The following is a 61,388-nucleotide window of genomic DNA, read 5'->3' on the forward strand; positions in this document are numbered from 1 at the left end:
GGGTGCAGGGACCTCTAACGGTGCCGTGTCGCAGGTGGCCACGTCGTCAAATTGAAGCAACAGCAACAATATAAATCTGCCATGTCAATGCGCTCGCCAGTGACTCACACGTGCAAATGTGAAGATCAGGCAACTTAGCAGAAGCAATAGGAAGTAAAGGGTGACACACTTAAATACAAATATAACAACAACAAAATAGTGTGTAACGTGGAATTGACTAGCATCATAGTGACAGGTAACTCTGCTGTAATTGTGTCTGCAGATCCCTGTGTCAAGCCACTGCTGGATGAAGGCCAAACCACACCACGTTGGTCGTAAGGATTGTTTGGTAACACCTCACTACTCTGGTTCGTGCGGACTGGTGAATGGAGCACCCATTAAAAAGCCTCACTGAGTCTCAAGGCTCTCGTTTAGGAGGGTCCTGCCAAAGTGTTCGCAGTAGGGGGCGGTGTTGCTGCTGTGTGTAACCCCAATTGAGTATTTTGCAGGTAATCTTTTTCAGCATGGGATGTTTGCATCTCAAAATGTATCTCAAGGTCCATTTAAATTGTAACCCATCGTAATTAATCATCAGCTATGATCTAATCACTGCTGTATGATAACCTCCCCAAGCTGTCCGCCACCTCTTATGGTCCCAAAATGCAACAAAATATCTCTGACCCTTGCGCGCAACTGATTTGTTTTCTACATTTATTTGGTGGATGGCTCTTCGAATGTGCTCACTTCTTTTTCTGAAACTGCACGGTTAGTCTTGACCACTGGCCATCCCGACTCTTCAGTGTAATTCGAGAAGTAAACAATGATGACATAAACAATGCCCTTCGCAGTTAAAACATGGACGGGCATGGCACAACTGTGGACATCATCGAAGATTTAGGACCGGTTGTTGGAGCAAAATTCGAGGGCCTATTTACGGCTCAATGTTTGATAAATTGCAAGTGAGTGACCATTAATGTTTGGTGCTTTCCGTTTTTTTTTTCATTTCCCCATCAATGACATTGATTGACAAATTCCACGGAAATCCTAAGCTGCGCGTTCTAAGCAACAATGTATTTATCAAACTGATATATATATTATCTTTCGGCTCTGCTCACAGAGCATTCAAAGTGAATCAATCAAAGACCCAATCGCAGAGCCGCCAGTCGAAAAAAAAAAACAGGCATTACTATCCTCATCCTGAGGCACCCTTTGATAAAGAGCAGCTCGAGATGAAATCTTACCGAAGGTCAACAAAACCTCTGGCTCGGCCAAATCTCCCCCCGCCTGGATGCTGCTTAAAAATCAAGCTCTGTTGGTGCAATACCACCATACGCGTGATATGGGTGGTTCATGCGAGAAGGTCAACTGAGCACGAGGAGGTGAATGAAGAAGCCTCGGGTTGGGATGTGTCTTTCAAGGAATATCAGCAATGTACGGTACAGGTTTCCGTCGCTCTGTGCGGTAGATGCATTCCAAAAAAAAGAGATTGCGCGCAAAGGGAAACCGCACGGGGAGTGTAGCGCGTACAGTACGCACACAATGTTGTCCGATCGCATAGCCGCATATGAGTGAATTCAAACAGCATAGAACAAATTTTACGTAGAAATAGGTGATACGCGAAATTGCACGAACTGAACCCGCGCAAAGCAAGGGAAACCTGTATTCTATTGTGTAAAAAAAAAAAGCGCAGCCCTGCAATTTCTTCCTCATGCCATTGATGACGAAAATGTTTCCACTACAAGGAGTTCGAAAGTGTAGTCATTTGGCCTACTCTTCCATGGTGGTTTCCAACCAGCTTGGAAGAGGTGAAAGACCCCACACTTTATTTCCCCACCACAAGCGACCTGCCGACTCGCTGTGCTGTACCCATCGATGCTGCATGGTGGACAGAGGAAGAAATTTCCACGATTTTGTTAAAATTGCTGCGCTGGGAGATCAAACCAGTGACCTCTGAATTGCAAGTGCAGTGTGATGACCCTTACATGTCAGCATGCCTCTACTCTGTTGTATATTGTTACCGTAGTTATATCGGAATTGGGAAATCAAGACTCAACGTGGAGTTGTCAAGAGGTCATTCTGTTGCTGCTGTTGACGTCCTACAAAGTGGTATTCAATTTGGGACGATGGGCTGGGTCACCTCATGAGTTAACTCGCCTCGTCACCTTTGGACTCTGCGTTGAGTGCTCTGCCTCAGCAAAACTCAGCTGATTACATCCCAATGTTTCTACTGTAGTCGCATCATGAGGTGAAGAACCATCCGTCCACAATTCTCAGAGCCAGCAGAGCATCGCATCGTGTCAGCTATTGGCACCGGAATGTGACAACCGGTGTTAAGCGATGTGAAATTGTACCGAAAACCAGCCGAGAGCTCACTGATATTAAACTTTAAAAAAATTCTCCGAAGAACTGGGATATTAAAGTAAGGCAGCAGACATGATCAAATGTTTACAAAATACGCATGTATATATGTTGAACATCTTTTGCACCGTACGTAGCCAACCGTGTTAAAATACGACAGTATTGTATACACGGTTGAAATATTAACCGATAATGTTTACCCTGAAACTATACGCAACATCAGGCAATCCAAACAATTACAAAGGAAAACAAAACGTGAAGGTGCTTCCATGCAATGGCTAGCTCATGTCGCTGCTGACAGAAGAGCCTCCACTAGAGGGAACGCTCCAGGGCCCCTTCTAGAGGTGTATTTGGCCTACTCTTCCACGCGCAATAAGATACTGACAAACAAGGAATGAAATTCGATTGAATAGCAATTACATGTATGCAGTCCTCCAAAGCATTTGGACCAAGCCGTGCACAATTTGATTAAAGCGCGGCAATCAGCGAGTGAAAAACAACCTTAAGTGGATATGATGTGCCACGTTTAACAATGAGCTGAAGAGGAATTTAAAGGAAACTTACCATATAGACGAGCACGTAAAAATGTTACGTATTTTTACACATCCCGTCGGCGCCACGGCCTTCGGGGAATAACCATAGCTTCAGCACAATTGAGTCAGCGCAAGCAAAACTTTACAAGGTTGGGACATAGTACGGTAGATTCGGCAAACTTTGGGTTGTTTTAGGCAGCCGACTCAGAGTACCTCAGCAGCACTGGATCAGCACTGTGACACATTACTGTAGTAAATATTCAGCAGCAATCGAATTTATGAGGCCAATGTAAAAACAAAAATGTACAACGTGCGGTTACATGCGGTAACATTAAGGCGCTTCATTACATGCATTCAGCCATGCAATGCGTTGCCACAGCTGCCAGTATAAATTACCATTGCATTCAGGTGCCGTCACATTCAATGAATCACCAGTATGAAATGACGACAGGAGGAAAATAATAACATGCCCATCGCGGAATTGTTTCCGTGTGTAATTATCCTAGATGGCCCTGTAAGCGGATTGTGTCAGGGATTACACGGAAATTGCAAAAATATAGAGTGTTCGTATACAGTTAATTCCTTCTTATCTGGTATTTGTAAAACAACATTCTTTAATCTCTTTATATATGATTAGAAATGTATATAGTTTGGTGGCAGAGTCTTTAGATCACTGGGCCAAGTTTGATTCCCAGCCAAGGTCAACATCAGTAGTGAGCAATATCTGAATCGTTCTTGCTGAGGCAGATTTCATCACTCCATCTGATTTCACTACATCCCTTTGAGTGTACGTTCAGACACAATGTCTTTAAAAACATATCTGACAGACGGCGTTTGAGGCAATGGTCCTTTTGCATAGAAAAAAAATTGTAATGTTCCTTTTAAAGAAAACAAAATCTTGTAAAAAAAATATGATGCAAATTGACGTTTGCCAATATGTAGATGGGCCAAACTTGGATTTTCACTGCAATACATTGCATGTACAATGTACATAACACATCGCAGATGTGTGATACATGCGTGAATAAGGTGCACTAGTCTGTGTGTTTAGTTTGTTACCAACTAGCATCACCAGCGAATAAGCCCTGAACTCGTGGGAGGCAAATTTGCTGTGTGCATTCAAAACCCTCCCTCGGTTTACTGTAATCTCACAGTGTCACACTCAATTTAAAGAAGCCACTTGATTAAAAATTACTTTTTTCCACAACCCTGAAGACCCTTTTGTTATATTCGACGACGATTAGCACTTTGTAATTAAAGGGTCCAAATGTTTGCAATTAACTGTGCTAAGCTCGTCTCGGCCAACAGCGTACGTCAAGTGAATGCACCACTTGCTGTTCAACAGTCAGACACGAGAGGGTGCTAGAGGCATTACACTCGAACAGCGCAATGACATCACCTTAAAGTGCCCATACGCACCCGGTTACAGAACATTTTATATCTTAACATCAAAGCAAATAAAACGTAAGATTTTTTTCACAAGCTCGTTACTAATAAACAGCGCCATTAAAACGAGCAACGGAAGATGTTTATTTTTCCAAACGTGGCATTAAAAGAATGACCCCGACGTGATTTGAACACGCAACCTTCTGATCTGGAGTCAGACGCGCTACCGTTGCGCCACGAGGTCTTCATGCCGACAATGGTGAAAGCTGCCTATATATGAGTTGTATTCCAGTGGTGATAGACACGTTTCATATAACGCAGAATATGTAGAATATGTGTGTGTATTGAACTTCTTTCGCACCGTGTTCGTCGGAGGCACGGGAAAAGGGCCGTCCATAAATGACGTCACGCAATTTTTTACCCCCCCCCCCTCGTCACACTGCGTCACAAAAAGTCAGACCCCCCTCAAATATGACGTCACAAAGCTCTGACCCCCCCCAAAGGCATATTTCCATTTTGAAAATAAAACATGCTTCAAATCGCTTTAAACTATTGTCATTGTAGTGCGTATTCAATGTGGCTCTGCACTCTGATGTTGTAGGAGTGTTGTTATAACAATTAGTGTTATAACATTTCTATATTTATTTAAAGTTGCGCATTTCGACGTGACGTCACATTTCTCAAACCCCCTCCCCCCCTCGTCACACATCGTCACAAATGTCTGACCCACCCCCGCCCCCTAGGTGCGTGACGTCATTTATGGACGGTCCCTAACGGCGCAATGCCCCGATCCTCAAGTACGAGGAGGAGACGTCACAGCGATGTAGTACTTCGCTGCTCCTGACGCGATAATCACTTCGGCTTGACCACCTGAATGTGAAATTGTATTTATTGCTCTGCGTCTACATCATCAGCTTTTATTCTTTTATATTGTTTATATAAGGGGCCGGCTATAAATGACGTCACGCACCTAGGGGGGGGGGGGGGTCAGACATTTGTAACGATGTGTGACGAGGGAGGGAGGGGGTTTGAGAAATGTGACGTCACGTCGAAATGCGCAACTTTAAATGAATATAGACAACACGTTCTACTTAATTAAGTAGACTTTTTAATAAATGTTTTCTCCTACAACATCAGAGTGCAGCGGCACATTAAATACGCACTACAATGACAATAGTTTATAGCGATTTGAAGCATGTTTCATTTTTTTGTGACGCCGTGTGACGAAGGGGGGGGGGGGGTAAAAAATCGTCCAAAATCGCGTGACGTCATTTATGGACGGCCCCTTGTCTCTCCCCAATCCTCTCTTCCACTGCTTGCCTCATTCCCTCGCTGTCCTCTTTCCGTTTTGCCCCCCCCCCCCGCCCCCCGTTTCATTCCCTCTACGTTTAAAATACAGTACTGTATTCTTAGGTTTTTTTCGGTAAAGTCACGTAGGTAAAAAATTAAAACTAATTAAAGTAAAATAAAAAATAAAATAAAAATCACGACGTTTCGGAGGCAACACAAGCTTCATTTAAATTGTTTACCTACGTGACTTGACCGAAAAAACCTAAGAATATGAATCCTTGCAGTCACGAAATCTTCAAATCTAGAATACAGTACTGTACTTTACGTTTAAGGAGCCGTCCATAAATGACGTCACGCACCTAGGGGGGGAGGCGGGGTCAGACATTTGTGACGATGTGTGACGAGGGGGGGAGGGGAGGGTTTGAGAAATATGACGTCACATCAAAATGCGCAACTTTAAATAAATATTAATTCAATTGAATTGTTATAACAACACAAATTTTGATTAATGTTCATTATTAACTATTTGATTATTTAAATTTGCTAAGGTCACCTTTTATTTATTCCATGAAGGAGCATTTTGCTTCTCCATGGGAGAATGGAGAAGCATCAATTTAGTAAAATGTTTGAAAGGTTGTTATTAAACATTTTTATTTTAATTATTCGAACAGGCCTTTTCATTCTGTGAAATGAATATGTGATTGTTATAATTGTACTCTCCATTTTGCTTCGTTCTACTACGAAGTTAAAGTATTTTTTATAGTTATAATTACTTTAAATATTTTATAATTATAAGAGAATTTCAATGTAATATTCTGAACATCTGCCGTTTAAGTTAGACGTTGAATATTTTCAAGTTAATTTTATGCTAAATTTCAGCTTTCCAACGCCTCCTTTTTAATACGTGTTTCTCCTTCAACATCAGAGTGCAGCGCCACATTAAATACGCACTACAATGACAATAGTTTAAAGCGATTTGAAGCATGTTTTATTTATTGAGGGGGGTCTGACTTTTTGTGACGCCGTGTGACGAGGGGGTGAGGGGGGGGGTCAAAAATCAGCCAAAATCGCGTGACGTCATTTATGGACGACCCCTAATTGGACTCTTTTGTAAAGTATCACATACAAGCACAGAGACCTCGTTACGCCTTTGCATAGGCGACACGCGCCATCTAAGCCAGGGGTTATGGTTTTATTCATTCCTCGTTACATTCATTCACTTACTGTTCATTCATACACCATACGATTCATTCATCCAGCGGGCACGTGGGGCTACAGCCAATCAGAACACGCGTTGGTGGGCGAGCGGTGGGTGGGAGGGCGTGAGCCTGGCCATTGGGGGTGGGGGGCACGCGGGCTGGGGGTGGGGGGCACGCGGGCTGGGGGTGGGGGGCACGCGGGTTGGGGGTGGGGGCACGCGGGCTGGGGGTGGGGGGCACGAGGGCTGGGGGTGGGGGCACGCGGATTAGGTGTGGGGGCACGCGGATTGGGGGTGGGGGGGCACGCGGATTGGGGGTGGGGGGGCACGCGGATTGGGGGTGGGGGGGCACGCGGATTGGGGGTGGGGGGGGCACGCGGATTGGGGGTGGGGGGGCACGCGGATTGGGGGTGGGGGGGGCACGCGGATTGGGGGTGGGGGGGGCACGCGGATTGGGGGTGGGGGGGCACGCGGGCTGGGGGTGAGGGCACGCGGATTGGGGGTGGGGGCACGCGGGGGTCCGGTGGAGGCGAGGGGGAGGGGGTCGTCAGGGTGGGGGAGCTCTTTGGGGGAGGCCCTTTGTCGTACTTAGCGATACATTTGTAGGGATTTGCGTTTTTATTTTGGTGATCGGAATCAGAATCTTCATTTATACTGGAAGGAATCCGATAAGCTATAAAGCAAGCCACGTAAGAGTTGTAAAACAACGACAACAATCCACGCCTTTTTTTTTAAAAGGTTGCACCGTCACCGTTTGTTTTTTTATCTCAGATCTTTTTTGTTGAGTTGTCCGTCTTCATTGGAACTGAAGCCCGGTGCAGGGTCACGGAGTTGGGAGTAAGGCGCTGCGTGTGAATGAACAGCAGCACCGAGGGCGTCCACCACGATCAGCAACTCGGTGGGGCCCTGGCAAAGCCACGGACACGGACACTGAAGATTGGATGTGTGTTCTTCAGACGTGCTTAAAATCTCTCATTAATATCACGGGGAGAAGTGGCACGTGTTGTTAGATTGAGCCGAATGAAGTCGTACAACAGAGATCGTCCAATTTCGATTTAAAGCTTTCGTGACTGCAGGGATTCATCTTCTTGGTTCTTTCGGTAAAGTCACGTAGAAGGGAAGTAATAAAATAATAAAAAAATAAACAATAAAATAATTCTCACGACGTTTCGGCCACAACGCAAGCAGCCGTCTTCAGGTGAAAACCAGGTCCGTCGAGGCGACAGAGTCTGAATGAAACAGCACACGAGCTTGGAGCATATATAAATATGCTAAATTCCTCTTGATATGTAAAATCCCTTTGTCAAGGCGCCCAGCTTATATATATGCTCCAAGCTCGTGTGCTGTTTCATTCAGACTCTGTCGCCTCGACGGACCTGGTTTTTACCTGAGGACGGCTGCTTGCGTTGTGGCCGAAACGTCGTGAGAATTATTTTGTTGTGTTTTATTTTTTATTATTTCATTACTTCCCTCCTACGTGACTTTACCGAAAGAACCAAGAAGAAGAGATCGTCCAGTTGGAAAGTTAAAATGTGCACGATAATATTCCTTGTTTTACTATGGACACGCTCTAAACCGATATAACCCATGCAGCTGTCGATTACATTCTCATTTTGTATGCCTAGCCTGTGTGCGTTATTCAATTAATTCGCGGGCCCGTAATCTTTTATCATTACCAAAACATTGATTCTGTTTAATTACATTATTTCCAACGCACCACAATGAACGACGTGTCCTAACGAATGCAACACAAGGAGGCGGTGGAGGAGAGACGCAAGTTGATTGTAATGAAAGTAACCCTTGGTTACCACGGTTAGTCTGACATTCATTCAGTGCAAAGTTGTAGGACGTTATTGTTAGTGACTCAAATGCTCGACAATCAAATCCCTTAACCTGTTGAATTGGACATCTATTGGACAACTGATCCTTTATATGGCGGTACCCCGGGGTAACCAAATAATACAAAATTCCCGAGGCAATTAAATATTTTTTTTCAGGGACACTATTTTTTCCAGGGGTGTACTCAACTCCGCGACTGGGGCACCAATCAATCCGAAATCGGTGCGACTCCGCGATGTCGAAACGCAGCGAGGACGATTGCGCCGAAACCCTGAACGCTCGTGGTATGCACCGTAGTGGTGGGGCATCGTGTACAGCTCGTCCAGATGAGTCGACTGCCCCGTCGCCGACCATCAGCAGACTAAAAATGACTGCATCACGGTCATTATGCGAGAGCCGGGATACTATGGTACCCCGGGGTATTAAGGTTCCTCTGTGAAAACGACTGGACATCTGTGAAACAGAGCTTCATAGCTCATCGGATACCTCCAGTATAAATCAATATTCGGAGCTCTTAATTTCCTACATGGGATAAAGTTACTATCAACGTATGTTGAACTTCTTTCGCTCCATACGTAGCCAACCGTGCTAATCGTAGGTGCGGGAATTGATCTACTCCACCCTATGCCCGAGTGTTCTTCCAGATGAAATACAGTGAACTGCGAGGTGAGTTTGCGTGACCTCTATCCTGTACCACGTTCAAGGTGGTGGTGACTTTTTACCCCTCCCACTGCTGGCTCTTCCCAAGTGGTGTCTCTGATATAGCAATGTTCCCTGGCCCACCCCAAATAGCTGGGCAGAACGCCAAGTGTTGGTAAAGTTCTTGAAAGGGTAGTGCCGTTAAGTCGGTACAGCTACAGCGCAAATACGTCACTAGACTATTGGGCCTGTGCTGGGCCAATGCGCGGAAAAGCGATACGCCAATTTCCATGGTTCTTATTGGCTCGACGGATACGTAAACACGATCCAAACGCAGCGATACTACTTTTGCTACGTTTCAGAAATTGACATAACATTGTCCTTAGCACGAGTGTGGACACACGGACACTCGAGCAAAAACATTAATCTGGCACCGCCCCATCCTTGCAGAGTGATTTATACTCGTGGGGGGGGGGGGGGCAGATTCGAAAAAACGCATCACCTTGGCCATTTGCTTCAATGTCATCATTGGGCAGATCGGCCCAAAAAATCTGATGAAAATTACAAATTTGCCAAGATATATTTTGAACCAAAGAGTATGGATTCCTGCGGTCACGAAAGCTTCAAATCAAGATCATTATTTCCAATCCAACACTTTCCGTATCCTCGAGAGAGAAAACCCCATCAAGAGAGGAAAGTGGCAGCGAATGAACGCTGCCACCAAACTTGTGACAACGTGCTAATGAAATGTAGTTGTTCTGGATGCCAGAAAATGTGCCACCATGCAGACATGGCTTGTGGCATATAGGGCACAGGTCAGGCCCCTAAAGATATATCTGTACAAGGATACTTGCATCGTTGGGAATGGGGGGGGGAGGCATCCATTTTTTTTAGCTCTACCTTGTACAACTTGTCCTAGCATCCTTTGAGTTACTACGAGGCAGGGGGAGGGGGGTGTGGGTAAGGGGGGGGGGGCATTGGTGTACCATTGTGCGTGTGCACGCGTCTTTTGTAACAAAGAAAAAAATAGGTTGCAGTTTGCTGTCCGTTAGCTTGGCCGTCATCAGAGTTCACAATGCCCCTGTCCCACTCCCCCCACCTCACCCATCCCCACCACCGACCCATGTCGTTGGTGGAGAGGCGAGCGTTGGCGTGCCCTTGCTGAACTGCCGAATGTATTTATACACCGCAGTGTGTGGCACACTCGTGAGCGAGCGCGTCACTAGCCACCACCCCGTGACCCCTTCTGCAAGAAGCTTTATGAGAGCTCGCCCGAGCGTCGCCGGCGTCACTGGGCAGGCACATCCACGTCCATCTGATCTCCAGCAGCTGCTCGCGTCCCAGATTGGCCAGCTTTTGTACAAATTCATATTTATGCGTTAAGAGCCTCGACCGCAAGCAACCATGAGCGACGCTGTCGTTGGATTCCTTAAGGACTTTCTGGCGGGAGGCATTGCCGCTGCCATCTCCAAAACGGCCGTGGCACCCATCGAGAGGGTGAAGTTGCTTCTGCAGGTAAATCGCCCGACGGTGGGCGAACGGTGTGCACGCGTCGAGTCGAAAGGATGGTTTTCGTGTAGAAACGAGGATATTGCGTTGGTTGGAGAGCGGGGTTGTGGCAGGGTGTAAATTGTAGGCTATTTAGTTTTGTTAATTAGTGTCATGTCAGTGACTGGTAAATAATGTCAGTTCTTGGGGGGGGGGGAAACTCGAATAAAATGTTATATTCTATGTAAGGAGTAATTCATTGTTATGAATCACCTTGTTAAATGGCATCGCATCGTCACCTTGCAAAGTTTAAGCAGTGCCTAGCATTTTGTGCACAACGCCACAGAGAGGACAGGTTAAGATGTTGTGTTAAGATGTTGTGTGCATGGTTACACGATGCACGAATCTGTTTGCCACGACGTCTCCAGTGTTTACGTTCAGTCGAGCCAGTCAAGGTCAACATGGAGGGCCCAAAGGATCCTGAAGACAAGCAAAGCCAGAGTCACATTGGGCAAGGTCAACGATACACAGAAAACCACTCAGTGTCCCTGGCAACCGTGGGTGCCCAGTGCTCCTAAGACTTCTAAGCACTCTGTGTGAAAGTTAGCCATGATGTATGTCAAGCTTGGAAAAGTCTTGACATTTCTACACCGAGTCTGGGAAGGGCCATGCTCAAATTCTATTAACCCAATGGTTCCGCGTCGAGGCGTTGAAGGTCAACATGACATTCTTATGTCCTGAAGGAAGCGTTCATCTGAAGGGACCAGGAGTAATATTAAGAGCCGAGGAGTCTGGCGAGTGCCACCCTTGCGTGCACTATTGCCCTACTGTGATGAGCTACATTGAGACTATACTGGCAACGGACTCTGTGTCAAGAGGCAAGGTCATCTGGAAGCATGGAAATGTTAGACTGGAAGCTACAGTGAGTGGCAGTGATCTCGTAGAGGTGAAAGATTAGATGAATTCGTGACTAAATATTTTTTATATGTCAGATATTTTTTGGTAGAAAACGTGCCGTGTACATCACCAACAAATGGGGCGAAACCTTCTGGGCGATGTGCGTTGGCCATGTCGTCAATGTGTGAATGTGGCCCATTGAGTTCGTCAAATTGTGTGTTTGACGCTAAATAATAACCGGGGTGTTTTTGCGAGCTGTACGGGATTGGGCAGTTCATTTGGTTTTACATTTGGATATCTCTCAGGAATTTCATAGGCGTCAGCGTAGTACTGTTACACACATCAAAGAGCATCACTAATTACACGGAATTATACGTACATTGTAATCCCATTTTAAAAAAGCACTTGAAGTGACAATCTGAGATGTTACAGTAATACGAATACACATTCATGTGCCCTTGGAAATCAGTCCGACCAAGAGGCACAGGGTTAAAAATAAGAGGGGCAAAGTATGTGCTTGCAAAAATAATACGATGCACAGTGGGAGGTTTGCAGTTATTTTTGGGAGTCCACGAAGATCGCTGCTGAACCTTTACATTTAGTTCAAGGTCAAATGTGTTTTTTTTTTGTCCCTCTCGAAACAATTGGTTGATAAGCTATCGGAATAAAATTGAGGATACTTGTTTTGGTTGATAAATGTCAAGCACTTTGGGCGGTTACTCTCTAGCGGTTTCAGTTAAGTAGCTCATGTGTGAGTGATCAGTGTGATACCGTAATAACAACATCAAATAAAGTTATGTTTCAAAGTCAGTTTGCACGATATTCAATTAATACGGTATAACCAATATGGGCTAACAATTTGGAAGCTCATACGCTATGCTCACATGTATGATCACATTTTGGCTTTAACATGATTTCAAAGTCGCTCAGATATATTGGTAGAAATTAAACCTTGAAACAAAAAACGTAAGTTTGTCGACCTTTGAATATACAGAAGAGGCGCGGCCTACTTTAGCATGACCTTATCCAGAGAAGGCCTAGGCTTTGGCCAAGGTCATTTGACCCCAGCAGCAAGAACTCACTCCATACACACAACAACGTAATACTAGTTAATTGTATGACTATTAAAGTTATAGTATTATTAATGGAATGCATACACTTGGAAGGTGAATACAATTCGCTTTTACTTTCCTTTTTCCTAATTCTATCGTAATTGTAGCTATCGATGTGATAAGACGACAGATGCATAGAGAACTGCCCACGGAAGCAGATGTCACAGAACTTGCTGAGCCCACTTAATGTGATTTTCTTTCATTTCTATCCACACATTATGGGGCGCACTTTCTCACGTGTCCCGGTGTGAGCGCATGACAGTAAAATCACCATTCCTACTTCACACAGAGCTGTAATTCAGACAAACGTAGTCGAACACTAAATTAATGTGATGGGGTTGTTTTTTTTTGTGCGGGCATTTGACTCATGTGATGGAAAGTGAGAAAGGGTGGACAAAATTGACTGCCCAGATAGAAAATCCATGATCTCAGTGCTGCTGGCTCCATACTCTGACCTCCGAGCCACACAACTACCTCACACATACAATGATCGTATCCATGTTGATATGGATAGTCATTGCATGTGTTTGTATATCTTCTCTATGTATGTTGAATTTATGTCAGAACGTATGTAGCCAACCATGCTAATCGGCGGTGCGGGGGAATGACAACAAACTAAACACAAAAAGAAAAGAGTTTTAAAATCTAGATTCAAAAGTGCATAGCTCCAGTGGCTTCCGAATATCGGAAGGAAGAGCGTTCCAGACGGCTGCAGCATCTGAAAGCACACAATGCAGTGACCGTCTTTGTTCGATGACCAGCCAAATGCTGCTGCGAGGATGACCAGAGTTCGTGTGATTGGTTTATGCTCCTGGACGAGATCAGCAAGGTATTGTGGTTCATTTGTGGCAAGTATAATAATAGTTTTTTTGTTGTTGTGGCAAGTACTTTGTATGCAATGAGTGCGACCTCACAACGTATTCGTTCGGCAACCGGAAGCCAATGCAGCTCGGCGAGCACTGGATGGACATGGTCGGATCTTGTAGTACTCGTCACGACACGTGCCAAAGAGTTGTGTACATGTTTTTGCCAGACGTCCCATTGAGTAGCGAGTTGCAATAATCTAGTTTATGCTGAATGTCCTGGGTCTATACAGATTCCTACAACAAAGGACATAATGAACAATGCAGGTAAATTGAACATGGCTATGAAATGGGCTCGTTCAGGTTTAGTGCCAGCGTGCTGGGTAAGGACAATTAAAAACTAATGCAGCTCAAATGATGCTTGTGTTTAATTTCGCCGATATCAGGTTCTGTATCCAACGCTGTAATCCAGTTATCGTGGAATTGGTCAAACATAGTTTATATAATGCTACTGCAGTGCACGTGTCATGCATATTATTGTGAGCTTGAAGTCTGAAATAAATATATTGGCAAATTGAGGTGTTTTAATTAAATTTAATCAAGTGCCACGTGGTATCTTGGCTTCTGTGCAGACTGCAGACTAGCGTGTATAAATACTCTGAATATTAACAGGAGGAATGCTGGCCTTCAAATTGAAGTTGCATAATGAGTACTCACATTAGCCCAGCATGCTAATTGGGTGGAAAGTCTTGAGTCCTCATGGGAAGATGTACCTGTCACCTGCAGCCTGGAAATGGCAGACGTTTATGCAAATCATTGGAAAGGTTTTTAGCTCACGATTTTAATAAGAAACTTTACAATACATGCCTTTATTTTTAAGTTTCATCTTGATGTCGAAATTAGGACGGGGAGCGCAATACATCAGTGTTAAATGTAATCTATTAGACATTATCCATTGCACGTGATTGGCATTGCTGTAAATGCATTCCAATAGTTTTCGCTGTTTATTCCTACTGCTTTGATAAAAAAAAACAACCATGGAAATCGATTTAAAGCTTTCGTGACTGCAGGGATTCATCTTCTTGGTTCTTTCGGTAAAGTCACGTAGAAGGGAAGTAATAAAATAATAAAAATAAAGCATAATAAAATAATTATTATATTATATTATTTTATTATGTTCAAAACATAATAAAATAATTATTATATTATATTATTTTATTATGTTTTATTTTTATTATTTTATTACTTCCCTTCCACGTGACTTTACCGAAAGAACCAAGAACATGGAAATCGCTGTCAAATTCGTACGTCACAAGTTTACACTGAGCAGAAGGCTTAAACGATGGAATTTTGGTCATTTGCTGCATTACAACACATGGCCAAAATTAAATGCATTGCAAAGAACAGTATGTTAACATGAACAAGACAAGCCCAGATGGATTTCATCCGAAACAAACATGACGTTAGAGGAAATAGGTTTAAAGAGTTCCCTGCTTTGGCACCGGCTAAGAAGGTGAAATAAATTCAATTCAAGGCAGTCTTCAACTTCAACCAGATTGCTGTTGCAAGATAAACATGAAATTCCATGAGCATTTTCAAAACACCAATTTATAGCATCAATAACTTGGTAACCAATCCCTTGGACACTACAAAATCTGAATCTTTAGAATATTTATTTAGACCGGAGGAATCCGATAAGCTATTAAGCTCTTTTTCACAGATGTCAAGAAGTGTTGGCCCTTGTGTTTAATCCAACGGAACTGTGATTATGGATCTTCTACGCAGATGTACGATATGTACTGCACATGATAATGCCATTCGGCTCTTTAACTAGTTTTACGGTACAGTATTTACTTTAATGGCTTCAACATTAATGCATCGTGCTCCTGTAAAGCGCGTGTAGCTTTCCATGAATACAGCTGCAGACTCGTGTGTGGTGGTTGCACAATTGAGACTCGCGTTGTGAAATGTGCATCAAACATAAAGTTAAAGACGACGACGACGACGACGATTATGCTGTTGTCAGTAATTTCGCCCTCCGTATGTACGTTGAACTTCTTTCGCGCCGTACGTAGCCAAACGTGCTAATGGGAGGTGCGGGGAAAAGACAACTTCAATGCAAGGGGCTCTTTCGTTCGCTTCCTTCCATTCCTTCCTACCCTGAGTCGCTCCTGTCCAGTCCTGACCTCCGACCTCTGTGGAGTCGACCCACTGCCGTCTCTTCAGCCGTCTTCCTCTACTGGTGTTCGCCTTTCTCTCAGTCTCCACTCACAAGTTCACTTTGGCCCACCTCACTCGTCCGTTGTGGATGTCCCTGGTGATGAACGCGTCGAGGCACTGCGCGCTGTGTGTGTGCATTGGCTTTGGGGAGCGGTGGCGCAGTGGTTAGCGCTGCGCTGCGAACCCCGGCAGAAACCCGAGTTCGATTCCCGCTCACGGCCACCGCCAACAGCAGAGACGATCACCTGAACAACCGCTCCTGGTCCTGGGCCTCCCATAGGGTCGACTCAGCCTCAAACGAGTGTACCTGGCGCCGTGTGTGTCGCAAAACACACCGCCACTCGGGAGAGACAAAAGCGGCCGGGCACGGCACCGGCCTCCCAACCCCCCCCCCCCCAAACGCGTCCCATCACGGCCTCGCCAACAGCCACCCCCCCCCCCCCCGAGGCTAACACACGACGTGACCCCTTCTCGCCTTCTCGTGTCTGTGTGTCCCGGGCGCGTGCAGGTGCAACATGCCAGCAAGCAGATTGCCGTCGACCAGCAGTACAAGGGCATCATGGACTGCGTGGTGCGCATCCCCAAGGAGCAGGGCTTCATATCGTTCTGGCGCGGCAACCTGGCCAACGTGATCCGCTACTTCCCGACGCAGGCGCTCAACTTCGCCTTCAAGGACAAGTACAAGCAGATCTTCCTGGGCGGAGTCGACAAGCACAAGCAGTTCTGGCGCTACTTCGCCGGCAACCTGGCGTCGGGCGGCGCCGCGGGTGCCACGTCGCTGTGCTTCGTGTACCCCCTCGACTTCGCCAGGACGCGTCTGGCCGCCGACGTGGGCAAGGGCAACGCGGAGCGCGAATTCAAGGGTCTGGCCGACTGCCTCACCAGGATCTTCAAGTCGGATGGCGTGCGGGGACTCTACCAGGGCTTCAACGTGTCCGTGCAGGGCATTATCATCTACCGTGCCGCCTACTTTGGCATCTATGACACGGCTAAAGGTGTGCGTGTGCGCGTGATGCCATGCGTAGCAGGGTTTTTTCTTTTTTTCCTGTGGGGGGGGGGGGGGGGGGACGGTAGTGTAGCGGTTACCGCGCCGCACTACGAACCCGGATGATCTGAACAAACGGTCCTGGTCATGGGCCTCCCCTAGATCGACTCAGCCTCAAAGTAATACCTGGTGCGGTGTGTAGTAAACATCGCCACTAGGGAGACAAATGCGGCCGGGCGTGGTGCTGGCCGCCCACTCCCTCGTGTGCCGTGCCAGCCATCATAGGTGCTCGCTAACAGCACTTGCCCCAACAGTCTGTTCGGGCTATACGGGGGATCTTTGTCTCTGTGGTGTGTAGCAGGGTGTTTTCCGTTTTTAAAAATTCACTTCCGAGCGCTCGCTTCGTGAATACTCAGAATAAGTATTAGTTATTCATACTGGTGAAATCCGAATAGCCAGGAAGCTCTTTCTCACACATGACCAGTAGGGGCGGGTCAGAACGTTACCACGACAGGCAATACAAAGCACACGATAGGAGTACAAAGAATAGCAAAGGTAAGTAAATCACTCAAATATAAATAAAACGAAACCATTGTGCTGTATACCCATAGATGCACCGATTATCAGCATCCGATTGATGTAGCTGTAGGAAATGCAACAGACTGCAGCGGTCGCTGTTCTACCGAAGTGTGCCTCGTTGCAATGCGGTGGCCCATTAGGAATGAGAGATGGCGATGCACAGAGTGAAACAAAGATCAACACTGACTTCAGAGATGGACTTTTACAAACAGAAATTACTAATTCTGACATCGTATGCCACTGTATAAAAAAGCACTCCCCAACTCAGACTATTTATGAATGCGTTCCTGAAAACATTGAATGATCCACCCCTGGCAATTCCATGAGATTCCATTACAGAGATATTTTTTCTTTTGCATTGAGGCGAACTTACACATTAAGCGGTTGCAGGGGTGACTTAACCGCATTCAACACGACTACATACAAATAAAAAATCGATGTGTACTTGCATCGTGAGCGTAATGATAGATATCAATCGATTCATCAATGCGTCCTTGCACCCTTGAGCAGAGGAACAAACAAGTCACGTGTACATTCCTCAATGACACTCGCAACATTGCACAAGATAGCCATGAGATCCATGGTGATGAACAGCGGCTCTCTCAAAGGTCTCGCCGTAATTAGGAAGTGAGGCAAACCTTCTGACACACTCCACCTCCCCTCGGCCCTGAAACGTTCACTTACACACACACAAACATAGCACGGACACGTAGCACCGTTTGTGTTTGGTGGGAAGAGATTCGCACGGTTGGCTACGTACTTTGCGAAATAAGTTAAACGTATGTACATACAATACATGTCGCTGCTAAGCAACACAAATCCAGGGGGGGGGGTGGTAAGAGTTGTTTAAGCATAGGCAATACTATTGGACCTAAAGAAGACGCATCCTTCACACAGGTAGCATCAATATTCAAGTACGTATTTAGTTATATATGAACACACACACACACATGGGTATGTAAGCATAAAACAGCTAAATCTATTTTGATTGAGAAACGTCGTGAGAATTGTATTGTTTTATATTTGTATTATTTTATTGTTTCCCTTCTACGTGACTTTACCGAACGAACCAAGAATATAGCTAAATATATATTAACACCACTTTCACAAACGCTGCTGATAAGTGTGGGTTCGTGAAGTGGGTACATTACGCGGCACGCTAACCACTCCACCGCCTCTCCATCCCGCATATAAATGCAAAAGATATAAGGGACTGATAAATATGGATCTATTCTAGATTTGAAGCTTTCGTGACTGCAAGGATTCATATTCTTAGGCTTTTTTTTCGGTAAAGTCACGTAGGTAAAACATTAAAATTAATAAAAGTAAAATAGAATAAAAAATAAAAATCACAACGTTTCGGAGGCAACACAAGCTCGTGTTGCCTCCGAAACGTCGTGATTTTTATTTTATTTTACTTTTATTAATTTTAATGTTTTACCTACGTGACTTTACCGAAAAAAAACCCCTAAGAATATGGATCTAGGCATACACCAGTAAACACGAATCCAGATATAACAATGGCCATGATAGTTTAAGAGGATATGACTTGCATACATATTCACGTAGTAACACAGACGAAAATACACATCCAATTACAGACAAGCCTCAAACAAGGGGCTGAGTAGAGGGTTTTTTTGGAGGGCAGTTCTCTACAAGCTTGACTTCAGGAGCTGCACGATCTCCTGACTTGAAAAGCTTCCCTCCATCGCCACTGGCACGCGCTGTCTCAGACGACACACCGGCTCGTGCGTAGTTATATTTGACTGACAGCTGAAAAAGTCGACTCAACTTTCCTTTCACAAAAACAAAAACCTTAATTGGGCCTCAATACCAAGTGACATTTATCATACCATATGTAAGCCGGCTCGGCGTCGCTGTGGTTAGAATGTTCGGCTCACAGCGAGTTCAATTCCCAGGCAGGGATTGACTTGGAGTCATCCTTCCCAGACTGAGAGTCGTCCTGTTGAGTCATTGGCTCCCTCCATTGGGGATGAAAGATATCCGCCATTGGCGCAGGGCCTGCAAACAGAAATGAATGCCACGCTATTGCTCGCTTTAGCTGGGAGATAAGCCGACTATAACTTTTTGATATCGTTAAAGACCCCACTTATTTATCTTAGATGAGTACAACTACTATTATAATTTTTTAGACTTTTCATCCAATAGAGCCTCACTGAATATCATGAATCTTTTTCACGAGGATCCTTGTAATTTTTTTCTCAGTAGGGGGATGATGATGATTTGCTATAAAAATTACCATTGAGTAATGAAGTTTCCATGTCGTACTGTGATATCTTAATTGAGCGGCTTCGGGACATTTTTGACAGATCCCACTTTCCCATAAATATGCTAAATTCCTCTTGATATGCAAATTATTTTGTCAAGGCGCCCTTCCCCCTCCAACCCAGCTTAAATATACGCTCCAAGCCTGGGGTGTTTCATTCAGACTCTGTCTTCCCGACAGACCTGTTCTTCACCTGAGGACGGCTGCTTGCGTTGTGGCCGAAACGTCGTGAGAATTACTTTATTATGTTTTATTTGTATTATTTTATTATTTTCATTCTACGTGACTTTACCGAAAGAACCAAGAAGAAAAAATTAACTCGTAAAAACAAAGTTTTTCACTATAAATCCTTTATATGCGTGGCGGCTAGAGTCCTCTCGTCCTCTGGCTTGAGATGGCTGCCACCTATGGGTCAGATGATTGCCTGCCACCATTAAGCAATTGGTAATTAAATATTTTTAAAAAATTCCTAAAAAGTGTAACATTTGGAAAAAAAAAATTCACGAAAATAAATTGTCACGCACAACGAGTCTGTGTGCAAAATGTCAGCTCGATTGGATCACGGGAAGTGGGTTAAAAAACGACCGAAAGATTTGCACGGTCGTAAGCGCGCAAGCGAGCAAGCAAGTGAACTTAATATAAAGGATTTAAAAATAGATCCCACTTTGCCTCTGGGCCCTGGCCATTAACGAGCGCGACTGTCCCCTTTGTGTGTGGCTGTCCACGACAGGCATGATGCCGAACCCGAAGAGCACCCCCCTCGTCGTGAGCTGGATGATCGCTCAGACTGTAACGGCTGTGTCTGGTTTCGTGTCCTACCCATTCGACACCGTGCGTAGGAGGATGATGATGCAGTCTGGGCGCAAAGGAGGTAAGCTGATGGCATCTGGCATTTGTGCACTTGCATGCGGAGCGGTTGCGTAGCGGTGAGCGCGCTGCGCTACGAACGCAGTGACCCGAGTTCGATTCCCGCTCAAGGCCAACACCAGTGACGATTATCTGAACCGGTACTGGTGCCTCCCCTAAGCCAACCCGGTCTAAAATGAGTATCTGGTGCGGTGTGTAAACATCAGCACTAGGGAGACAAAGGTGGCCGGGCGTGGTGCTGGCCAACCACCCCCTCGTTTGCCGTGCCGGCCTTCATTGGTGCTCGCTAACAGCACTTGCGCAAGTGTTTTACTGCCATGCTCACACACACGTCCCCCACCTCCCTGCCTCCGTCTGCCCCAGCCGACATCATGTACCGGGGCACCATTGACTGCTGGAAGAAGATTTTGCAGCAGGAGGGCGGCAAGGCCTTCTTCAAGGGCGCCTGGTCCAACGTGATCCGTGGCGCGGGAGGCGCCTTCGTGCTCGTGCTGTACGACGAGATCAAGAATGTGCTGTAAGCGGCCCCCACTCGCCAGCCAGCCATCCTAGCCGCACGCCAACAGGCGCGCCACCTCACCAGGTCCAGCGGAAATCTGAGGAAGCCACGAATGTCCTTGCCAGCAGAGGCTCTGATCATTTTTTGGGGGGGGGGGGGGCACTTCGATGCAATTTCTATTTTTGGTGAAATGTTACCGACCATTAAATTGAAGCTCACGTAAAAAAAAAAGTTTACAGTTGATCAATCACGGTTTCTTTTTGTCATCTGTATAATTCCGTGTGTCAAAAATGTGCCTTTTTCTTTTGGGGGAACGGCGTTGAGGTTTCTGCAGATTTCTGCCGTGTATTATTTGTCATGCATGACTTGGTCCGGAGGTCTTTTCAACAATGCAACGAAGAGCAAACCCGCGCGTTCAGACTAATACTGTTTTGCGACGAGAGCCTTTTTTGAGGGTTTAAAGGTCACGTTGAGTGGTTGTGCCAGCCATTGTATTGTGATGTCAACAGTACTGGCTCTAAATGTTGTTTTAGCATTTACGTTATGGTTCACATGATAGTGATCGGAGTTTGGGACTTTAAAAGATAAAGTGAAAATTATGTTTAGGAACAATGTTTAAAGTATGACTTCAACAACTCCAGATTTAATGGGCTGGATAAAGTCCATGTTTCCATGGCTACCAATCTCCATTCTCTTTAAAACTGCAGATTGAACACTGCACGCATATGTTGATTGGTTGACGTGTAAATATGAACTGTGACCCAAAACTCCTGAAGTTGGTTAACCCTGTTTCAAATAAACATGTTACGATTATGCAGTCAGTCTGTGAAACAATACGAGAGAATGCGGATTAAACTTCCTATTATAACCGTGGTGATGTGGAGTCCTCAGTCTGATTATTGTATCTGAGTGACACCTCCTATTAGCACGGCTGGCGACGCACAGCGCAAAAGAAAATTCAACATACGTACGGCAAAGGGATCGGAGGGCAATTCACCTCCGTCCTGACTACCCAATCTGCGTGGCCTCCGCTGCTTCGCACTGGCACAGATGATAAGTGTGACCTCTCTGCTCCACAAATGACAAATCCAAACGCTTGGCATATTTTGTTTTTGCGCATTCAAAAGGAGTTGAAAAGGCTTTCCTGCCCAAAGCCGTTGCCACATGTGGTACTGTAATTGTATTTGAGTGGAATCGTTGTGGCTCATTGTTCACAACGAAGTGTTCATTTACGGCTTGTGCAGGTTTCCGGGATGAAAACTCACATGCGCAGAGCAGTTATACTCTATACTCTTTGTTTTTTTTCGGTAAAGTCACGTTGGTAAAAAATAAAATAAATGAAAACAACTCAATTAAATCACGACGTTTCGGGCGCAACACAAGCGTCCGTCATCAGGTGGGAAAGCATGGCCTACTGCTGATGCAGACTGTTTTAAAACAGTCTTCATTTATTTTATTTTATTTTTCACCAACGTGACTTTACCGAAAAAACCAAAGAGTATGAATCCTTGCAGTCACGAAAGCTTCAAATCTATAGTTATACTCTAGCTGCATCATTTGTCTGCATTGTTACATCTCGGATAATGGTGCAGCTTCCGCAACTATATCGCTGGCTCCAGAGCAATGATCAACTGCAGAAGTCTGCGACACTCAAGGACGGGGAAAATACCTGTTTGGAGATGAGGTGCAAGGCGTATCGACTGTTGCACCTCCCTGCTGATTTCACGGCGGAACCCACAGTGAGAGAACGGATCCTGAACACATCCCCCAGAAAAAAAGCAGACTGCTACTTCTCAGTCGGTGTGAATACCCCTGCATTATGTCATTAGGGTCGTTAGAGATGACTTACCGATGTTGCAGGGGCAACAGAAACCAGTGACCATTAACTGCTCTTTAAAGTGCCATCCATCACAAAGAGACCAACAGACATAAGTCGAGCGAGAGGGTGTGTGCCAGTGAATGCATGTTACCAGTCAAACATTTCATTCCTAATGAGTGGAGGTGGATGTTTGTAGTGTTCTTTATGAATTCAGCCTTTGGCTGATGGCTGTTATGAACCATGGGTTGATTCACCCGACGTGCCACAAGGACCCAAGAAAGGATGATTGTTATTGCATGGCTTCTTTGTCTCTTGCGATGGACGCCGCTGGCATTTGTCGCCTCTCGATACCAATTCTAAGCCCAAAGGGGCGCCTTGGTGTGTGGAAGCCTCATTCAAGTGGTGACGACCATTTGATTATAAAACCGAGATTTATTGCTAGTGTAAAACGATCTCTGTTTTTGAATGTAAAATTGCCGGCTGTTGCAGTTTTGATGGCCAAGTTGCGTGGAGGTGTGTGTCTGAGCACTGGTCCGTAAATCAGCGAGTCGTGCGATAGAATGTAGCTGTAGCACGTTTCAAGGAGGTGCAGCGATTAAACGAAATACAGGAAGGTGAAAAATAACAGAGGACAACAACGATACCTCTTTAAAACCCCTATCCCTTTTGGATTCGTGCCCTTTTGTTCATTTATGGAAATGCCGTGACAAGTCCGAACAATTTGTGTCATATATTTGTGCTAAAAAATGTTTTAATGTGCATAGCCGCACACTCTAGGATGCATGCACATGCACATTGTGTGTGTGGGTGCGCTTGGGAAGATCGCTCATGGCCAACACCAGTGACGATTATCGGAACTGGTCCTGGGCCTCCCCTAGGTCGACTCAGCCTCAAATGAGTACCCGGTGCGGTGTGTAGTAAACATCGCCACTGGGGAGACAAAGGCGGCCGGGCGTGGTGTTGGCCACCCACCCCCTCGTGTGCCGTGCCGGCCTTTATAGGTGCTCGCTATCAGCACTTGCCCCTACAGTCTGTTAAGGCTAAGCGGGGGGGATCTTTGTCTTTGCTTGGGAAGATGTCATAGGCAGTGGTAACGATCTAAATCCTATTCCTTCATGAGAATGGCAGTTTGTAGAGAATGGATCATGTTTATTATAGATGAAGACGGTGTAAGAATTCAGTTTCTAATAAAGCTCGGTAAAACAACCACGTAACCACTCAATTACACTCAATGAAAGATAATGATAAATTTTAAAAATAAAGCTTTAAATTGGTTATATTGATGCCCCTGAGTTAGTGATTGAAATTGCAATTACCTATGACAAGGAGCAGATGTCACTTTATAGGGTGATCCAGATGTCACGCGACCCCCATTTAATTCTCTTAAACGTAATACTTTTTAAAAGTTACGTTTATTTAAAACATAAATTTATATGCAAGGGAGGAGGGGGGGGGTGCGAATAGGGGTCAATTAATTGGGTCACAAGAAATCTGGAGCACCATGTACAGCACTCGCCGTATCGGTAATAATGATGATGTTGTTTCTTCTAGATTTGAAGATTTCGTGACCGAAAGGGTCCATACTCTTTCGTTTTTTCGGTAAAGTCACGTAGGTAAAAAAAGAAAATACAAATAAATTAAATCACGACGTTTCGGAGGCAACACAAGCTTCCGTCTTCAGGTGGAACCGTCACAGCAAAATTACTGTATAATTTTGTCGTGATTTAATTTATTTGTATTTTCTTTTTTACCTACGTGACTTTACCGAATAATGTTGTTGGCTGACGGCTCTGGTTCCACTCTGCTCACTTTACGCGCGAGATGTGCAGTTTTTTTCTTCTTCTAACACAAAAAAACACACCCGGGCTGCCTTGTATTTAAAGAAATAACGTTTTGAATGTATTTTGTCACGTGGCACTTCCGCAAGTGTTCAAACTTTGAAATAAAGCCGAATCCACATCTTAAATATTTTTGACAATTTCTTCTTGATTCAAAATTAATCAACAACGTTTCACGTCGCTTGCATAAAATATCTTAGTCAAAATGATGGCCCATCAATTTCAGACTTGCATATAAGATCTGTTGATGTCTTTGGATTGTTTTTTTTTACAGTTTGTTATTATTATCATACACTGGATTGCCACTGATTAGAATTTTACATTTCCATATCGCCAAGGGCCCAACGTGTCACACGTAAACACGTGCCAGAAATAAGTAAGTAAATAAATTAACTCATATGGTGGCTTTAAAATATAAGACTTCATAATCCCTGTACCCCTGCCGCGGAAGAATGACCTGTGTTTCCATCTGTCATCAAATCACTTCTGTCACAACGAGTAACATGTACGGCACATGCATATTTTGTTATGAATATTTATACTCCAATGCTGACATGAAGCCAACACAGTAATAATAACAATACATAGCAATTTGTCATTTCACTGCTGGATAACGGCCAAGTCACATATATATAGAAAGAACACATGGACACAGCATTGTACTCGACAGTACAGCTTCCGAACAGGACTCGTGCCGCTTGCTCCTGTGCAACGCGACCTCTCGGGTAGGGGAAGATGCCTGCCGGGGGAGGAACTTTGACCGCAGCAAAGGAGGCAGGGGCCACCCCAGTAGCCCAAGCTCGACGGCGGTGTTCTTCATTGCAAGGCTCGCGATGCCACTGGCTGCCCCTGGTGACCCATTACGTGCCGGGGGCCCCCGACAGTACTGACTAACCTCTATGGGGAGGATACTTCTCTTGAAACCAGAAAACTGGAGAAACTCCGAATTAAGCGGATGAAGCACCGGCGTTCCGCGGTTTGTAAATGTTGTGGCTTGGCTCTCCAACACACCGGTGTGCTGTACTAGTGACGAATTGGCCACGTTCTGTTTACGTGACAACCCTTACCTAGTTGGCTGTGTCGGGTGGTGGCGGGTTTTAACGACACATTTATATATTTACGCGACCTAACCCAAAAACCTCTATTATGGAATACACAAATTTGAAGAGGAAAAAAAACCCACCATCGTGCTGTCAAATGTGTGGCGGCCCCTCACACTAACGATGTCTTATCTGCAGTGTCCCGCCGTCTGAAAGAATGCGAATATCACTGCTCTACGGCGAGGGCCTAGGGAATAGCCACTCGAAAGAAGTTGCTGGCGTGCCGGGAGGGAAAGGCGGTCTTGCCACGGTGGATATCGGGCACGCTCCAGAGAGTATCCATTAGGGAAGTCCACTGCCCCCTGCCCCCCCCCCCCCGCATTGATACTAAATCTGTGCAACGACTGACTCGGTTCTGATGCCGACTCTGCATTTAACGGTCCCGTAATCGACACGATCAGGAATCAATCTTGACTTAATGCTTTCGTGACTGCAGGAATTCATATTCTTGGGTCTTTCGGTAAAGTCACGTGGATAGGTTTTCTGTTATTTTTTTTTTATTTTCTTTGAACCTATCTACGTGCCTTTACCGAAAGACCCAAGAATACGACCAGGAATTTACATCAACGGTGTTGAAAGGGAGATGAACGCGGAAATCCAAGAAAAAATGCCACGAGTTTTTGTTCAGAATGTCGTGGGTGGGTGTCTCGGCAACGTCGAAAGAAAGTGCGGGGGGTGGTGTCGGAGTATCCCACAACACCGATAGGTGACTGCTGCAACCATTCTCTCCCCGCACACTCGGTAACCACGCGAATCCGACCTACACAAGCCACAAGCAGCAGCACCCTAGCACAGTGCAAGACGGAAAGACGAGCTATTCCGAGAAGGAGAGACGAGCATATGTCGTTCCCTACTGTAAGCCGATGCCAGCGGGGTATATTTGTAACGTGCTTGTAGCAGCATTTGCTAAATGCTAACCCACCACGTGGTGCGTTTGCAACCGTATCTCCGTCGCGTTGACATCATTATTATAAAATCTAAACGGCACCCATTCGTGTGCCATAACGACCACGAGTGAATCGTTCTTGGTTTGGCATTTCAGGAAAAGGCTAAGCGTGGTTTTTGCCGAACTGTTTTCGTCAGCTGGAGGAGCCTTTTAATAGAAACAAGAATGGCGAATGTTCCTCAAAATGTCCTCTACCTTTCTAGTCAGAGGTCAAACGACAGGCCTCAAGGTTAGTGAGGCCTGTGTTATGGTACCATATTGTCGTTGTTATAGCCATGTCATTCGTGGTTGTTTTTCCAAACGTATTTTCAGATTTATGAAGTAATTCGTACGAATACAAAGGAAATTCGTCACTGCCACCCACTCAGTATGCATTTTACATTTGCCCGACATTCGCCCTTAGGGGCAGCGTTGTTTTAAATAATGTATGCATATTATACAGGGAATAATATGGTTTCGAATTTTTCACTATGGCTCTGTATTACCCTTGTGTTGCCATTTGTATCCAGAGCTGAATGACAATAAACTAACTGCAGGTTATTTGGACTTGATTAGAATTTATTTGAAGCTATCGTGACTGCAGGAATCCAAACTCTTTGGTTCTTTCGGTAAAGTCACGTAGGTAGAAAATTTTAACCAAACAAAAAATAATACATCGCAACGTTTCGATCGCAACACAAGCGGTCGTCCTCAGGCGGGAGAGCTGTAATAACAAGAGGTCATTTAAGCAGTTCCACTGCTGGATGATTTTTTCCACCTAAGGACGACCGCTTGTGTTGCGATCGAAACGTCGTGATATATTATTTTTTGTTTTATTTTATTTTTCTACTTACGTGAAAGAACCAAAGAGTATTGATTAGAATTTATTTCACCATGTCTGTTGGTTTCATCAAGTATTGTATAAGATCATATGCATGAAATGGTCATGTGCATGAAATATCAGAAATTGTATCCATGGTTGAATATACCGTGACGAAACCTTGGTGAATATCACCTGCTGAGAATGCACCACCTGATAGAAAGTCTATAATTACTGGTACTCTATATATTTAAACAGAGTTTTCTTACCATAGGAATGTGGAATTTCTCTCGTAGGCCAATGACCGCACACTAATATGGGCACTGCCATATTAGAATTCAAGGACACTTTGACTTTAACGTGATGAAGGACGCGTGAAATCACATCGTGCTGTTCACTTCCTCCTGTCACTATCGACACGTCGTCTGTCTACAGTTTGGGGTATCCATGCAACACGTAGCATGGCGTGAAGGCAATGATCTACAGGACTGCATGGTTCTTAATAACAGTATAGACCCAATAAATAAAATAAAACACATTTTAGAAGCACTGAGTGCTCATTTTCTATTTAGAGCCCTGAACCAGTGGCAAAATAAATCCACATTCATATGGCAGAGATGAGTACATCCATATGGCATCCAATGTTTCTTTCCATTCAAAGTGGTAGTTGTTTTATCTTTCCTGCAGGAATGATGGGCAGTCAACCCCCAACCATGATTTGAACTCACAAACCTCCAATTGTGAATCACCCATTACCATTGAGCCTCCTTGTCAAATTATATCAAATAAAGTACAGTATACTATTGAATCTACAAAATTATTTTTTATCTGTATAGAGTTGTATCCATACAGCGGTACGGTACATACATTTCATCGACGCGTAACTAAGTTTATTTTTTCTTTCCTTAAGTGAAAATGGATATGAGCTCAAAGAAGTAGCAAGCAACCTCGGGCCTTGTCACGAGACACTCGTGTTCTTCGCTCTCTTATCAACAAATTTACGAGCATCATTGGCTCCTTATGGAAAGCAAGGCCAGTGCCCGGCACAAGCGGCTATAGAATGTGTCCCTCCTCACGAGATGTGTGAGTAGGGCAGTGAGGGCCCGCTCCCGTCATCACACCTGTCTGCTCCACTCAGCACGGCTCTGGTCACAAGCTCCTGTCAGTGGCGGGTGGGGGGAATGGCCGGACCAGATAAAGGCAAGGCCCGCGAAATGTGAATCCATGCCCATACCAAAATAGCACGGGAAAATATGCTCTCTCTCTCTCTCACTCTCTCATCCTCGCCACCATCTCAGTGTCGCCACTGCCTTCGCCATCGCCGATGTTGGTCTAACCGATGCTGTCGATCTGTTCTAAACACGTGCAACGTGGCCGCGTAGACATTTGCGAGAATGCAAATGTAATTGTACAGGGTGGTCCGGATGTATTGTTATTCTCTCAAACTTAAAAAAGTAAAGTTGATATAAATCATAAATTAATAAGCAATTTTTTATTATTAAAAGTTTTAAGGGTCAATTATTTGAGAGTCACAAAACATCGTCTGGACCATCCTGTGTAGTAGTAGTACATGCAATGTTTGAGTAGCTGGGTGGTCTGCTAAGTTATACAAATGTTATGGAGGCCGAACCAGGGTACAATCTGAACATAGCCATGAGCTTCTGTGAAGAGAGCATCAAACAAGCAGAGCTGTCGTGTGTAACTATGTTAAATATTCTTTGCAATGGCATTGTCTACAATAGTCATTGTCCGCCATTTTCCAGGATACATTTTGGAAATTATCAATTACTAAACTGATAAGTTGACTCTTCTTCAATGCTTTTCAGAGCTCTATATTAGCGCTGAGCTCGGTAACCAGACTTTTAAAATAAGTTTTTTTTATTGGAAAACATACGAATGCTGTTCTGTGAAAATTTGAGATAAAAGCTAAGACTTAGCATCTCATGATGCAGGAGAATTGTGTCTTTTTATAAATCCTCCACCATGGAATAAATGGAGTAACGTTGAAGGCGCCTTGGTGGGCGTGCACAATACAGGGTGATCCATTTAGAGAAGTCCCACTGATTTCTAATTACCCTTTTATGAGGTGATTGAAGACCGTGTTGTGAAAGTGATGGCTACATTATCTTACGTAGGAGAGCGTTAAAATATTTAAAAAGGTGGATTGAGATTAGTGGGAGAGAGTCGTCGAAATGTGCTGGTGTACGAGGGTATGTATGTGTGCTGAACTTCTGTCGCACCGTACGTAGCCAACCGTACTAATCGGAGGCGCGGCGTACAATATCAGCACTTTTCAAAACACAAACATGCATACCGACACTTTACAGAATGTGTTCACTTGAAGGGACATGAGAATTTCTGAGGAGAATTTGTGGTTAATGTTGACTGCGGGACAAATTTATTCAATACGAGAGTTATACTTTTCCATTTAGAGCACTCGGCTTTCAAACAATACGTTATTTTCTCAATATACAAATGTCTCCCTATTTAACGCATTCGTGTTTGGGACACTGCGTTGGCAGTGGCGCACAATCACAAACAACAAAGAAATCAACAACAAAAAATCGTCAATAACGCTGCCCTAAAAGGAAACACAAATATGTAACGTTTCGGGCAAAGGCACTTCATCAGAGCCAAGAGTCACTTCCCCAAACATCCAACTAACCCTGTTAATCGCTTTGATTTACATCGTTTCGATGTTCGTTGTCACACCTTTAAGGAACGCATCAGCCCGTCTTGAACCGGACTCTCACTGTGTACAGGATGCTTCAAAATGTAATGTTTTTAACAACACCACAAGGAATGTGCCTCCGGGCTCTGGAGACCACCTGGAGAATATTCCAGACTGTGCGTTGACGATTATGGCGAACAAGTGGAGACCCTTTGACTTTTTGAAGCTACTAACGTTACATTTGTTATCATGTTACAGTGTATGTATCCGTTCTTTTTACATTCAAAACGATAGTCCCATGAAGTGTTAACACATTTTAAAGCACCCTGGAAATATATTGTTTTCCTTTTAGTGCAGTGCTATTGACGATTGTGTTGGGGATGTATAAATGGATCACCCTCTGTGTGTCTGCGAGAGGTATATTCTTAGGTTTTTTCGGTAAAGTCACGTAGGTAAAACATCAAAATTAATGAAAATAAAATAAAAACAAAAATCACGACGTTTCAGAGGCAACACAAGTCTCCGTCATCAGGTGGGACCGTCACAGCCGAATTAGCTGCATCTGCGAGAGGTGGCGGCAGCGGGCAGGGAAATCCTCGCACACGGCTCCGCGACCTTGCCAAGAAACAATCAAGGACAAGGCTCTCCTCTGCCAGCGATGAGCCAGGCCATTGTGGCACATTCCCGATCACAGTACGGGATGCTCCAGATGTCCTCTGAGCCCCGTTTAAATCTCTAAAACGTAATAATACATTTTAAGTAAGGTTACATTTAAACTGAAATTAGTATGCGAAGGAACAAACAATGTTCGGGGTTAATTAATTGGGGTTCACAAGCCATCTAGACCACCCTGTACATTACTCTTAATGTACCTATACGTGTGCAGTGTCAACGATTCAGAGTTTCTAGGAGGCACTTTCTTTATCAACAACTTTCACGGGCTCGTCCACACACTCTCCACAGTAGCTCAGCCTAGCCTGTACACAACACTAGCCGTCTAACACTGACGGCGCTGACTGAGATAGCCAACTGCTACCCTTCGTAGTGGAATATCTAGCGGAGACGTTAGCGACGACGGCGACGAGACGACAGCGACGACGAGACGAGTCGACTCCCGGAACCGGCAGCCTCGAGTCCCCCGCTCTCGGTTCCTTTTATGCACCCGGCGCGGCCTGGCTCCGCCCTGACCACGCCTCCATTCTAGAACCCGCCAGCAGGTTCCAGGGGCCTCCAGACGGGGTCCTCCGTGACCCTTGCCCCAGTTCCTCCGCCCTGCCAACACACCGTGCACACCCTCACGGCGTGTGTGCTGCTGTCTGTCCACCAAAGCTGCCGCCGCTGTCCACCAGCCGGTGCAATTACACTACACATGCATGCAAAGACAACTATCCAGGTGTGGGGACAACCTACCTATCATCTCCATAGGTTGTTAAAATAGGTACTTTATCGAAAGTTAACAGCAGTTGCCCTATGACCTGTAGTCCATAGGTCCAGTGCCAGATTATCCTAGTAGCAAAAGTAGCTACATATGCTACGGGCCCCACACTTTCAAGGGCCCCGCATTAAATGCTTTCAAGCTATCAATTCCGGTTCAGTGATTCTGCACTTGCTCTATTATTATAGTACTATACTTCTTTCAACTTTTATTAACGACTGGGTGTTTAAGGTTAGCGATTTGTCGTATTATCTGGCTGTATGAAAAAATGAAAAAATACTATTACTTTACTCTGCAATAAAAAAAATGTGTGTTTTAATATTTACGTGTTTTTTTGTTATTTAGGGCCCCTTTATAACATATGCTAAGGCCCCACATTAGCTTAATCCGGCACTGCATAGGCCCCGACCAATGATTAAACTTGCTGGTATCACCTGAGGTGGCAATAATGAAATTGTACAAACATCCTCGAATCGCCAGTAAAAGTGAATTATGCAGCCACCGTGTTTCATACGTTTTTGATTACACGATCCGCTAAATAAATTCGGCACCTTTGGTACCAAATTTTCTCTGGCCCATGGACAATATTGGGAGACTGGCCTGTGCTGTAAAAATGTTGGAAGTTCCATCACTGAGTCAGAGCTGCCAATGAATATTATTAGTACAGCCCAAATTTTATTTGCCCAGGGAGGCACTTTAACTTTTGAATTGCATGCAAAACGCGTGAAACTGTTTTGCCATTCGTGTAGAAGCCCAGGCTGAACGTGTCTTGCAGCTGTTGTAATGAACCATGTGCTACAACTTACAAGTGCAATGTATAATACAGAATTATTCAGGAAATTAATGACAAGTTAACGTGCGATAAATATTCCAGTTACAAAGCAGAATTTGTGAATGAAGATGGCAGGGAAGTATTTCTGCCTGCTCTACATCTGAGAATGTAAACAGGAACTTTTAATCTTTGTCTGAACGTCAATTCTCCCACATTACTGTGTTGATTTTTTACCGAGTGATAATGCATCTAAAATAATATCCGCTTAGAAATATACCTTCAAAGCCGAACAACTTTGAGCAACTATTGATAATATAAAAATACATCTTCACATAAACCTTGCAAAAAATAGCGACAGTCTCTTGTCAATCCACTGCTTGATGAATGCCTATACACGTGTCAATCGTGGGGGATTGTTGGTCAGTGCACGTTGGTGAAGGCAGGTGGGTACCAACACCTGTTCACATATCACTCGCCACCAATGTTAGCCATGGCCAGAAATCGAAATCAAGTTTTGCTGGGTTGATAATAGTGTGCAAACCACTTTGCCACCATTCTCCCGACAAACTTTAGAACTAAAGTACTGCCTAAGACCTAAGTGATTTTATCGTAAAAGTTTAATTACTTGCTAAGTATGAACAAGTACGCGTGGTCTGCTTTGAAACGACACAAAGGAACATTGCTTGACATGGGTTTCGGCACCACTGAGGTTGGAGTGCAACATGGTGTTACATCAGTCATTACACTTTCGATTGATCGTTTAGCCACTCATGATTCCAGCCTAATTTGGCAACATACCTGCTGCTGGTGCTGTCTGAAATGTTCAGCAGAAGATTCCACGACAGGCACTTATCAATTTCACATTATAGTTATTCCCATTACTCTTCCATTGACAACCATAGCAACAACAAAAGCAGGTCATTAATATTCCTTTTTTAAGCTAAGCGGCTGGTTATTGTCAAATATGATATATGGGATATCGATCATAAATAGCACCAAATGACCTATAATAGTAAATGATTGGGTCAGTAACGTCCGTTTTACAGCATATCGCATGATGTGATAGTTTACTATAGTCTGTTAAATGAGATAATATACTTAACATCCTCATTTGTAACTTGAGTAGTAACTTTGTGAGAGTGGTAACCATTGATCTCCAGCTGCTCGATGTATCTATCTTCGTAAATGGTAGCAGGCAGACTTGGTGTCATACTCTAAGGGATCACAGTTATCAGAAATCCTGCCATGCTCGAGTGTATTTTTTATTAAGTGATCTTCAAAACCTCCACGTACAACCTTTGTAAGGCTTGATTAAAAAACAACAACAACAACAAAACCCCCATGTTTGTGCCACATATTTAAAGACCCCAAGAGTTATATTTAGTTTTTCGAGTGTTAGGTTGAAAGTAAGGTACAGACTGGATGATAATTGTGGCAAAGTTCAGCTGTAGACCCTTTGGAGAGCATCATAATGATTGACATCAGGCACAACTGTCTATTTGTATTAGGAACTAAATAAATGGAAGATTTGTCCACGTATTGCTCGGGGTTTTTAGCACACATTTTGAGAATAGCCGTAAACAAATACACTTCGAAGCCTTCGTCTCCAATGACAATCGGTCCCACTCAAGAGCAACGCGAACACGATTTTCATTCTTGAATCCTACTAATAGGGGTTTCCCCCTTTTTTCAGGCAACAAAACTGACACCTTTTGCCAGGAATCATGTTAACATTTACCGCAATACTTGCAGTCAAATGAAAAAAAAACAATTCTCTGATAATTTATGCATTGTCCTTGAAACTGATTGGTCCACACCAGAGACAGCTTTTCTTAGAACCTGGTCTCATATGGTGTTCGACCAGATGACGCCAAAAGGCGCACGTTTAGTTGCCAGGAAAAAAGGGGAAACCCCCTATGAGTATATTTTGGTACTGGCAAAGGAGGCCTTATGATGTAGATTCTTGAATCTTGTTTCCAAGTTCTCTGAAGGTCAACATCCTCGCACAACGTACAGTGGCCTGCAAGGTCTTCTCACGTCCTTCCGTCTCACCTCTGCATGAGGGACTTGGTCCAAGAATGTAATTCTTTCCATGCTCGCACTTCCAAGTGCCCCCAGTGTCCTCACTTAATGGCACGAATGCCGACAATAGCGTGACTCGCCCAGAATAACCTCCACGTGCAGACAGAAGTGGTGGACTATCCAGTGACAGGAGTGCAGTGAGATTCGTGTCGATGCAAGTGAGTATGTGAGGGTCGCTAGCCCCCGCGATCCCTCCCTCGGTACCCCTAACGGCCGGGTTAACCTCATTACTCGCCCCCTCGCTGCTAGGCGAACCGCTGCTGCGTTCTTCACCCATGGGGTGAGAGCCGTCGCTCCAGGATTCCCCTCCCCCGCGGGTCCGCGTAGTAGGCATGGTTAATTACGTACGCGCACACCCACACACAGCTCTGCGCGGCACTCACTCAACCCTGACCACTCACGCTAGGATCGCGCACCTGTATTATACACGTCGTGAACGTGCGCGCACACCCACACACAGCTCTGCGCGGCACTCACTCAACCCTCGCCGCTCACGTTATGATCGCGCACCGGGGGTACGCTGATTACGCACGCCGCGAGCTCACGCATACACAGTACCACACGCGTTCACACTTATAACACGAGATCACACGAGGCCACGATCAGCTATTAATGATTTATTGTCTGCTACGTGGGACTGGTTGTTGAGTCAGTATGAATCGACGAGGCTGCCTACTCTACTAACCCGGAACCTATTCCCTATTTATCGTTCACGAAACACTTTTACCTCCTTACTCACGGTTTGAGGCACTCGACGTTCCGTGGGTTTTCCTCGCTGCTCGCCTCGACACGTCGCACGGACGTCCGGAGGGCAGAGCTGGGGCCGTCCTGGACGTTGGCTTCTCGGAGCAAGAGAGCGATTTTCCCTTTTTGCCCCACTATTTATCCTCCCTACATCAAAGGGAGGCTGCGCTGAACAATGGGCTCGTGCACCTCGAGCCCGCGCACGGCGGTTCCGGCGCTTTTGATATGCTAATCAGTGAGCGGCTATGGCGGCGTACATCCTAATTACTCCCTTACCCTTCCTAACAATGGGGCCTGTGCGCTCAAGCATAATGTTCCCAACCCTCCATGACTATGCGCAAGAGTCCATGCGGTCCCGCTATTCATGCTGTCCCCTCCCTCCTCCGCCTGTCTCGTCGACCCGTGGGGGTGTGTGTGGGGGGAAAATGCGCCTCCACCGCGGTGGCCGAATGCCCCATGCCGCGACCCCACCATATTAAGGCTGGTCGCAGCGCCGCGGCGCCACGTAGCACGGGGGAGGTCGTCCAATTCCCTGATCGCCGGAAACCGTGAAAGTTTAATCCCGATAAGGGCTTCTCGGATAAAAACCGGTCGGCCAGGTGACCTCCCCACGAGCTCTATGGGGGGGGGGGGAATGCGTGCGGGTGTGTTCGTGCGAGGTGAGGTGAGGGGGACGCGGGGTCGGCTCCGTCGCTTGGTGGTGGCGAGGTCTTAGATGGGGCGCCTGCTGAACGGCTTCGTGGCGGCGGCATGACATAGCCCCCCGAGGTGCTGGTCCCCGTCCCGGGTTGACTGGAGCACCTTGCTTGAGCCGCGCCCACGAGGAAACGCTGCGGGATCCGGGGGGTCCGTCCGGCCCTCGTGGCTGGTCTCGGGGTGGGTGGCTCCGTCCTCTGCAGCTCCTGCGGCGGCCTCCTCCTCCACTCCAGCGGCTCTCCCTGTACCTCGGTACCTGCGGGCTGGGGTACAAACTCAGAAGCGGAGGGGTTTAGGGGCCGTCGTCCGCGCCGTCCCCTGGCGGGGTCGGGGCGTCTCGGGGGCCCGGCGGGGCCCATGTAGGGTGCGAGGCCCCCCAACACGAGGGGTGCGGGTACTCCGGGATTACGGGGCCTTCGAGTGACGGGGTTCTCTCTCGCCGGGGCCGCTTTCCACGGTTTTAAGCGGCGGACGTTGACCACCGTCTCTCGATCCCTCTCCCCGCCATAAATTAGTACCGTCCAGGGGGAGATCTGTCGCACCACGGTCCAGGGTCCCCGCCAGTAGGTCGTCAGTTTCCCCACCTGCCCGGCCCCGACGCGAGGGGTGTGTAGCCACACCTTAGCGCCTGTCAGGAATAAGGGGGGTTCCATGCGGGGTCGGGTGCCCTGTTCCTGCCGCCGATGCGCGGCTTCCCCTTGCGGGTATGCTCGACCTCGGGCTTCTCGCAGGGTCTCCAACAGGTGTTCCACGGGGCGGCTTCCTTCCTCCGGCTGGGGGGAAGGGACGCCGAATAGCAGATCTGCGGGTAAACGAGACTCACGGCCGAACATCATTAAAAACGGGGTTTGTCCCGTCGACGTGTGTACGGTGGTGGCGTAGGCGAAAAGGGCGTAGGGGAGGTGTTCGTCCCAATCCCGTTGATTTGCGGCCGCCATACGTTTGAGTTTCCCCGCTAGGGTCTGATTCATGCGCTCCACCATACCGTTCGCTTGGGGGTGGTACGCTGTGGTTCGGTCCTTCTGGATTCCGAACTCTCGGCACAGTGCCTGGAACAACTCGGCCTCGAACTCGCTACCCTGGTCGGTGAGGACTCGTTCTGGGATCCCGTGCTTAAGTACGTAGTGTTCCACGAATGCCCGGGCCACCACCAAGGCCGTTTTATCAGGGATGGCCACTGCCACGGGGTAGCGGGTGAAATACTCTACTGCGACTAGGATATATCGGTTGCCTCGATGGGATCGCGGGAATGGCCCCTGTAGGTCAATCCCGACCAGCTGATTCGTGCGGCTGACGCGGAACGGCCTTAGGGGTACCTGGTATCGTGCCGGTTTCGGCCCGCACTGCTGACAGGCGCGGCAGCCCTGTACCCAGGCCGCCACGTCTTGTGCCAATTTGGGCCAGAGATACTGGCGACGCAGGGTCTCTCGAGTGCGTCGTTCCCCATCGTGGCCCCCGAGTGGGTGGTCATGCACCAGCCGAAGCAGCTGGGGTCGCACCTGGGCAGGAACACAGATGCACCCCGGCTGGCCGGCCTCGGTTAACTCCCGTACCACTCCGTTCTGCACACACAACCGGGCATACAAACCGCTCCAGGGTCCTGGCAGGGCGCTCCTTTCCTCCCGCAGTGCCGCCTCCACTGCCGCCAGATCGGGATCTCGCTGCTGGGTCTGTCTCAGCTGCTCGTCGTTCAGGCCCGGGAAGGCGCAGCCGACGTCCTCCTGGATCCGTCCGATCGGGTCCCGAGCCGCGGGTCCCGCGCTTGCCGTGCGGTCGACGGGATCCTCGGTGCCACCTGTGAGGGCCTCTGTGGCGCACACTGCACTCTCTCTCGCTGGGGGGGGGTCAGTGGCCGCGGCCGCTCGGGGGTCCGTTGCCTGCCGGCAGCGTCCCCCCGTGAAGCACGGGCAGGCCTCCTCCGCCCTTGTCTCAGCGTCCACCGTGGGTCGCCTCGACAAGGCGTCCGCGTTTGCATGCGTCCGGCCAGCCCGATACTCGATTTGCAGGTTGTACTCCTGCAACTGCGCCAACCACCGGGCCATCTGCCCCCGCGGCTCCTTGAATGTGAGAAGGAACTGCAGAGCATAATGGTCAGTGCGTACGCGACATTTCCTGCCGTACAAATACGGCCGGAACTGCTTACATGCGAAAATCACGGCGTACAACTCTTGGCGGGTCACGCAATAGTTCAGCTCGGCCCCACTCAAGGTCCGGCTGGCGTACGCGATGACTCGTTCCGTCCCATCCTGTACCTGTGACAACACCGCGCCCAGCCCGCTGCTGCAGGCGTCGGTGTCCAAAATAAAATCGGTGGTAAAATCGGGGAAAGCGAGGGTGGGGGCGTGGGTGAGGTGGTCTTTGAGAGTGGTGAAGGCCGTCTGGCAGGCCCCCGTCCACTGGTAGGGGTGCTTAGGGGAGGTGAGTTGGGTGAGGGGGCGTGCAATCTCGCTGAATCCCTTTACAAATCGACGATAATAGGTGGCGAGCCCCAAAAATGATCTGATCTCCGTCAGATTCCTTGGCCGTGGCCACTCCACTACGGCGCGTACCTTCTCCGGATCAGTGTGCACGCCTGCCTCGCTGACGCGATGCCCGAGGTACCCCACCTCGCGTTGTGCGATGTAACACTTACGTGGCTTGAGCTTGAGATGAGCCGCTCGCAATCGCTGGAACACCTCTCGTAGCCTGGACCAATGCTCAGACAAAGATCTACTGAACACTATCACATCGTCCAAGTAAATCAGGCACTGTTCCCATTGCAAGCCCCGCATCACCAACTCCATCAGCCGCTGGAACGTCGCAGGCGCATTGGTGAGTCCGAACGGGAGTACTCGAAACTCGAATAGTCCCATCGGGGTGGTGAATGCGGTTTTCGGCCGATCCTCCTCCGCCATCTCCACCTGCCAGTACCCGGACGCGAGATCGAGGGTGGAAAAATATCGCGCTCCGGCGAGGCTGTCGAAGGTGTCATCGATGCGGGGTATGGGGAAGGCATCGCCGAGCGTGACTGCATTTAGTTTACGGTAATCGACGCAGAACCGGGTTGACCCATCCTTTTTCGTAACTAGTACCACTGGGGCTGACCAGGGGCTCGCCGAGGGCTGAATTATGTTATCGCGAAGCATGTCCCCAACTGCCTCTTTGATTTGGGCGCGTTCGGGTGCGCCCACTCGGTACGAAGGGAGTTTGATGGGTCGGGCTGCACCGGTGTCAATTTGGTGCTTAACAAGATCGGTCCGACCCACGTCCGAGTCGTGCTCACTGAATACGTCGGCATACTCCCGCAGTAACTCGCGCAGCCGATCGGCCTCTCCCTTAGGTAAATCCGCCCATGGTACATGTAACGCGTCGAGCAGGGGAATGACCTCGGCTCGGGGAGTCGGGCCGACTCGCCAGGCCAGGTCCTGGTCACCCTCAGGACGACCGGGGTCTTCAGCCCAGAGTGCGAACACCGAGTCGTTAGAGTGGCGTGCGTGCAGGGGGTGTACAGTGGCTATCGGGGTGCGCCGCCGCAGTATCGCTGGGGTACTGTGGGGGTTAAACATCCGCATAAACAATCGGCCCCCATCTGCGTTTACCAACGTGGCGGATCCCACAACCCCATACCGTTTTGCCAACTCCGGGTGAGGAGTTAGCATTACCTCCCCTGATGGTCGGAGCGCGGGGTCGGTGGGGGATGTTGCCACCGGCACCAGCATCTCGGTGAGCGGGCCGATGGTGACTGCCGTCGCCAGGATAGCGGCCACAGGTGCGAAGCGGGGGCGCGTCGGTTCTCGTCCCAGGAACGGTATCCGCTCGCCGTTGCTCTCCATGGTGGCGCATCGCTGGCGGGGTTGCACGTTGAGTCCCAGCCGTTCTAAGAGGTCGGTACCTGCGATACACTCGTGACACAACGCACTCGACACGTAGAACTCCTGGGTGCACACCTGACTGCCTATGCGGACCTCTAGGGTGGCTCTCCCCAGCAGCCCCATTCCGGCTCCGCTCGCCGTGTGCAGCGCGCGGTCCGGTGCCTGCAGGTGACGCACGTCGACCCCGATCGTGCTGCAGTGCGCTGCGCTCACGAGCGAGGCCACCGCCCCCGTGTCTAGCAGGATTCGGGTACGCACTCCGTTAACCTCCCCTTCCACCAGCGACGTGGCCCCCGTGATCCCCGCCACCAGCTCCCGTAGCCAGTCGCCAGGAGTCACCGTTTCCGTGGGCGTTGTTGCTGGAACCTGTGTGGAGATCACTCGCTCGCCATTATTCTCATTATCGTCTATTTGTATCGGGACCGCGTCGATTGCACCCCTAGTTGGTCCGCTCACTAGGAGGCGTTGGAGTTTAACCCCCGCGCCTGCCGAGCTCGGGTGATTTCAGGACAGTCTCTCACTAGATGCCCTCGGCGATCGCACATATAACATGCCCGGGGAGGGGGGGCGGTTCCGTAGCGGGTCCCCTGTCCGCTCCCTCTCCCTCCCCCAGTACGCAGTTGCCCCACATCGGACTCTAATTGGGACACCCTCCCGGCTAGTCCCCCTACTGTCGAGCGTAGTTCACCCATCTCAGACTGGAGGGTCTTCACATTTTTATTTGCTTCCTCGCGTACTTGGTGTACCTGGCTAGCAATATCTCCCATGCCGGTCTGTAACCCAGCTACCCACCCCGGAGTTGTTTCGCTGGGTCTCTGGGGCTCCCTTGCCCGTCCCCTTACTGCAATGGCGAGCTCTTCCTCCTCGTCGGAGAGTAGGCTCGCTACGGCGCACTCTCGTCCCCTCCCTCGAGGCTGCGCGCGCTCACCCGAGAGTTTCTCGCATTTGCGCGCGCGCTCGACGAGGGTGTTAAAGGAGAGTCGTGCACCGTCTACATTTGGCTGCCACCACGGGGTGCGTGCCAAATATCGTTGGATTTTACCGGCGGCGAGGCCCTCAATTATTTTGGCCTCGTACTCTGGGTACGCGAGCTGGGTCAACATGCGTACATCCTCGGCGTAATCTCGCAGATCCTCGCCGGGTTGACGACGGCGTGCCTCTAAGGCCGCCTGCGCATCCTCCTCGTCATAGGCGCCGAAGCGCCGTTCGAGTTCGCACATTAATTTTTCCCACTGATTTTGTGCGCTTGCGGGCAAAGCTTCCACAAAGTCAGCTGCCCGCCCATCTAAATGTAACTCTAACTGCTGCAACGCCTCCTCATCTGACCACCCATTAACTTTTTTAGCCCCTCTGATGCTGCGGGCAAACGATTTCCATGATGGAATTCCTTTGCCCGTAAATGTGCATTTGATTTTAATCTGGGTTGGGGGGCCTCTTTCGCTTGGGGGTGCGGGGGATCGTCCCGTTTCTGACACCAATATGTGAGGGTCGCTAGCCCCCGCGATCCCTCCCTCGGTACCCCTAACGGCCGGGTTAACCTCATTACTCGCCCCCTCGCTGCTAGGCGAACCGCTGCTGCGTTCTTCACCCATGGGGTGAGAGCCGTCGCTCCAGGATTCCCCTCCCCCGCGGGTCCGCGTAGTAGGCATGGTTAATTACGTACGCGCACACCCACACACAGCTCTGCGCGGCACTCACTCAACCCTGACCACTCACGCTAGGATCGCGCACCTGTATTATACACGTCGTGAACGTGCGCGCACACCCACACACAGCTCTGCGCGGCACTCACTCAACCCTCGCCGCTCACGTTATGATCGCGCACCGGGGGTACGCTGATTACGCACGCCGCGAGCTCACGCATACACAGTACCACACGCGTTCACACTTATAACACGAGATCACACGAGGCCACGATCAGCTATTAATGATTTATTGTCTGCTACGTGGGACTGGTTGTTGAGTCAGTATGAATCGACGAGGCTGCCTACTCTACTAACCCGGAACCTATTCCCTATTTATCGTTCACGAAACACTTTTACCTCCTTACTCACGGTTTGAGGCACTCGACGTTCCGTGGGTTTTCCTCGCTGCTCGCCTCGACACGTCGCACGGACGTCCGGAGGGCAGAGCTGGGGCCGTCCTGGACGTTGGCTTCTCGGAGCAAGAGAGCGATTTTCCCTTTTTGCCCCACTATTTATCCTCCCTACATCAAAGGGAGGCTGCGCTGAACAATGGGCTCGTGCACCTCGAGCCCGCGCACGGCGGTTCCGGCGCTTTTGATATGCTAATCAGTGAGCGGCTATGGCGGCGTACATCCTAATTACTCCCTTACCCTTCCTAACAATGGGGCCTGTGCGCTCAAGCATAATGTTCCCAACCCTCCATGACTATGCGCAAGAGTCCATGCGGTCCCGCTATTCATGCTGTCCCCTCCCTCCTCCGCCTGTCTCGTCGACCCGTGGGGGTGTGTGTGGGGGGAAAATGCGCCTCCACCGCGGTGGCCGAATGCCCCATGCCGCGACCCCACCATATTAAGGCTGGTCGCAGCGCCGCGGCGCCACGTAGCACGGGGGAGGTCGTCCAATTCCCTGATCGCCGGAAACCGTGAAAGTTTAATCCCGATAAGGGCTTCTCGGATAAAAACCGGTCGGCCAGGTGACCTCCCCACGAGCTCTATGGGGGGGGGGGGAATGCGTGCGGGTGTGTTCGTGCGAGGTGAGGTGAGGGGGACGCGGGGTCGGCTCCGTCGCTTGGTGGTGGCGAGGTCTTAGATGGGGCGCCTGCTGAACGGCTTCGTGGCGGCGGCATGACAAGTACACATTTTCTCTGGGGGGGGGGGGGGGTGTGCTTGTGTTTCACCGGTCAAAAATTAGAGAATTAAAGTGACGCACAGCGTTGAAATTTATTTTCCTAAAAAGTAGAGGCTGCATGGCTTAAACGTTGAGACGCGTTTTTTTCCGGAAAATTATGTATTTTTATTTTCACATAACCTGCTATTAGGTCATTGATACACAAACAGATTATATTAATACAATTCTAAAAAGTCATGAATTATTTTCTGTTGGTTGAATTATGATTATCAGACGATATGGGGACCTTCATCCAGCAGTGGTTCCGAAATATCTTTAAATGACTAAAATTGTACAGGACAATTTAGGTTATTCAGCTGTTCCTAAAAAGTAAAAAGGGTGTGTGAAATGTGTTTTTTTTTAGATTGAAGAGTATCCAGGATGAGTTTTTGGCTTTCGAATTTTGGAATATCGAATTTGTAGGCACAACTTAGAATTTTATTTATTTAACTTGTACGGTATTGCACTTTCATGATTGTCATTGTTTGTGCACTAAACTGAATAACTTTTCATATAAAAAAAATATGTAATATGTAATATTTTTTCACGTAAAATCCAATCAATAAAACAATACATTTAACTTGATTATTTCTATACAAATATTTTAACAATCAAGCAAAAGTGGTCTAAAGTACGTTGTCACGTGGACATTACGTGACGGCACGGAAAAACACACAATGTGACGTCACACATTCAGATTAATTATTTTTTTCTGAAATTTCATATCTAGGTTAGTTAACGTGTTTATTTAATGGACGAATCCAAAAATATAGGGAACATATAATTAGCACGTACTATATGAGGTTAGGATAAATGTGAATATATACATGGGAAAAAATAAAAGCAGGTATGGGTACACATGTGTATTTTATCGACCCTTGAGTGATGATGGACTGAGTGGATAAAGGTGGGGGGTTGATCTACCTCGTGGTTAAAACCCCAGCTGTTCTATCAGCTGGACAACATCACTGCCATGTAATTAAAATGTATACAATAAAAGCCCCATTGGAAGAAAAGTGTGTTCGCAATTTACGAAGATAGAGGCTGGCTTGTTAATTTAAACGCTGTCTCGTTGGTAATGAAAGTTATATCATCTTAGAGAAAAAATCCTACAATTAATCTCAAGCATTCGTTTCATCTCCTGTGGGCGGTTACATACAATCCCTTAAGTGAAATTTCGCCCCCCTCCTTCCCCCCTTATTTCACACTCATTCACATCGCGAAAAAAATTAAAATACCACGAGATATTTTAGGAAAACCAACCGCTGAATGAATACTGGTAGCAGTGACCAAAATGCATGTTGCTTTAGGCGCATGCAGCGCTAACGCCATCTACTGACCAGTGCGAACTATTTTCTTGGTTCTTTCGTTAAAGTCACGCAATAATAAAATAATACAAATAAAACAATACAATTCTCACATTTCTATTGCGACACAAGCAATCATCATCAGGTGTGAAAACCACAGGTGTGGTCGTGAAAATTGCATTGTTTTATTTGTATCATTTTATTATTCCCCTTCTACGTGACTTTACCGAAAGAACCAAGAATATGAATCCCTGCAGTCACGAAAGCTTTAAATCGAAAGAGTGCGAACTGTGAACTCGGAAGGGCAAACGGGATGTGCAAATAAGCCGTGCGTTGTGTCCTGCGGACTTGCATTGGCTGCCTGCCCGTCTCAAACTACAGGTGCCGACTTGTGGCCACACGGCAAGGGCATCGTATACACCGAACTCGGTGGTTCCTTTGCTGCAGACTTGCACCCTTTTTGGCTCACAATCGTAAAAAAAAATGTATGTTAATAAATACATCGGTTTGATGACGCATAGTTGTACTTACGTGTCCGTGCTTAATTTGTATTTCGATAATGTACCTTCTATTAAAAAAAATCTCTCCGTGTCTCGCACTCCCAGAAAGGGCATCTCGCATCCCCAGGGGCACGGTACGTGCACCCCAGGTTAAGGACCACTGCTGACTAACTCTACACAGATGACAGAGTTCATTGCCTCTCAGACAGACTATGAATGGGGAACATGAAGAACAAAGAGACAGGAAATGGGATACGATTTTAAAGGAAGGCAGAGGAGATGAAGAGTGGCTGCAACTTTCATTTAGAAGTACAGCTGGGATATCCGATTACTGCACGGTAGTTAAGCAATCGATTACTGATTATCGTTTCCATTACTTGGCTAATCGAATACCGTGAATGTGTGAAAACATTTCCCTGTTCTCACCTGCGCTGTTGGACGGGGCTCGGTGATGTTTGCGGGGGGGGGGGGGGGGTTGCCCACCTTCAGGAGGGAGAATTCTTAGGTGGTCGCCCCTTTTTAAAGCCCCCCCCCACCCCAAGTAATTTCTAGTCGATGTTGTTTGTTTACACACGTAATAAACTCAAGTCGAGATTGTGACGGAAGCAAGAACCACGCTTCAATGGCTAGACCCCGCTTGCAGTTGTAAGTGGAAGCATGGGGAGAAAATGCTTCAGCTTTGGTCTTTTCCGGATCTTGTATGGGCTAGGGTTCGGACACCACGTCTCCAGTCGCAGAGTGCGGTACATGTTGAACATCTGGAGGAATATATTACTGGTAGGAACCTCCTGGTTACACCAGCCCACAGGGGATTATTGTGTCCGTCCGTCCGTCGTGCAGGGAGGGGCTGGGTGGGGAGGGGCTGGGTGGGACGGGTGGGGAGGGGCTGGGTGGGGAGGGGCTGGTCACCCCGTGGTGCCCTTATAAAATTCAACGTTTAACCTACTCACGCCGGCTTGTGCCCGCCCTCAGTCGGGCATATTTGCGGAATACACCACGCCGCCGTTGACCCTGGCCATTGACCGAGCAACCCAACGTTCCTACCAGCTCCCTCTGCAGGAATGTGTTTAACCCGATGGCTAAATATGTATATTGGGATCAGAAACGTCAACGTTACGTGTTGTATAATGGGCAGGCTTGCAATAGGCGAAGGGAAATTTAGAATTTTGAAAACATGTACCTTGGTGCAATTTATAGATGCCAATTACTTTGCCTTAGATTCATTTTAAAACATTTTCCTTCTAGTGTTGGCACCAATCTCTGGTCAGAAAAACTGAGTTATCTGTTTGAACGCACAATTTTTAGGTGCGACCACATAGGTTATTATATGCTGATGTAAATTACTGAACGCAGCGACTTCTCCTGTTGTTATGAGTGAGGTTTATGCATTTGTGTGTAACGTAAGGTGATACAAAAACATGTGGGTTGTCTTTTGGCCCTCCGGTGTACTTTCAAGATGTATCACGTGTCGCTCCAGGCGCAAGGCAGCGTGACGAGAAACTGAATCCTGAAGCACCCAGCGTGAGGTCAAACGTGATACTATATGCTGAACACGTGGCACAACCTGAAAAGATATCGGAGACTCGACAGAACGGCGAACACTTACGCAGTGGATTGTCGTTTCTAATTTCCCCTCCCCCGTTGCTTCATGTTTGATAGCATTGTTTACGTATGCGATGTTCAGATTTTGTGTACAATTAATTTTAGGTGTATCTTGTAATTGTATTGTTTGTTGCGGTTGAACCCAAATCAAGAGCCGAATGGCTCACAGGGTAAATCCTAATGAATGAATTTAACTGTAACTGAATGAAATTACCAAGTAAAATATTGACACTTGTTTTAAATAAAACTTATTGTAATGTTAACTTTTATTAAGCATTCTTCAGATGCACTGCGTTACTCGGCAAATGTCTGTTTAAGCCCTTGGCATTTACATTGCATTCAAAATAAACGTGAATAAAAGTTGAACAATAAGTGCACAAAATAAACACAGGAGGTACGTATTTTCCATAAGTTCATTTTACAGTATGATCGACGTTAAAGGCAAGTGTCCGACACATAGGAAATTACAATATTATTATGGTGATCACGTGAACTGTGTAACTCAAACTAAAGTACCAACCAAAGACAGATTAAACTCTATATAAAGTGAATTTTTCTGGGTTCCAGAAAATAATCGCTTGAAAATAAGCGAGGCAATTTTTTGCTAGCAAAAATGACAATTTTCCATATTCTGCCACTTGAATGATCACATACACTGTGTAAAATGTGTTATTCTAATGGATAAAAAAAAATACAACCCAACACGGCTCAGTCAGATCTACTCCCTAGTCACGCGTAATCAGGATACATTTTTCTGGGGAATAAACAATCTTTTGTAAAAGAACAATCAGAAATAATGACCAAAGGGCTTTAGTCTCAAGAGATTACTACACATGTGCATCAATCAACCAACCGCTCGTTACAGCACAATAGGCACCAAAGCACACAAAGAAGAATACCGCTCCCATTATAGGTGCGACTACTCACAACAGCTGTGAATTTCACTTTCCCGTGTTACAGGAAACGAGGCAAGAATCAAGAGACCGAGCGACAGCGATTAATCACACCATGCAAGAACGAGCTTGTATGTCTAGCTCCCCAAGGCTTGTTACGGAGCAAAAATAGTGCTCGTCATTGAATAGTTTTAGCTCTATAATGCAAAAGCAAGGAATCAGGTGTTATGGGAGGTGGCTTTGTGGGACTGGAGAATAATGTCCTATGTTCAAGTATTCAACGGGCACCTATGACGGATTTGAGCCAGGGTTTAGCACCCAGAATAAAATGCTTCTCTCACATGTATTGAGTTTGGTGAGCTTTCAATCCAGTCCACAATTACTTCACTGAAACCCCCAACCCCGACAGTGGGATTTGGGGTCAATGTGACCACCACAGGAACTTCATGACATAAATGGCATCTGAGAAAAAAACATCTGCTGCAAATTTCCTGCAAGGAATGCCTTCCAGACGTGGGTAAAATAAACCAACGAGCAGACCTCAGGGAGCGTTCAGCAATGGTTTGTGGTATTCAACTTCTACACTAAACGCTCAATAATCATGAACAAGTTCAGAGCCAAAATGAAAGATAAAAAAAAAACTTACAATGGTTGTTAAAGGGGATTGAAGGATTAAAACAATCACTATTGATTACACTTAAAGTGACAACCCCATACACTGCAATTGTCAGTTGTGCGCTGCCGTTAAAAAAGGATAGGATGTGCTTCATCAGAATAAGTCACAAGTGACTCCACAAATCAATTCCACCAGTTGGCGTTCAAGACAAGCTTGTCACTGAATCTCAAGTCAATTGAGACTGCTGGATATGCTACTTATTAGGAGGTTGCTTAATTCAAGTGCACATTATAGAACATGGCACTTCTTCTTTCGCGTGGCTGATGTAGATGCAGAACCACAATTTCACATTCACGTGGGTCAAGCCAGATAACCGAGTCAGAAGCAGCAGAATGCATCGCAGTAATGACTCTTTCGTATTTGTGGACTGGGTATTGCGTCGTTATATGTTGTATTGCACGAATGGTATATAATTACTCTACTTTACTGAAAGGGTCAGTTTCAGTCTTCATTGACGTCTACGAATAGGCATTGCATGTTGACAAGTGCTCATTAACATGAAAACCAACTGCATACTCATTATATTTCCTGTGGCTGTTGAACATAGAGACATTTGTTTCAAGGTGCGATGAATTTGTCACACATTCTGATGTGCTGCAACTACATAACAGATGCAATGCACCAATGTTTAAACTAGAAAACAAGAAAATGTGGTGTCTTTAAAAAATTACTTCCATCAACTCTCAATGGCTGGGTTTTGAAAGCATACAGTTTTGAAAGGTTATAAAGTTGAATTAACCATCAATAAAGGCTTCATAATTGTCTGACAATGTTACAGAAAAGTATATTGCAATGCTTTTAGTGCAATTTACAATTTCGCACCGCTGAACAAAATGACACGAGTAACCAACACGCAGGCGCACTGCACACACCCAGTTATTTTTCTATTTGCACTCTATACAGATCAATATAAATGGCATTAACAGATATTGAGCTCTGGCGTGTCTTCATATCAAAAACATATCCGATCACATTGATACATAATTGTCAGAAGAGCACACCACGCCCAAATTTGGCCCAATGTCAAGGCAAAGATATGCTTCTAAATAACACCATGCCTGCTGGAATTGGCCTCCACAAAAGTGGTCCATCATTGTAAACGTCCTGTGATTTATATTTGCTTCATTGCTGTACTTTCTTTTATTTCCTTTATCATTTTGGTAACGCAGGTTACGCTTGCAAACGAGACTATCCCCCGTCTCTTGAGTTCTCACCAGGGTTAAACAAAATACACTCCAAGCGTTAGTAGCACCGGCAGAGCTATGCCTCCTGTTAATCGCATACGCATAGATGCATCTCGGAACATTGCATCCATCTGTGGTTGCTTTACGAGGAGGAATCTAAAAGAGAGGAGGCATTAGGTAGCAAAAAAATGTGGCTGTGGCAGCGTGTAAAAAATAAAAGAATAGCGATAAAACTGTGACGTCAAAGAAAACACAAGTGCTACTACAATAGATGCACCCCCGCACTGCCCGTGACGCAGTAACCATTCCGTGAGAGGTATATTCCTCCATCAGTCCACGTGCAGTGTGCTCCACGCTTCCTCACTGCGGACCCATCTGTTGTCGTGTAGACCTGGAAAAATGGCACGGAAGATCCTCAAATGTAACTGTGAAACGGTTTGATGGTAACAAGCAAAATTATCAACTATTTGCACATTTTTATTAAAAGCTTTCGTGACTGCAGGGATTAATAAAATATTAAACAATAAATTTGCACGTTGAAAAAGGTTGCTGCAATTAGTTACCGATCTAACGTTATATTATTCACACTGTGAAGAATCCAGATATAAAACAGCAACTTACAGACAAACTAACATTGCATAGCCTAATAAACATAACTAGTCCATGGCTGAAATAAACATCAACTTATTTTATTAAAAAAATAACTATAATAAAATCGACTGTCATTAGCCTCATAATTGTAATGTAAATAATTTAAGAAAAATCACGCGAAAAAAATCTCGAATGCGCAGTGCCTTCTCATCACGCTGTGGACATTGAATGCCATTGTAGGTCACACTTGAAGTGGCAAAATTAGAAAAATAATATGGAAACTACAGCCAATAAAATATCCAGGATGGCTCACCTTCTCTTCTGCTGAGCCTACTGCGCTCGACGCATCAAGGACGACCTGGTGAACTCGTAGGCGAGGAACAGCGCAGCGTTAGCCGGGAAGGCTCGGATGATGGTCGGGGTGAACCCGGAATAGAGAGCCATTATGCCTGGTTGGGGGACACGGGGATGAGGGCGACAAACGCAGAACGAGTGTGTAGCCACAGTAAACGTCCAATAAGTAGTGGCCACCACACACCTACTTACTAATTGCCTGTGTGGGTTTGAGGTCGACTCAGCCACTATTGAGTATCTGGCGCGATGTGTAAACATTGCCACATGGGAGACAAAGGTGGCCGGGCGTGATGCTGGCCACCCACCCCCTCGTGTGCCGCCGTCTTGGACTTCATAGGTGCTCGCTAACAGAACTTGCTCCTGCAGTCTATTAAGGCTATACACAGGATATTTGTCTTTGTAGTTGATGTGAGCTGGTGTGTGGGCGAGTCATTCAGTGGGTTACAATTTAACAGATTTCATGACGTTGGTTAACATTTCATAAAGAAACACTCAAAACAGGCGGGCCTACCCCTTATTATCCATACGCCTTATTGTAAGCGTCGTCGGCAAATTCTGTAGAATGAGTGAAGATGTCCATTCAACTTGCCTTAAGGCTGTGCTTTGGCTATCAGACCTGCACATTGACTCATGAGCTGCTATACAAATACATAAATGCGTAGGGTAACAACAACCTGTCCTGGTTCTTCTTAGAAGTCATTTGAAGCAGCCATCCTGGGATTTATGAAAATCCTCGTGGAACATTAATAGTCCAGATTTTGTCATTTGCATAAAAAGAAACCACTCAAAACAAACACATTTACATTTATTTCTCTCCTTTGTGTTTGAGATAATTTTGTACCTAAGAGGTGGCAACCTCCGAAGTGAGTGACTGGACGAACAACTGGAAAAGTGAGCAAGTTATTTGAGGGTTTATTGAATGGGTGGATAAACGAGTAAGTGGGTCAATGAGCGTGTGTGCGAATAAGCAGATGGGTGAGTGGGTAGTTATGCGAGTCGGTAAGTGCATAAGGTGAGGAGCGGTCGTGCAACGTTTGTGCGCTGCACTATGAAGCCAGCGGACCAAGTTCGATTCCCACTCAAGGCCAAAATCAGTGACAATTAGCTGAATTGGTCCTGGGCCTCTCCTAGGTCGACCCAGCCTCAAATTAGTACCGGATGCAATGTGTACACATCATCACTGGGGAGACAAAGGCGGCTGGGCGTGGTACTGGCCACCCACTCCCTTGTATGTCGTGACGGCCTTCATAGGTGCTCACTCACAGTATTTTCCCCAACAGTCTATTAAGGCTATACGGGGGTATATTCATCTTTGTCTAAGGTAAGCAAGAGCCTAAGTGGCCGAGTGAGTTGTTGAGTAGATATTCAGGTACCATCAGCGCGGATGATAGAGGCTGTCGCGGCGAGGAAACCAGGCTGGCGGCTCGACATGGACATGACTTGGATGCGGGACTTGACGCTGTCCAAGGGGTAGACGACCACCCACAGGAAGACGCCTGCCATCCCACCACTCACCAGGAGTGGGAGTGCGCCTACCAGCCGAACAAGCCACCAGCACAAGCCAACAGCAGCACAAGCCAACAGCACCAGGACAAAGTGCCTTTGTTAAAATGCCAAAAAACCAGCAAGCATGCACAATTGATGTTTTCGTTAACTGATGACTTGATCAAATTACTGTTAAACGCCACCAGTTGTGATTCATCGGTGGGGTTGTTTACTCTGCAAAGCTTCACAGATGGAGTGGGAACGAATTAATAAATTGGAGTGGACATTAATACATTGTTATCCGATATATAGCCAAGAAAAATATTTGTGGTTGGCTGTAACTACATATGCCTGAAATCATTTGACATGGAGATAGGGTTGTTCGAGCACACAAAGATGGGAGCTTTCATGTACATGAGATGCCGCTTGCAAGTCAATGTTCCTGCAAAAGGTAGTCCAGTAATAATTTTGTTTACACCTATATGTGAAGAGTTTCATTGTTTTACCCACGTATGTCCAACAGTTTCTTTCCAGGCAATATACAGTTTTCCCCCATACATGAAAACGCATTGGTCAAGCATCCCCAATACACGACCATCCTGAACAGTCATCATAGCATTCAGATAAAATACTTTTTTCCTGGCCAAACATCGGGATCATTATGATTACGTTCTGTACTGCCTACAGTCGGCAGATCTTACATAGGCTCCACCTGTGGGCATTTCACCAACCCCACCTGCATCTGAGTGCATTACAGACGTTCAAGGCTACCACATACACCAGGTATAACTGGATACATGACTAAAATTTTTCACTTTTAATAATCATTGCTGAGTACAGGCCCAAAGGCCTATAACCTCCCAGCAAAGAGCACCGATTCCTGCATAGAAATTCATAAAAATGTTTCTGTCCTATGCCGAAAGTAGATGAACAGAGTATGGATGAGGACAACAGTCAAAAGCATGACGTTCATGGGGAAATTAATTGTAGTAGCAATGGTAAAATTAACAGGAAATCAACTGAATGATGAAATCAGAGTGACTGGAGTTAATCAGCGAGTGTAAGAGCTTTAATCATTTGTGCTGCTTTACACTAGATTCTATAAAGCCGTGTTCGGTAGGCATTAGCTCTCGACCCCAGCTGTCACAGAAATAATAATTGATCAGAGGTGCAGAAAGCTTTGGTACAAAAACAAAACAAGCTCTTTTTAATGCCTGAATATTTATATTAGTGATGTGGCCATTCCATGAGAAGATAAGACTAAATCGTCATGGTTAAGCAGACCAATGGATTCGCTAAGAAAATAACCGGAGGGCACGAACAACACATCAGCGACCCAGTACATGCGTACCCAGGTCGTCTTTGGTCTTGCCGGGGGGCGTGAACAGTGTCTTGCACACCTCGTTCCCCCAGAAGAAGCAGAAGTAGCCAGGCATGTCACGCAGCCACGTGCTGCTTAGTCCATTATAAAGCCCCAAGAGTCCGTCGACACGCAGCACATTCCTCGTCACCGCCACGGCCGTACTGCACGAAACACACGGGGAGGGGGTGCAAGGGTAGCGTGGTAGTCAATGTCATTGTCACCTTCGTCGTGATCATTGCCACGCTGGTGTTTGCCGTTTGGCTGCACAGCTCTCGGATGTGTTTTATAGCGCTCTGAAGCACGATGCTTTGCTCGACGTTTCGCTGCAGCTGCTGGGAGACGCATAAATTAACTTTCTGAAGGAACTCTCAACAAGTGGAGTGAAACGTAGGACACCGTGCTGAACAGCACGCGATAAAACAAGACGGCAAATCGTAGGGCCATCATCATCATCATTGCCAGTTTTATTAAGTTGGTGCCTTTTGCAAACAAGCCTCAAAGCGTTGCATGCCAAAACATCCCAAATAATGGCTCGGCAGGGTAACATTGCGATTTGTATTAATTAATCAATACTTTTGAATATATTAACTTGAATACATGTGTATTGACGAAGGTCAAACTAATAGAACAATATCGATTTAAAGCTTTCGTGACTGCAGGGATTCATCTTCTTGGTTCTTTCGGTAAAGTCACGTAGAAGGGAAGTAATAAATAATAAAAATAAAAAATATTATGTTTTATTTTTATTATTTTATTACTTCCCTTCTACGTGACTTTACCGAAAGAACCAAGAAAATAGAACAATAGTTGATATCTTATGGATCGACTAGTCCCTTGCCATAGGGGCTAGTTTGGCAAGGCCACAGCGCCGCTCGGCTGCACAGTGGAAACGAGACACCAGAGCGCCTACCAGTCGGCCATGCTGAACATGGTCTTGCCGGCTGCGTGCATTTCCCGCATGGCCTGCATGCGGCACTTGACGAGCTCCAAGGGGCAGATGACGATCGCCGTGAACCCGGCCGCGAGGGAACCGGCTGTGGCCATCTGCATGTTACTGTGCAATAAAACCAAGAGGTTCATATATTTACTGTGTCTCATCCATCATCATCATCATCATCGTCGTCGTCGTCTTTATAATAAAGCACTGGCAGACTTGGCAGCATGTAAAGGTAGACACTTGATGTTTGCGTGGAAGTACATGGACAGCCCTTTTGTCTAACCACTGCTGGATGAGTGGTGGTTGTTTGACCATATTTCACCACGCTGGTCAATGTGGTTTGGAGAAGTTGGGAGCATGGTAAAGTAGAACAATTTACTTTGCTGAACTGAAGGGAAAGTAGCCTCGCAGAAGCCTTCAACAGCTGTTTTACGCATGGTGGTCGCCCATCCAAGCAATATTAAGGCTCAACCCTTTTCAGCTTCTGAGGTTCCATGAAGTTTGGCACAATCCGTTTCAACATATTCCACGTACAATATACTCACTTGCACGTTGGGCGGTGCTGGTGAGAGCACATCTCTCATGTTTAGAAACCACATGAACATGCTGAAATAGCACACAATGGTCTGTACACGTGGGCCAGGAGCCCACTTGCTGTACTACAGTCACCTGACCAACTCAGGGCTCAACAGGAATGGCATTCTCACAAATATACTGTAGATAATACATCAACTCGATGTGCTATGAAGAAAGCCCATTGTCCGAATGTCACCTATTACATATTTCTTCTTTTAAGGCCACGGTGTTATTTACAAATGTGATGAGTCTAATATTAAATTTGCTTGTGAGCCATTGGCAATGCAGCATCGTAAAATTACTTGCCAAGAAAGCGCTGCATTACAGGCATGCACCATCAAGCCAGGCATAATGAGAGACCGATGCAGAGACTGGCCCTGACCATAAAAAGTGTAACCACAACGGACAAAGCTCACCACTCATTTAAGCATGGAGACACTGACTTTCTTAATACATAGATGCTACCATTTTCGCTATACTTTGTTTATATATAATCTTACAGGCCATGTATAGTAAAATTATATCACCAAAGACACAACGTATTCCTGCGCAGCCTTTTAACAGGCTGTTGGGGCAAGTGCTGTTTGCGAAGCACTGATAAAGGCCGACAAGGTGCACAAGGATGTGGTGTGGCCAGCACCACACCTGCTCACCTTTGTCTCCCCGGCGTTAACACACTGCACTAGGTACTCATGTAGGGCCAAGTTGCCCTCTTGAAGAGGCCAAAAACCAGTTTGTATATTACTCGCCACTGTTATTTGTGGCTGGGAATTGAACCCAGTTCGCCAGGTTCAATGCGCAGTACGCTATCCACAGTACCGCTGCTCCTCAACAACACAAAATATCCTCGATATGGCCTTAAGAGACTGTTGGGAGAAGTGCTGTGAGCGAGCACCTATGCAGGCCTCTTACCTGAGTCGACTGCCCTCCTGGAGGTGAGAAAGCTTTGCCACTAGGCGCTGGCAGAAGCCATAGCAGAGGAAAAGCATGGCGTTCTCGCCGATGTTGGCGATGAGAGCGGGGACGCTGCCGCGGTAGAGGCCCCTGATGCCCTCGGTGCGGTACGTCTGGCCCAAGCAGGTCACAAAGCCATTGTACAGCTTGGGAAAGGTCTGCATTTTCACCTTGGCCGTGTCAAATGGCTGCCCGCTGTAGACGCAGGCTATGCCACCTGCGGCCACAAGACGGATTCATAACAAGTAGCATGTTGGCACAAAGCATACTGCGCCCACTTTCCCGGTGACGATTGTAACGATTGCTCTCGCGTTAACTAGAGTTAACTTTTATAAGAATATGGCCCTAAATTAATGATCAGCACCCAAATGTAGTTAAACTCTGAAGAAAAATTTATCTAACACAAAAGGTGGATAAAACCAAATATCATGAAAATTTGAACTTAAACTAAAAGTAACTTTTAAAATAATTATATAGGAGAAATGTATAAAACATTAAAATCTTATACAACATGGCTTCACACCCTTAAAGCACCTGCTGCACCAACCTTTCAACTGAGGGTGAAGGTTTCAGAGGCACTTAAGGAATGATGTTTAATATTTGAATGTAAGGATGAGCAGAACTTTACAATTGGTTAGTTGATGCCTACAGACAAAAGTAAGAGCATGCTGGCTGTGCAGGAGAACTGACCTGCCGTGCCCGCGCTGGTGTCAATTAACGCCTGGATCAGAGGGTGAATCCCCATGGTTGCAGATCTGTGGGTGCAACAAGAGATGAATCGTCACTTATGATGCTGATGGTGCCCAGTCTCAAGTCCTGGGAGGAGCAGTGAAGACACGGCAGTAAGTTGAAAACATTACTGGATGTGACTGTCAAAAGTGAAAAGTCCAGTCCTGAAATTACCTGCTCACACCAGTTCTGGTAGAACGGCTTCCACATGAGGGAGTTCTCTGGGTATTTGGCCTATCCTTCCACACTGGACAGACATCTGAGAATGGGCAGAACTAACCACACTTTACCCCACCACACACGACCTGCCGATAGAATAACTACAGCGTACCCTTTCACACTGCTGGATGGACAGAGGTGGAGAGATTGTTTCAATTGCTGCACCGATTGATCGAAATGGGGATCTCTGGATTACAAGTTCAGTGTGCTACCCATTACCCCATGGCAGCATCCAATATGCACCTCCGATTAGCACAGCTGGCTATGTACTGTGTGAAAGAAGTTCAACCGCATACATGAATGTTATTTTAAAAAATCATAAGTGCAATACCTTCAATTTATATACTGCAATAATGAATTGTAATGAAACAGAATAGTATTACATTGTTGTATAATACTTCAGCAGCCGAATTGCTGGTTCATGCATTTTTATTTGTGGGTCCCTCTTCTTTGGTCCTCCTTGTGTCCACCCCCACAAACTCCTGACGGTCCAAAATGCTGCTGCCCGTATTTCTCACGTGACCAAATCACCCGCAACATTTTTCCTTTCACCGACTCCCCATCCAGCCTTGCATTGCCTATGAAGTATAAACCTTGGTCATTAAAATCATCCACAACCCTGCCTGTCCACTAAGTCACTATGTTTTTTTTTATATAATTAGAAATAACTTAGGAAGCGTAATGAGTTGTTGAATTATGATTGACGTTGCAAGTACATCTGTGCCACGTTGGCCTCTGTCCGGCAGACATAGATATGTTAGCTGAAAGCCTGCAACCCACTCTGCAGCATCACATACGCTGTTAAGAACTGATTCATTGGTTCAGCCACAGATGGCAGAAATACGCAGAAGCTGTTGTCCCATTCAGCAGAGGTCAGCTCTTTTATAACAAGAGCACATGAGCCCCATCGAAAAAACCTGTAATAATTCCACTGAAGAAATATTTTGCAGAGCGTTGAGTCTAGTTAAAGGCTGTTAATACAGTGAAGTTTTTTGCGTGCAAAAATGATAAAAAGCCAATTACAGTACCGGTTTGCCACAATTATCGAGAAATATGATGAGAAATGCTGCAAAGTTAGGCTCAGGATGAATATGACCAACAAAGTTAACAAAACATCGATCAATGTATTATCGATCAATGTATTATTAATTGCTGAATTAAACATTTATTCCAAGATTTGCTTTGAGGGATGCAGCGCTTCTCTGAATGTGCATCTGCTGCTCTTTTCTGCGCTTGCGAAAGACTCAGAATTTGAACTTGCACAACCTTTGACCTTGTGAAAGTGAGCTTTAGTGATCTATTAGCTGTCCCTAGAAATGGGAGCTTGCTTCGCAGTATGTTGGCTCTGGGACAAAATGTTTGCAGCAAACAGGAATATTTTATTCGTGCGATAGTTTATGGATTCTTGAACAAAGGACGCGGCCGTATCAAAAACTGAAATACATTTACGAAAACAATTCATTTAAACGAGACAACTGGTTTAAAAGGCAAACAAAGTTAAATAAAAACGTGTTGCTCTAAGCCTAAGGTGTTATGTAACCGTAGGCGGTACATTATGTACTGCACAGAGTCATTTTGAGTGGAGCTTCTGATTTAGTCCAGGCTGACAGACGCGTGAAGTTTTCCATTGCTAATGTGGAATACTAAATAACACAGCACAAACGCCATCTGCATTAAAATACAATCGCGATATATTCATAAACCAAAATATCTTTATCACAATACAATTTACCACTCGAGCATCAACTTTGACCAATTGTGCTACATACTTCAAATAGTGCATATCTATATTAAATATACGCATTGTGAAATTTAAATGGGACACTGTAATTAAACAGCCGTTACTCAACTTTAAAGTGTTGGACACATCAAGTCTTTGCAGATGCCGGTCATATTGTGCAGTACATTGTGTCAATATATGTAAGCAAGCTTTGACCTTGCTGCCATTGCCATCTGACACCAAACCAATTGTACATCCCAGACACATCCACCACCAACACAACCGGTTCATCATCTGTGACAGCTGGTCCCTTGGGGGTGTGATAGCGATTATACCAGTGGTTAAATTAACTCAAACGATGCGTCCAATGTGCATTACCTATCCTGCACTGTAACAATTATTAATATTGATGAATGTCCTTGAGATAAGAAAGCCTAGCCGAATCTCAAAACTTGTTTCGTGTTATTTTTGCTAAGGGGATGGATGGTTTTGGCCAATTCAATTTGGGTGTTTGGCAAATTGGAGAGAACCCGTCACATTTTACGGGGTTAATACTCTAAAATCCACATAGATGCCAAAATCCACCGGTGTACTACCATCTCTGGGCCAACTTGCAGTCTAAGGTTACACACATGTTAAGATGTTCAAACACCAAATAAAGAGTAAAAAAAACAAACCTATTCTTATTTTTTAAAACTTTGTTCCTGCAAAAAAAGGTCCCATTTTGTAACAACACCTATATATTAATACGGACACATTTAAGCACACGTGGCGTAAAAAGACATGGGGGGGGGGGCCTTGCCTGTGAGCTTTGGCAGCTCACAGAGAATTGATTCAAGCGAAGCTGCCTGAGACTGCTGATGAGACACCGCGTCCCAAAACCCGTCCACAGAGCTTGCTCCTCCTGAATCTTCGCTGCTGAAATCATTCACTGGGCTCCTAGGAGGCCGTGTGGTGCGGCTGATGGAATACGTCGCGAATAAGTTTGATAATTACTTACACAGCAGACGGGGTATGTGAAGGTGGGGACAGTCTCTTGCACCTCCAACCATAATACCATCAAACCTGTCAACCCATTATCAGTGCCCTACCTTATCAGACCAATGCAGATCTTATTGGTCACCACGTACCCATTATAAATCCCAACGTTCACCTTAAAAAGTCCCATCACAAGGGAAAAAACACAAACAAATCGACAAATGAATTAGTTTTTCAATCGTCTTTACGCGATGTAGGGCCCTCAAAATTCGGATTTCCCTGCACAAGAACGCGGGGTTAACCCGTGTGGGGGTCGACGGCTGTGATGCATTAATTACATTAATTAAGAAAGCGTGGCGAGATGCATGCCTTGGAATTCAACAAAACTGAGCATTAATAAAGTTATAAACGTAAACGAATGAGACTTCAGTTAACAGCGAAGGGCCATCAAACTTTGGCGGTGGCAGAGACGGAGATCGCCTTCATCTAGCAGTGGATAAATCACGGCTGACGACGATGACCGAGGGTATATGAGATGATGTCCATTGTCGTAACGAGGGCATTTGTACGCTAACATCCCCTAAATACAGCGAAATGTGTTGGTAGTCGTAATCCCCGTACAGTACATGGGTGATCCATTTACAGATACCGCACTAAAAACAACGCGAATTCACGTGGATGTGGATAAAAACGACAGCATCTTACACGTCTCCCACCCATCTCTAAATCACGTTATAAAACCTCGTAACACTCTCCCCTGCAAAGATAAGGAGGGCCCCCCCCTTGCTTCTTCCACTGCACCGCGATTCACTCAGCTGTTGTTGAGGGTCACAGTCTATGGGGTATCTACAAATGGATCAGCCTGTACCATGGTTATTGGGTTGGTGGTGGTGATGTCCCCTGCCTCTGTGTGTGTACAAGGGGTTTACCTTTGGTAGAATATTCTTCCGATGGAGGTAGGCGGATACAAACAAAACAAAGAAGACCAACGCTAACACTGAAGTCTAACGCCGTGACGCTGGATACGACCCGGCACTACTAGCACTGTAGCGGCTGCCACGTTCTTTACCCTCTAACTCTGCACATTACCCTCCCCCGCCTACACTAATCACACCGTCTCTCCCTGATCACGACTATTGTACACTGTGTGCGTATCGTCAGTCTCGCTCCACTGCTACAACAACAGTCGCCTTCTCACGGCGTCGCTATTAAAACACGTGGCGAGCACTGTACCCGCCACTCGCCGCCGCTAAATTGCCTCTTGCCTCTACAACAACAACAACCACAACAACAACAACCACCACAACAATCAATGCTCAATCGTACGGTGGTCGATGACAGAATGCCGCCTACTAACTAGTTCTGTCTCGCCTCTTCGCTGCCGACTTTACCCCCCACCCACCACCACCCACCACCACGTGGCCACGTGCTGCTCGCCGGCGTAGCAGTGGCAGGGCAAGAGGTTCCAAGTGCGTAGAGTGATCGGGTAACTCGAGATTTGAAGCTTTCGTGACTGCAAGGATTCATACTCTTAGGGGTTTTTCAGTGAAGTCACGTAGGTAAAAAATAAGTAAGAAAAATAATATAAATAATATTTTTTTACATTTTTTTATTATTATTTGTATTATTTTTATAATAAAAATAATATAAATAATAATACATGTATTGTATTTATATTATTATTTCCATGATTTTTATTATTTCTTTTTACTTACGTGACTTTACCGAAAAAAACCTAAGAGTATGCTCGGGTAACGTCAGCAGCGTGATTGGTGACCCCAGGGGAGGGGGTCACGGTGGGCCTCGGTGGGGGGTGGAGAACTCGAGGCTAATCATTCACATTGAGTGCTGCTGAGAAGCCCTCGATATTTGGAATTTAACTCCTGAACGTATTGCCATCATGCACGGAAAAGTGTAGAGTTATTGAAATTGAAAGCCTAAAACTAAGAATCTCAACAATGTGTGGCTTATCTGGTCCATGGGTCCAGTCCAAAAAATATTTAACTTGTTCGTATACCACATGAGACGTCTAGAACAATTGGACGAACTAATTTAAATTGCCATTTCATTTTAGTTGTGCAATTTTAGTTGTGAAATCTCCATTTAACTTTAATGCGGTAGAATAAATCACACGCTCAAATCAAGATTTTACAAAAAAACTGAATTTATACAATGACCTTATTTAATCAGTATGTTATCACATTAAACCACTGTTAATAGCAGAGGTGTGGACTCGAGTCATGTGACTTGGACTCGAGTCAGACTCGAGTCATGAATTTGATGACTTGCGACTCGACTTGGACTTGCATAACAATGGCTTTGTCCCACCTATGAGATGTGGACTCGAGTCATGTGACTTGGACTCGAGTCAGACTCGAGTCATGAATTTGATGACTTGCGACTCGACTTGGACTTGCATAACAATGACTTAGTCCCACCTCTGGTTAATAGTAATCCAGAAACTGGTATCAGAAATTGAGTGCCACCTCCAATGGTACCCAATTCTGCTCTGGCCCCATTAGTTATTCGGGGGAGGTGATCGGTTGCACAACTAAAAAATGCCGTAAGTGATACTCTCCTTGGAATTGAAATGTAATTCAACGTGAGTGAAGTTAACGTTTAACTTAAGAAATGTTATTATGCAACTGGTCGGATGGCTGAGGGAGCGCATTGCGCTTGAGAGTTGATTCCCAACCACTGTGGTGAAATCTGAACCCGTCCTCGGCTCCACTTTAACTCACCAGCTCGCACTGCCC

General features: G+C 46.2%; 2 protein-coding genes and 1 non-coding gene across 3 annotated transcripts; 1 reads left to right on the forward strand and 2 right to left on the reverse strand.

Moving 5' to 3' along the window:
• Positions 1 to 4,428: 4,428 nt before the first annotated feature.
• On the reverse strand, positions 4,429 to 4,500 carry TRNAW-CCA (transfer RNA tryptophan (anticodon CCA)). The gene has a single exon. It is a non-coding gene; the product is annotated as a tRNA-Trp (tRNA).
• Positions 4,501 to 10,389: 5,889 nt separating this feature from the next.
• Positions 10,390 to 21,791, forward strand: LOC144937472 (ADP/ATP translocase 1-like). The gene is made up of 4 exons (XM_078864716.1): positions 10,390 to 10,737; positions 16,251 to 16,737; positions 20,324 to 20,464; positions 20,824 to 21,791. The coding sequence occupies exons 1-4, from the start codon at positions 10,627 to 10,629 to the stop codon at positions 20,979 to 20,981; spliced, it is 897 nt and encodes a 298-aa protein (XP_078720842.1). The 5' UTR covers positions 10,390 to 10,626; the 3' UTR covers positions 20,982 to 21,791.
• A 24,503-nt stretch (positions 21,792 to 46,294) lies between these two features.
• Positions 46,295 to 60,019, reverse strand: SLC25A15 (solute carrier family 25 member 15). The gene is made up of 8 exons (XM_078864849.1): positions 59,562 to 60,019; positions 55,677 to 55,741; positions 54,945 to 55,203; positions 53,430 to 53,573; positions 52,508 to 52,680; positions 51,045 to 51,203; positions 49,631 to 49,766; positions 46,295 to 49,117 (listed from the first exon to the last, which is right to left on the reverse strand). Exons 2-7 carry the CDS (start codon positions 55,729 to 55,731, stop codon positions 49,648 to 49,650), a joined length of 909 nt encoding a protein of 302 aa, XP_078720975.1. The 5' UTR covers positions 55,732 to 55,741; positions 59,562 to 60,019; the 3' UTR covers positions 46,295 to 49,117; positions 49,631 to 49,647.
• Positions 60,020 to 61,388: the final 1,369 nt, after the last annotated feature.

The sequence above is a fragment of the Lampetra fluviatilis genome, chromosome 19 (assembly GCF_964198595.1).
Source record: "Lampetra fluviatilis chromosome 19, kcLamFluv1.1, whole genome shotgun sequence".
Lineage (NCBI taxonomy): Eukaryota > Metazoa > Chordata > Hyperoartia > Petromyzontiformes > Petromyzontidae > Lampetra > Lampetra fluviatilis.

Excerpts from the sequence above, each read along its gene's own strand:
- LOC144937472 (XM_078864716.1), top strand. The coding sequence starts at position 10,627 with ATGAGCGACGCTGTCGTTGGATTCCTTAAGGACTTTCTGGCGGGAGGC. Across the intron at positions 10,738-16,250 it reads GGGTGAAGTTGCTTCTGCAG|GTGCAACATGCCAGCAAGCA; the intron begins GTAAATCGCCCG and ends GGGCGCGTGCAG. Across the intron at positions 20,465-20,823 it reads GCAGTCTGGGCGCAAAGGAG|CCGACATCATGTACCGGGGC; the intron begins GTAAGCTGATGG and ends CGTCTGCCCCAG.
- SLC25A15 (XM_078864849.1), bottom strand. The coding sequence starts at position 55,731 with ATGGGGATTCACCCTCTGATCCAGGCGTTAATTGACACCAGCGCGGGC. Across the intron at positions 53,574-54,944 it reads CAGGAGGGCAGTCGACTCAG|TAACATGCAGATGGCCACAG; the intron begins GTAAGAGGCCTG and ends TTTATTGCACAG. Across the intron at positions 49,767-51,044 it reads CTCTATCATCCGCGCTGATG|GCATAATGGCTCTCTATTCC; the intron begins GTACCTGAATAT and ends TCCCCCAACCAG.